The sequence below is a fragment of the Pseudorasbora parva genome, chromosome 14, assembly GCF_024679245.1.
Source record: "Pseudorasbora parva isolate DD20220531a chromosome 14, ASM2467924v1, whole genome shotgun sequence".
Lineage (NCBI taxonomy): Eukaryota > Metazoa > Chordata > Actinopteri > Cypriniformes > Gobionidae > Pseudorasbora > Pseudorasbora parva.
Window position 1 is genome coordinate 46,665,555 of NC_090185.1, and position 72,089 is coordinate 46,737,643.

The 72,089-nt window shown below is 39.1% G+C and overlaps 1 protein-coding gene and 2 long non-coding RNA genes across 3 annotated transcripts; 1 reads left to right on the top strand and 2 right to left on the bottom strand.

The window, feature by feature from the left end:
• Positions 1-1,523: 1,523 nt before the first annotated feature.
• LOC137039821 (uncharacterized protein F54H12.2-like) lies at positions 1,524-2,672 on the bottom strand. Its single transcript, XM_067415095.1, has one exon. The coding sequence runs from the start codon at positions 2,670-2,672 to the stop codon at positions 1,524-1,526; it is 1,149 nt and encodes a 382-aa protein (XP_067271196.1).
• A 24,495-nt stretch (positions 2,673-27,167) lies between these two features.
• On the top strand, positions 27,168-27,872 carry LOC137040196 (uncharacterized). Its single transcript, XR_010897870.1, has 3 exons — positions 27,168-27,254; positions 27,410-27,486; positions 27,760-27,872. It is a non-coding gene; the product is annotated as an uncharacterized lncRNA (long non-coding RNA).
• An 18,283-nt stretch (positions 27,873-46,155) lies between these two features.
• Positions 46,156-46,761, bottom strand: LOC137039822 (uncharacterized). Its single transcript, XR_010897764.1, has 3 exons — positions 46,620-46,761; positions 46,338-46,391; positions 46,156-46,220 (listed from the first exon to the last, which is right to left on the bottom strand). It is a non-coding gene; the product is annotated as an uncharacterized lncRNA (long non-coding RNA).
• Between the last annotated feature and the right edge of the window lie 25,328 nt (positions 46,762-72,089).

Genomic DNA, 72,089 nt, shown 5'->3' on the forward strand with positions numbered 1-72,089 from the left:
TCTATTTTGTATGCATTGTATGATTCAATAAAAAAGACTATCAAATATAATAGTTTTAAGATTTTTATTTATATGCCAAACATGTCTGCACACAGTGAAGGCAGGAAAACATTTCATCATTACAAACATACGGTCTTAATCTCCTCACAAAAAGGGACACCATTTTATCATTTTTTATGTAATCATCTGTGTATAGTTTCATCACATGGTTATAGTCACATCCTCTGGCTAAATGATATAGAAAAAACACACAGTGCTGACCGCAGGTATCCGATGAATAATCCTGGACGCGTCTGTCGGAATATAATACCGCGGAGTCATTGGCTGTTAGAAAGTTATTGATGGCGATTGGAAACCTCTGGCTTTTGGGCGGGTTGCCGAAGCTGTCGAAAAAACATGTGGGTCCTTCCTCGCTTAAATAAACCGCGATCCAATGCTCGCCCGGTAACCAGGAAGGGTGGGTGTTAATGATCGCCATTGACGGTAAGATCCTTAGGGTTTTTTTGGGTAGTTGATCGCTTGGTAGAACCCCGAGAAAATGAGTCCCGCATGTGATTTTATCCATGACGGCCGTGAGTTGCAGCGTGTTCATCTCAATAGTAGTCTATCAGCACTTGACGTCTGTTAGATACTTCAACGATGGAGTCGAATACCGCGTAAATGATTAAATTAATGGTATTCGGCAGCGGTTGTCTGAAACGAGCTTCGACTCTGATATTCCCGGACTTGATTAGCGAAATGTGCTGACCGCACTCTTCGTCGGGTGTGAGGTTAAATCAATCAATCAATCAAACTTTATTTGTATAGCACCTTCCAACAACCAAAAGGAGGACCAAGGTGCTTTACATTTAGAACAGAAAAACATCTACAATAAATAATATATTAATACATGAAGCAATAACCAAAGGAACAGTTACACAAAATACAAAAATAAAATTCAAAAATAAAATTCAAAGTGCCACAGTGCTACTGTGTGTTAAAAGCCAGTTTAAATAAATGCGTTTTTAACCTGGACTTGAATAGGGCCAGGTCTGTAAGAACACGCAGGTCTACTGGTAGAGTGTTCCAAAGTTTAGGAGCAGCAAAAGCAAATGAACGATCGCCCCACTGCTTGCACCGGGACCTCGGAACAACTAGCCTCATCTGGTCAGCCGACCGGAGGGCTCTGTTTGGACGGTGGACACTTAAAATCTCTGATAAATAAGGTGGCGCAAGGCCATTAAGAGCTTTAAAGGCAAACATTAAAATTTTAAAATCAACACGGTACCGAACCGGGAGCCAGTGGAGGGAACAGAGAACTGGACTAATATGGCTGTGTCTAGATGTACCAGTTAGAAGATGAGCAGCTGCATTCTGTACCAGTTGGAGACGATGGAGTGAAGACTGTGTGATGCCAATGTAGAGTGCGTTACAGTAATCAATGCGTGAGCTGATAAAAGCATGAATTGCCTTTTCCAGATCACTGCGGCACAGAAAAGGCTTTACTTTGGCTAAAAGTCGCAGCTGGAAAAAGCTTGCTTTGACTACAGAGTTAATTTGTTTGTAAATGCGTAAAGCGTGTATCCGTTCAGGAAATCATTCCTGCCGATAGCGAGCGGTTGATCTTTAAGATGTCTCCCGGTCGCCATCACCAGCTGATAATATTCCCGTACCGCCATTCCATCGCTGAAATTGGGCTGAAGAGGCTTCGCAGGGAACTGCTGTCCGTCAAGGTACACCGCTGAAAATTCTAAGTTATAATGATGAAAGGCGAATGGATTTTTCGTGTAGGAGCCGGTGAAGGCGTCGTTGTCGACCATACCTATGACGATAGACTTGGGTAGCGTTCCTAAAAACAGATTTTCTTGATTTGAAACACGAGCCCCTGCGGGTATGGAGAATGATTTTAGACTGACCCTATCGACGGGGTACTTTGCCGTTGTCGAGAGTAGTGTCTGGGCGTGTGCCAGTCTCACCGGCGGTGATACAGAAACTTTCTTGACAAATAGGGATGCAGCCACTATATTTAATTTGTAAGCCACGTCGTTGGACCTCATCAGACAGAATTCATCTTTTGCTCTAATAAATCTTATCTTAATGTCAACCCCGTTTATCAAAAGTTTCTCCTGGAAGAATATATCACTGTGTATGGGCACAAGGAGTTCCACCTCCTTGCTTTCGCTGGTGTAGCTCGATCTCTTTGTCAGCCCCGCGTTATTGCCTGCGGGGTCGTGGACATTCATCTGACCCGCGGTGTCCTTGTAAAACAAGCCGGAGGCGAAAATAGATTCCAGAGTATCTTTACCGTAGTTGATCAGACTTTCTATGATGCAGCGATAAGGATAGGTGCTCGAACTTTGAGATATCAGACGATCGCCCAGGGTTACGTCGACTTGTGAAAATATGGTGGCTCCGGGGTAGTTGATCAGCCCTACCTTCGCCGGGTGTGCAATCACATCACCGTTAGGTTTCGTGATTTTCACCCGTAGATAGAGCATGATGTTGTTGAGATCCAAATAATCATCGCCGTTGCCCGCGATAAAAAATTCCAACGGAGCGGAGTCGGATATGGCCGATAAAGGGGCCACTTCTAAATAGCCATTTTTCTCAATAACGGTCTGCGTCATCGGGACCGTAAATAAGTCCAGCTCCGACTTGATGCATTCTCCCGACATGCGATGCAGTAACGCCATGTTAGAATATAGATTTTGAGGCTCTCTTGATCGATACGTTTCGACTAACAGACTTCTTGCGCTTTCTGCGTGCGAGTGAGAGCCTGTTTGATCCGCTCGCCACTTTCTTCTTCTTCTTTTGTGCTAGCCATTGACCACGCCTCCTCACACCGGGCGGCTTAGACATTCTCTTACGGGCCATGACCATTAGCCCGGACCCGTCTTGAGCTTTATCGTTATGGGACCGCGTCAATACGTTTGAGACGACGTCGGATACTATATTTCTAGCCGCCGATTTTAGGTGAGGTTTCGCGATGCTAAATCCTCTTTTTAACAGAGGTATGGCCATCCTGAACAGGCCTCTAAATAAACCGCCTATTCCGGCCCCATACATAACCCCGCCCCCTGCATACCCCGGTAAGCCGCTGCCGGCTTGATTTTGGTAATAGCTTACATAGTCCGAGGTATTGGTCTCTCTAGGTGTATAATAAACCATTTTTAAAGAATCGGGATACGTTTTGGTTTAAAGTGAAGTTTTACTATGACTTTCCCGTAAGAAAATGCTACCTCGTTGTTTTGATCGTCCTTCAACTCTATGACGATGCTGTCGATGTGATCCTTGTTGACCGATGCGTAATGGGGGTTGTCGTATCTGGCAATGACCGCGTCGTTGCTTTTACCCGTTATATGTACGCATCTCAAGAGGGGTACGTGCGAATCGCCGACCGATTGATATTGGATGACGTCTGTGTAAACGTACATCGTGTAGAACCCCGCTTTGATATCCGCTTGATGAGGCGCGTACGAGATGACGGTCTTAGTAAAATCGGGTTCTTTATGATAGCTTAAACCTCCGAGAGGTTTTTGCGTCATTCCTAAAATGATGGCCAGTTTCCCCCGGAAACTCATCGAAATGTTGGGTTTCGCTACCAGATAGACCTTGTTTTTTAATTCGTCGTGATGCAATACGGCCGAGGGCGTGAGATGTTGGTTTATAGCACGGAGGATCGCTCGAATGTTTACGTAGTAACCGCCGTTTATGTTCAATTTTGAAATGATAGAAATACCAATATGTGTGGAGGTGCCATCGGGGGGTTCCGGGGCCTTATGTAGAATGAAATGTCCATCTTCGTCATTAAAGATGTACCAACTTCTAGGATATTCGATTTCGGCGAGTCCGACTTCCCATTCTCCTTTCAAGTTTATGGGCTTAGCCAACCTGGTTGTATAGCAGGCTATACGATTTTCAGGATAAACCGAATCCGACGCATTGCACGGCAAGGTGACGTAGAACCCGTGATCATCCATGACGATCCTTCGTGCCGTATGGGTCGATCCGTTAACGACGCATCGTTTTAAGGAGATTGCAAGTCCAGCAGAGTTTTTTTTATCTATATAACTATTAAATTTTGAAGGCCATCCGAGCCATTTCACTAGAACAAGCGTAGATTTCCCTTGTTTTTTCTGACCTAAAATCTTTTCCACTTTAAAAGATTTGTTTTTACTAACAATTATTTTTTGCAGCTCTTTTTCATAAAAAACCCCGTCGATGACATCACCGTCATAATCGGTGAGTCTGTAGACTGGGGGTTGTCGTGGGATACGAGAGGCCACGGTGAAAAATTCTTCCGTGTAGTTCTGCTCGTAACCTTTGGCGAACGGACCTCTGACTTTAGAAATCCTAACGACGTCGCCGACTTTGAAATTAAATAGGGGTTTAACCCCGGTCTTCTTTATATCGCCGTACAAGTTTTGAAACACTTGATCCTCATTTACTTTGTCCACGTCCACGGGTCTCATTCTGATACTTCGATGATAACTCGTGTTGTACCCCTGAATAATGTCTTGTAAAACATCTACGTATCTGCGCGAATTTGTAGCCATTAAAAATCTCCACATGCGACTTTTTAACGTTCTATTAAACCGTTCCACAACGCTGGCTTTCAAATCCGTGGCGGTAGCAAAGTGATTGATGTCGTGCTTTTTCATCATATCTTGAAAATGCTTGTTAAAAAACTCCGTTCCCTGATCCGTCTGCAGTTTCTGAGGTACACGCCCCTCGTCGAGTATAGACTTGAAAGCTTTAGTAACCTCAATGCCGCTCTTATTTTTCAACACTCGAACCCAGGAGTACTTGCTAAATACGTCTATACAGGTCAGCAGAAATTTATTACCGTCATTATCCTTGGCGTAGGCGGTCATATCGACAAGATCGGCCTGGAACTGCGTATCGACCCCGTACACAACCACTCTATTTCGTTTGTATTTTATAGGAGCTGTTTTGTGTAATGTGTAAGCATCCTCACCGGCCAACCATTCTGAAACCTCTTTATCGCTTAGACGAACCCCGCTATCTTTTAAGACGGCATCTTTTAATCGCTTTTTACCCCCTAAAGAACCAGGGTTGGATGGTGTATAATAAATCTTTTTCATGAGCTCCGACATGATGTCGTTTCAGCCGTTGCAAAAAGAATAATGCGTACAATGATTTTGAATCAATCTTTTATTAAAAAAGTTACAGAATACAAAAGTAAGTAAGTAAAATGGATACAATGAAATAACAGATCATGTAATCCAAGTACATAAAAAACAGATATAATGATGTTAATATAGCAACATCTAAGTAATAACTTACGGGATACAAAGTTAAAAATGAATATAATATTGTTACAGGATATAATGGCTAGTAAAAAATTATGATGGTAATAATCACATCAATGAAAGTCTAACCAGAAAAGAAAATCTCTGCAGGCCATCATGTTTTGGGCTAGGATGTAATCGATAAACATTGCAACAATTTTCTCAACAATGTTTTCCATTTCGTCAATTTTGGCTAATTCATTTTCATCATTTTCATCATACCCGCGTGTACTCAATATCAGTGTAGAACATACGTCCGCCACATAGGTACAGGAACACAACAGGTCTGTGATTCCAATCTCAGACTGCGATTGAAACAGTATATCTAGAACCTCTTTCATCATGACATCGGGTGGTTTGGTACCGTCTGCGCATTTGTCCGTCAAATCATCCCATGAATTAGGCATTCCTCTAATTAACACCATATTTTTCTTGAGATTCGCTTCACGCCTCGTGTCGGTGTCAATTGGAAATCCGGGGTTGGATGCATCCGCAATAATCTTATGCAACAGATTGCTCATCCGGTTTCTGTAATGATCTTTAAACATGAATTCCACACAACTCTTTAGGCTGCAGTTCGCACCCATGCTGGAGGGATCTTGATCGCTAGCCATTCACAATCGAAAGACCTTCCCAGAGATCAACCACGTCATAGACTATATCCTTGCAGGGTGCGTCCAGAAGTCTCCCCCTGATTTCTTCTAGCTTTGCCGCTATGAACGGCTCGTCTTTCAATTCGTGCAGGATAGTACCGACTGTTCCCTGAATACGATGAGGGTTAGATTTTAACCCGCAGCGGTTCAGGAGAATAGTGATGATGCCGTGAAAGAAGGGTTTAAACAACTTGCCTGATAGCTCGTCAAAGTGTGTGTCCAAGAAGAAGTTGGGTGGGTCAAACAGGCAGGAATGCTGCAGCTGGCTAGGATGGTTAATCGCACAACCCTGGCATTCGTCCTTAAGCTTGTCGGCGATGAGATGTTCCAGCAGCAGCACGGTCGCGGCTTTTATGATTTTGAATCCGACGTCGCTGAAACATCCGTCTGTAGCGTCGTAACGGCCTTTATCAGCGGAGAGGTAAGTCAGGTTGTGTGATCCGATGTCCGAAGCGAATTTATCCAGCCAGTCCTTGTGGAGGTCCGGTGGTTCGGGGGAGAAAGTTAGACTATGGTCGCACGCGTTGTCATCAGGAGGGTCGAGAATGCTGCCGAAAGAGATACCGCAGCTACAGACATGAGCGGGGTCTGATGATGCTTCTTCAGTCATGATGCGCGTAGTGAATGGGCGTGGACGCTATAGCTTCAGTGCTGCTGCGCACGCATTTGTCGGGGTGGAACAGCTGCACTTTAACTTTGCTGTATCCGTCATGCATGTCACACCATTTGAACATTTTGTTTATGTTCGGGAAAATATCTTTCAGCAGATCCATATCGCCCCAGCTGAACAATAATTGCATTTCAAACAGATCGTTATGCTCGGTAGGTATGACAGCCCTCGCTCGAACGTTGCTGAGTTTCGTGTTCTCTTTACAGCAGAATATGTAAACAGATTCCTTCACCATCTTTTCAGTGTGATCACCCACCACACGGTACCGGACATTCGGGGTTACACTGTCCCACTCTGCAACGTACAAAGGCTCTTCACCGCAGTCTTTCAGATCCCTCCAGACAAAATTGTAAAAAAGATTCCAGTCTTTTTCAGGAAATACAACGCAGGGGTCTTCCACGGCCTGAAACTCTCCATGGTTGTCGGTAGTGTAGAGCGTAACAGTACGAGTCGGTTTATGAAATCTGTACCCGAATACGCGTCCGCTGCCCATGTTAAATTCAGCTGTTTTCCATTCGGTAACTTCGTGGAGAAAATCTGTCAGACGGACGTGACCGTACGGTTTTCTCGGTGCCCTAGGCAGTCTTTCCGGCGATTTAGGGGGGGATAAACCATCCATCCTCATGTAGCTCATGATTCTCTTTTGTAGAACAGACTACACATCGATCAGTTTATATACGTTGCTACGGAATGAGGAGGAGGAGGAGGGTCCTGATAGCCTGAACTTCAAAGGATAAAACTTTCCGTCACAAATATATATCATACCCTCTTCAAAGGATAAAAAAACAACATATATTATCATTATTAACGACTTCATATATTATTAACGACTTCAAAACATCATATATTATACCCTCTTCAAAGGATAAAAACTTTATCATACCCACTTCAAAGGATAAAAACATCTGTCAAAACATTATATATTATACCGGTAATCCCCATCAACCCCGGAAGGTCAAAGGGCACATCATAAATTATACCCGTAATCCCCATAACCCCCGGAAGGTCAAAAGGTCACGTCATAAATCATACCGGAAACCCCTCCATGACCGTGACCCCGGAAGTTCAATCGGGCAAAAGGTCAAAAGGTCAAAGCCATAAATCTTTTTGTCATATGCCGCATCCTATTACTACTCACAACTTTAAAAAAGTTGAAATGACTGAATTTGTTGTGTTGGTTCAACAAAATATCACACATTGTAAAAAACACAAATTGCAAAAAGTTGAGAAGACTGATTTTGTTTTGTTGGTTCAGCAAAAATCCATACTGTACAAATCTCATACAACAAAAAAAAATCTTAGTACTAATTCCCCCTAACTTTTTTTTGTTGACTCAACTTTGGTAAATAACAGTTATGCGAACTGAAAATAAGTTGTCTGTGACACACAAAAAAAATGTTTCGTTGAGTCAACGTGACATTATTTGTTTTCTGGAGAGATGCAACTAATCTGTAACAAAACCTTTGTAGTTGAGCCAATTCAGCATTTTGTGTCTTTTGGAAACAGAAGCTCTTATTAAGAATGAACTGGTTCAGATGTAGACTTTTTTATTGAAAATGTTTGGTTACCATTTTGGTGATGATTGTTTCCTTTAGTTGGGCAGTTTGAGTCTTGGCAAATTGTATGAGTTTGTAACAGTGTTAAACAAAACACATAATGTGTTGCAAATAATGCTGTAACCAATGATCAAGTGATCTAGTGAACAGCTTTATAAAGGGAGTAGTTGACTACTTTTTTCATGATTTTCTTTTTTTTTTAAATAATGGTATATTACGTTTACCACAAAAGTTTTTTTTTTTTTTTTGCAGCAGATCAGTCATTCTGAATTTTGATTTTTAAAACATTGTGGGAACTTTTTTTTAGACACAGACAGACATCTAGAATCAGTATATGAATCTAAACAAGGGTGACATGCTTCATGCCACAATGCATGCTGGGAGCACTCATTTTAATACTGCTTTGGCTCCCAGCATGCATTGCGGCATGAAGCATGTCACCATTGTTGAGATTCCCATGCTGATTCTTGATGCCTGTGTGTGGCAAAACACTCCTCCCAATAATGTATTTCAAGTTCAGAAAGTCTGCTCTACTGCTACTTTGCTGGTTAAATATTGGTCAGAAATAATAATATTGATTTATTAGAGTTTATGAGGCTGAACACTTAATCAACTTGGTTTCTTTCTTAGCAAAAAATATGCCTTTTGGCTAAACACCGTTACAAACTCACACAATGAGGCTAACTACCCAACCAAAGGAAACACTCATCACCAAAATGGTGATGACCAAATTAATCTAAACCTGTTTCCAATGGACAACATTTCTTGAATTGGTTCAACTACAAAAGATTTGTTACTGAATAGTTGCGTACCTCCAGAAAACAAATAATGTCTAGTTTACACAACAACAACAAAAAAAATGTCACAGACAACTTATTTTGAGTTCATATATCTGTGATTTACAAAAGTTTCGTCAACAAAAAAAAGCTAGTGGAAATTGGTACTAAGATTGTTTTTGTTGTACCACCTTATTTTTTTTACAGTGTGGGGAAGACAGGTTTCTGGATCCGAAACATATAACACTACATCATCAGCATAAAGGGAAATTTTCTGTTCTTTACCTGCTCTAAGAATTCCTGTTATATTGCCATTAGACCTAAGAGAGACTGCAAGAGGCTCTACAGCTACTGCAAACAGCAATGGGGACAAGGGACAACCCTGCCTTGTCCCACGGTAAAGGGAAAAGTATTCAGATCTGATACCATTAGTTTTTACCAACGCCATAGGGGAAGAATATAAAAGTTTTATCCAGGACACAAATTTATCACCAAAGCCAAATTGTTTTAATTTATAAAATAAATAGTCCCACTCAACACGATCGAAAGCTTTTTCAGCGTCGAGAGAAATTAGGGATTCTGGTATAGACGAGTTTGATGAAGTGTAGATTATGTTCATCAGCCTTCTAAGATTAAAAAAGCCTTGTCTGTTTTTTATAAAGCCAGTTTGGTCTGGATGAATTATATCATGTATTACAGCTTCCAGCCTCAGAGAGAGAATCTTAGCGAGGATTTTTACATCTACATTAAGGAGTGAGATTGGACGATACGATCCACAGTCTAGTGGAGATTTATTCGATTTCAAGATCAATGAATTTGATACCTGCTGCATGGAGGGTTGAAGATGCAAACAAGATTGTTTGTTATAAGACACACAATTAACTACATACTTACCTCAACTGTATTCTAACCATGATGGTCCAATTTTGGTTTGGCCTCTAATTTGATGGTTGAGGCTGAGGAAAGAGCCAAGTTGAATAGTGAATGGCCCCTAATTTGCATAGATGGACCCTTATGGTTGAGGCTTAGGAAGGAGTTGAGTTGAATAGAGAATTAATGGGCCATCATGGTTGTAATAAATGGGCCATCAATGGTTGTGGTCACTGGGCCATCATGGTTGAGAACCAGGGGTTGGCGGGTTGGCTCCTCCCACCTGATAAACAATAGCAAGCAACCTGATTGGTCTGCTGGCGATGACATCACACACATTGGTGCACTATACATACTGCAGCTGGATGAAGCACATTTTCACTTTGTTTTCAGATCTGACTACAGAGACTACCCTTTGACTTCTGCAAGAACATCTGGAAATATCTTGGAACATGGCATCTCAATCTGCTAAGTAAGTTCCCATTGCTTTTCTCTATTTAATTTTTTCCCATTTGTGTTGTGTCTGATCAAATATTTTGTCCATGTTATTACCTTGTTTTTGTTATATGATGTTATTTGCCTTTGTTATTTCCATGTTGTTGTGTTATATGCTGTTATTTGCCTATTGGTTATTTGCTTGATATTGCCTGTTATTGCTATATGCCAGTTGAAAAACTATGGGTTAAAAACATGATAAAACAAATGTTTGAGAAGGATAGTATCTCTTTCTGCCTCTGTTTTAAGAATTGCTCTGTTTCCATTCCTTTTGACATTTCTAATCGTTGGTGTCTGCTTTGTCTCACAGCCAGAAATCCGACCGCCACATTGTTCACTGCTTGCTGTGTAAAAAACCACAGGAGATCCTGACGACGCATCTGCGCAGAGTCTGCATGAAAGGTAATACACCCGAAGAACGGCTTGAGGAGGTGAAGAGGGCCAAGGAGTCTGCCAAGGAGTGGACACGGCAAGCCAGGAACTGGGACTACAACGAAATGGTCAAACGTTACCCCCACAAACCATCCAGGTTGGCTCTTCTGGAAGAGCTTCACCAGAGAAACTTTTTTGCTGCCAATGCACCTAACCAAGCAGACCTGGGGAACAAAGAGATGTCCACCACCACCACGTCTGACGTTCCGACACCCAGTGAACCTTCTGGAGGGGCCGGTGTCAGCTCTGAAGTGGCTGGTGGCGCCTCTGTGGTGGAGGATAGCAGCTCCGAGGGCAGCATCACTGATCCAAGTGACAGAACATGGCAAAAGTAAGTTCTAAACCTCACACACATCAGTCCGGAAACTGTGACCAAAATGTAAGGTTGCTTTGAGCTCATTTTCTTTGGTCTGTATTTTTTTTCAGAGATCAAGCGCAGTTCACTACCAGCGTCAGGGTCAAGATGACGCAAATGGGGCTCTATGAAAAGTTCCCAGCAGAAGAGGCCCTGTTGTCTGACTTCAAGGGCTACTTGATCAACACCCTGCAGGTCCCAAACTGCCAGCAGGAGGTAAGATGCATCCCATTTGAATTTTTTTAAAGTCTGCTCCGTACTGCTCTCTGTAACCGGGAAATGTTTTAATATATAGTAGCACAGCACGTGTAGAGCAGCTCTTATGTTCCATAAAGGAAGGGAACTCAGAAACAACAGAGCTGTATTAGGGGTGTCTGTGTGTGGCTGGCCGGTGTGTGGCTTTTCTTCTCACTGCATCATCTCACACTTCTCTTTTCCTTTCATCACAGGTAGACAACGTCTCCAGGATGCTGAGGTTCATCCAACCAAGTGGGGATGAACTCAGCTTGGACTTCCTGCTGAAGTCCACCGAAACAAAAGACTACCTCACCCAACTCCGGCGCGCTGACATGGGCCCGGCCCCCATACTGAATTACATCAAAAACATGATCCGGTTTGTTCAGTATTTGAAGACACACCTGAACTTGGCTGCAGCTGATCCGGACTTCTCCAGGAAGTGTCAAGCATACCTCGACCTCCTGGCTTCTATCAGAAAGCCAGTTGCCAAGTCCAACAGCAAGGTCGTCTGAAAACGAGGTCAGTTGCTAATCTGCTTTCCATTTGTTTTTCTTTAATGACTCCCTCCATGTTGATAGTACTTATGTGCTTGGCTGTACATCTGGGTTTATGTGATACAGCCATGTGTGTAATTCTCTGCCCCATTGTGGTCGTGTATGTCATTCTAGGTATGACCGGTTCCAGGATGGTGAGAAGAGCCTTCAGGAGTGCCAGGCCGTCCTCCGGAAGGCGAAGAAAGATATGCTGTCTGTCTATGGGAGGCTGCTGGAAGGGGACCACGTTGCTTTGGAGGAAAAGACCACGTTCCGGTATTACTGTGAAGCAATACTGATCCTCGGCCACTTCCAGAGACCAGGAGCGGTGGAGGGAATAACAGTAAGTGTTAAGACCTCAGTTTTCATGAGGGCATCAGCCTAAACAGATTAAATTAGGTAGTCTGCAAAGAGGATGTTTATGTCAGTTATTCACAGTTTTTTGTTTTATTTTATTTTTATAGACAACAGAGTGGGAGAGCAGAAAAATTTCTGGTGGAAAGGTCTGCGTTGCAGTGAGTGAACACAAGACTGCGACGATGCAGATCCCTGTGTTTGCCCTCACAATGGAGGAGGCAGCAGTAAGTACACTTTGTACAGGCTAAATTGCCCTACCATGAAATACAGTGTATACACCAGCAATGAACCAACAAATATTATCAGATGTATTTATTTATCTTTTTGCCTCTGCAGATGCTGGACGCATACTATACCTGGATCCGCCCGGACTCCATCCGGCCAGATGTTGACCATTCTAACAGGTTGTTTGTGTCGTCGTCGGGCACCAAGATTAGAAGTGCAACCAACGACTTCTCTTGTCTGCACCAACAGTAAGCATTAACAGCAGTCCATAAGCCTCAAAGAAAACTATATAATTCAAGTTTGGGAGTTTCAACTCATATTTATGCCCCATTGCAGCTACAAATTGCCAAACATCAAGAGCCAGCAGATACATAGGACCGTGGAGATGTGGCTGCAAACTTCATGGAGGAGCAGAAGGCGTCTGTGGCCCACTACATGGCTCATTGGACGGCAGTAGCAAACCAGCACTACCGGATGAAGACCCTGGACACTGTCGTGGCCCCTTCCAACCTGCTCAGCTCGCTGACACGGTATGCAATTATCTGTAACAGTTATAATACTAATGTCTCTCAACGCTCATCCATCAGTTTGTCAGTGTGTAACCTTGAAACCTTTTTTTTAATGTTGCAGCTCCTCTTCTGACGACTCTGGCGAAGAGGGCCCCCGGGCCGAGAAGAGACGGCGAGTGGAAGAAGAGGTTGCCAGTCCAGCACCGGACTTTGAGGCTTTCCTACAGGCCTTCCCTGTAGGAATCACTGGCCAGCCACCCAACAAAACACAGAGAGCAAACGCTGGGTTCCCTGACATCTTTTGTGTAAGTGCAGACACTTTCTTAGCCAACGATTAGTTTTGCTCCAACAGAAACATTTAGAACTTGTGTGTGAACCTTAAATTTAATTTAAATGTTCTCTCTTTAACAGCAAAATGCTCAAGACTTGCCCCGACTGCAGTGAAGGTGGCTAAAGTCATAGAGGCAGAGGGGTGGACGGCCAACTATCCACGCCCAGAGGACGTCCTCGCAAAGTGGAGGCCGCTCACCAGAGCACAGGCGCAGAGTGACCCGACCATCATCAAAGGGGTGACCAAGCAGAAATGGTCGGGTCTGGCTGTGAAGGACTTTGGGGAGCAGAAAGGTATGTACCAATGTCTTATGAGCACAGTAAAATCCATCTAAATAAAAAAAGATTATAATTGCATTGTGGACAGCACATTTAATGACTCCTCTTTTTGACAACAGGAGTTGTTGCAACCAAGGCCTTCGGGAAGGGCTCCATCATGTGTGATTACCATGGAAAAGGTGATCACAGGTGCTGAGGGCAGGGAGATGGCAGAGAATCAGGACAAGCTGGGCAACCTGTTTTTCATCAAACATGGCAGCGAGGAAGTCTGAATCGATGCAGAGACCTTCTCCTGCGAGTGCCACCCGTCTCTGGAAACCAAGGGGAGACTGATTACGCACTCCAAGAAAAACTACAACGTGCAGCCACTCCACTGCATGGTGGAGCTTCAGGGAGGAGACAGACAGGTCCTGCTCTTTCAGGCCATCAAGGACATTGCAAAAGATGAGACTGTCCGCTTCGACCACAGCATCAAGAAGAGGTCCTTTTGTGGGAAGGAAGTGGACCTGAAGTGGCTGGACGTATGATTGCTGAAAGATTCTTATTTTTACATACCTCTTGTTCAACGACAACATTATTCTTTGGGTAAGCACATATTCTCGAAGAATGGGTGGATTTGAGACTATTTGTGTGATGTGTTTTATTAAATTTATAGCTTCAATTTTATTGATTTCTACTTAAAATTTATTGTAATTGATGTTGACAAATGGGACTTTTTTACAGGGGATTTGTGGGGGGGGGGGGGGGGGTGGAGCTGGACTTCTGATTGCTGAAAGATTTTTGTTTTGCATGCTTCTTGTTCAACGACAACATTTTTGGATGAGTGAACCCATCCGGCCATTCATTCAATACTCAATTTTTAATTCATAACATTATAAAAACAGCACGCAACTATTGAGTTATCTTTCAAGTCTTGCGCTTGAACAGACTAACTCACACAAGAAGTAGCCGATGTCAACATGTCCATCTTGATGAGTATCCAAGCAGACATAGTCTGAATATGCCTTAAGTGAACATACAGTCGAGAAAGCGATACCCCTGGGTCTTAAAGGGGCATTAGCCTTTACTGCTGTCTGTTTAATGTCAAAGAAGATAAGGAATCACTCCCTGCTCTTGATTGAATAGCTTTTGTAAGTTTAATATTTAATTTAAACAGTTAAATATGCTGTAATTTTTCATTTGATTACTTTAATCAATTTATTTACCTAAAAACTAATGTTAGACCTACCTGAAAAGAAAAAAAGCATTATTTTATTATCTTTGCTGCTGCTTGTATTTAAGTTATTTGTTCTTTTCTTTATTTTTATTTGACAGTAGTCCTTTTTTCCATGAACATAGCAAATACCGACCCATAGAGAAACCGTGAACCTGAAACTGTGAACCTAAAACAGAATCGTTAGCAATCTGTAGCGTTACACCCCTACCGTAACATATGCGAGGGGGTGCCACAAAATTTAGATCATTTTCAAAGGGCTCCATGACTGAAAAAAGGGAAACACTGGATTAGTTAATTAAGTTATCTAGGCTATTTGACATGGCAGCACTTAAACGCGAGCAGGAACAGAAAATAGCTGATTGCTTAAACAGCTTTTCCAAGATCCTGTTTTACAAATCTTTAAGAATTCTCTCATAAATGTGTCATATATCACTGAAAATGGGAGAATCTCAGCTTTAATGTGGTATATGGCTCTCATATTCAGGATAATTATGCATCAGATGTGTTGCAGTTTTAAAAAATAAGCTTGTGTTTACATTGGAATTTCTCAAAAACATGATTTTCTGAGCCCGAAATTCAGCAAATCTTTAACATAGCCATACTCATTTAATATTTGAGATAAAGGTTATATTTTAACAGAATGTTCTTTACATTATGTAGGATGATTTTATGTAGAAAACAGTGAATCCCAAAGAAATGACTTTAGGAGGAGACTGTCACAGACAGGGTCACATATGTTACCCTTAGTCAGCATCAAATCTGCCCTCTTTGTTGAGCCCAGTGGTGGAAAGAGTACTGGAAAAGCATACTCAAGTAAAAATACAATTACTTGTCAAAAAATGTAGTGCTAGTAGAGTAAAAGTACCTGTCCTAAATACTACTCAAAGTAGGAGTAAAAAGTAGCCCTTTTAAAGTACTCAAGAGTAGCGAGTATTATGCTATGAATGTTATTCAACCGGATACCCTGCAAATAAAACATGTAGCGTATGCTCTTTAATGGATGATTCTCAGTAGGAACAAAAACAAAACACGAGATGACTAACAGTATTTCAATATTTCTCCAAGTTTTATTTTTGACTGCTAGTAAATTCTAAAAAAATACAGCCATGTAATATTTGAGAAAGAAACCAATAATCTGCTTTGCACATAGCTCACTGTATGTGCCACTTTGTGTTGGGTGGGATGTAAACTGTGTAGAGTATTGTTTTTGTGATGGCCATAAACATTCCTCAGGACCTCAGCAGTAGTGGCTGAAACAAAGAAAGACCAAAATGATCCATACAGACCCAACCTTAAGACTGATGTAAGCTACACACATCCATCTCATACTTCTTCAGAGAAATAAGTATTCTCAGTGACAGCTATATGTAATGCAAAATCATTCATATTTTGAATGGGACTCGAGTGGACTCGGAAATAAGTCCGAGTCCTAATATGTTCGAGTATGGGTCAATTCCGAGTCCAAATGCACACGAGTCCATGACGACCATGAAAATATGGTCTCGAGACCAAGTCCGAGTCTCGAGTACAAATCACTGGGGTGACAGGGTAGTGGTCTGCATACTCGAGCGGTTAACACGCTTTCCTGAAGTCTCTTCCCATCTTCATCCACACGTTTGTTTCTTGTGCTCGCTCACTCACTCCATCTCTGTCTGAATATATAAAATGTCTATGATAAGCGTCCACACAGCAGTGCCAACATAACCTGCACGAACTACACCGCAAGCTTTAGTCCACAGTACAGCCTCATACAAAACATGGAAGCACTTTAGAATAATGTTTTAATCGATGTTATCAACTATTATTAAAGCATTTCATGTTCATTTACTGTTAGTTTAAGTCATTTCATAATGCAACATTGGATGTTACGAATACTTTACTTTTTAGAAATGAACAAGTACGTTAAGTACTGTATTCAGATTACTCATGCTAGCTAATGTGTGGATCATTATTGTAAAGTGTTACCAAAGACATGTGGATCCAGAGGGCTTCTGCTGTTTGCTTGTTTTCTGTCATTTTCTGTGTGTGTGTGAGACGGTTATTTTTAATCTAAGTTTCTTAGATTATCACATATTGCAGAATAACACTAAAAACGGTAAAGCACATCAGACGTGTGTGTGTGTGTCGCTACCAAATAAAAATGATTTGTAGCTTTCTTCATTTGTTATTTCTGCTTTAGTTTTGTTATTGTATATATTTCTCTTTACTTGGTTTTGTTGTAATGTAACCTTTTAATAATTTTGATAATAACATACAAATTTCCTTGGGGTCCCAAACCCCAATTAATGAAATCAATTGTTTGATTTAATAATTTCTATTATTAGTACCAATCGACATATGCTTGAAACAAAATTTTCGAATAACTCATTGATAGTTTGACTTCTCATTTGTGAAATATATTTGCAACATAACCAGTATACAGTACAGCTAGATTTACTAAGTGCTTCTGTGTCTAACAGGACTTAAGTAGCAGTGGCCCAGCTCATTAGCATTTCAACTGACTGTGTGTGTGTGTGTGTGTGTGTGTGTGAGGCCTTGCTTAAGCAGCAGCTACAAATACATTCAGCACTCTGAAAGAATATATACACTGCATGTTGTTTGCACATTTTATGTTTTCAGTTTTATTATGTTCATTACTCATGCAGCATCCCCCTGAACCGATTCTGCTCAACTACAAGCACAATTCCTGCTTTACATTCACTTTGCAGTTCTAAAACTAAATTCTTTCAGCTTATTCTGTTGTTTTGTGTATAGCTCACTGTAAGTGCAACTTTAAATCTGTGTTGTTTTTGTAAGACAAATATGCGTTACTGTGTATTTGTGTTCTTAGTTGAAAAAAAAACAACAACAATATTCTCAAATATTTTACAACACACTTATGTATAGTGTAACCACTTTAAAGTAAACTATGTAAAATTGTTTGAGTCCAGGGTAAACGGCATCATTTAGTCCAAGCTATGCTTGCCTGTAACATCACAGAAAGGTTGTCTTCCTGCTGTTTTTATTGACTCAAAGGTGTTCTGACCTCCTTTCATTGCTTAGGCTTAATTGTTCACTCTTTCCTGCATACACAATTTGTTATAACCTCAAACATTAATCAGGTGTATTTACTGCTGCTATTGACTCAAAATGCATATTCTCATGCTAGCTTGCTTATATGAGCTTAAGTCTTCATTCTTTGTATCAACACAACTTATAAACCATCAAACATCATTTTCACCATGTTAGTTTCATTGATAACCGCAACCCATGCAACATTACCAAAGGGCTAGCTTACAGCAACCACTGAACCAGTCTATTTAAATGTTGAGCAAGCTACCTCATTGGCTGCAGGTTCAGCAGTGGCCAATCAGCTTGTGACATGTGTTAATGATGTGATTACATGCAATCTGCAAGCTAAGGACAAAAATCAATCTGCGCCCTCTAGAGATTCATGACTGAACTACAGCTTAATGTTACACCTCGTAAAATAATTATTTAAAAAAAACTGTAACTATACAGTAAATGACTATAAGTCTACTTTTATATGCACTATAAAACGTGTTATTTTGAAATGTATTTAGCAGACTTTTAATAGGGCAACAGGCATGATAGATGTAATAGAACAAATACATAGATTACCCAGCTTAACACGACATGTTGGTTACATAATTTATTTGTACTTTTTGCTAATTTCATGACTTACTAACTGACAGAGGAATTAAAATGTTGCATGCTTGTAATTTCATCACCATCAAATGACCATCTCACAGCGTCATCAGTACGATATCCTAAGGTTATAAGATAACCGGAAACATTCCAATTACATTCATAATATTTAGGTAATTTCATAACTTATTGGAAACAAAGCATCATCAACGATTTGTGCTCTATATTATAAGTGTTCTGAAGCCATTCCGTAGTTTAATGTGAGGGACAGATTAATATTTAAGTCATTCAATTCAAGTTCACATCAATGCATGCTTCCCTCCGCCGCGGATGTCAGTCACTCTCCGTTCAGCTTTAAACTGTGTGTGTGTGCCACGTTCAGTTACGACAGTCAACACGATGAAACTCTCTCTAAGATGATTTAATGTTCCTGTTATCACGCTTGATCTGTAGATAACGCTCTGTGGTAAGGCAACGAGATCTGCAAGAATATTTTTCTGTTTCTTATGGGGTGAGTTTCCATAAACATCAATATTTGTCATTTTGTGTTCATTCTAAGAACATGTACACATTATCTCATGTTTTGACCTTCCGATACCTACCTATTATAAATGTTAGCATCGTATCACTTGCCAAAACCGTCATTACTATAATGGGCTTTTAGATGATAATGTTAGCATCTGCTATCCTTTATTATTAATAGTATGCAGTCTGATGTTTCCTGTTGCGTCTGTCGTTACTATGCATTATGCAACCCATGCAGCTTTACAGGGGGTGTGGCTAATGTAAATGAGATGTAAATGAGCACTATTGTCAGGTGAGAACTGCAAAACTTTAGAGGCCGTTTTCTCCCCTTTAAACTTTTTTAAATGCTTACATTCAAAGGTGCACAACTTCTCCTAATATTATCAGATTTCCATGTATTACACATGGTTGAAAACCTTGGAGACTACACTTTCAGAATCTGCGAATAACTCAAAATGCCCCAAAACCGACCTGTGTCCCTATTTTCTGTGATTGGTCGCAAATGTTTTCTTATATGTTCAACTGGTAACCAGAAAAAAAACAGCAAATAAGAAAACTGACATGACTGCATTCGGTAGGCTATGTAGCCTATCAGACACGTCATCATATTCCAACTGACACAGTACATAACCTGCCACTGGGCAGGGCACATCACCGTCCAGACCACACCGATGACCTCGGGCCTGGAACACTGAACTGCAGTCTGCACTCTTTTTCCAACGGGACTCAGAGCCAAAGTAAATATATTCGGGAAGCATAACCATGCCACAAAATACTCTACTAGGGAGACCAGCCTCTCAATGCTGGCCTCCGGTACCCACCGAGCCTCCTGCCCGACCCCCTGAAGCAGCCACCGGGCAGAGCTTAAGTCGGGGAGAATTTTCGGTGTGCGAACGCGTTTGCTGCCCAGCTGCAAGTCTTCTAGAGGCGGCTGGAGCAGCATGCATTAACTGGAAATCGATGTGGTCTGAGCGTCATAGACGGCGGATCGCAGCATCGACTTCCAGAAAACTCCACATAGGAAGCAACCTCGATCGCTCTCCGGAAGATTTTCGTTTAGATTAATGTATAGATAAGAGAACATGATTTGGATGCTAGGCATAAAATATCTACCTTCACAAAGTCAGATTTAAATGGTCAGATTTTCCTCAGAATTAAATGCCACCATAATCACCCACCAATGAACAGGTTCTGAATGATAGACTTAATAAACATATCTAACTCCTTAAAGTCAGATAATATTAAATTAATTTTAATTTATTAAAAACATATAACACTACATCATCAGCATAAAGGGAAATTTTCTGTTGTTTACCTGCTCTAAGAATTCCTGTTATATTGCCATTAGACCTGAGAGAGACTGCAAGAGGCTCTACAGCTACTGCAAACAGCAATGGGGACAAGGGACAACCCTGCCTTGTCCCATGGTAAAGGGAAAAGTATTCAAAACTGATACCATTAGTTTTTACCGACGCCATAGGGGAAGAATATAAAAGTTTTATCCAGGACACAAATTTATCACCAAAGCCAAATTTTTTTAATGTATAAAATAAATAGTCCCACTCAACACGATCAAAAGCTTTTTCAGCGTCGAGAGAAATTAGGGCTTCTGGTATAGACGAGTTTGATGAAGTGTAGATTATGTTCATCAGCCTTCTAAGATTAAAAAAGCCTTGTCTGTTTTTTATAAAGCCAGTTTGGTCTGGATGAATTATATCATGTATTACAGCTTCCAGCCTCAGAGAGAGAATCTTAGCGAGGGTTTTTACATCTACATTAAGGAGTGAGATTGGACGATACGATCCACAGTCTAGTGGAGATTTATTCGATTTCAAGATCAATGAAATTGACGCCTGCCACATGGAGGGAGGAAGATGCAAACAAGATTGTTTGTTATAAGACACACAATTAACTACATACTTACCTCAACTGTATTCTAACCATGATGGTCCAATTTTGGTTTGGCCTCTAATTTGATGGTTGAGGCTGAGGAAAGAGCCAAGTTGAATAGTGAATGGCCCCTAATTTGCGTAGATGGACCCTTATGGTTGAGGCTTAGGAAGGAGTTGAGTTGAATAGAGAATTAATGGGCCATCATGGTTGTGGTCGTTGGGCCATCATGGTTGCAATAAATGGGCCATCAATGGTTGTGGTCACTGGGCCATCATGGTTGAGAACCAGGTGTTGGCTCCTCCCACCTGATAAACAATAGCAAGCAACCTGATTGGTCTGCTGGCGATGACATCACACACATTGGTGCACTATACATACTGCAGCTGGATGAAGCTGCATTTTCACTTTGTTTTCAGATCTGACTACAGAGACTACCCTTTGACTTCTGCAAGGACATCTGGAAATATCTTGGAACATGGCATCTCAATCTGCTAAGTAAGTTCCCATTGCTTTTCTCTATTTGATTTTTTCCCATTTGTGTTGTGTCTGATCAAATATTTTGTCCATATTATTTCCTTGTTTTTGTTATATGATGTTATTTGCCTTTGTTATTTCCATGTTGTTGTGCTATATGCTGTTATTTGCCTATTGGTTATTTGCTTGATATTGCCTGTTATTGCTATATGCCAGCTGAAAAACTATGGGTAAAAACATGATAAAACAAATGTTTGAGAAGGATAGTATCTCTTTCTGCCTCTGTTTTAAGAATTGCTCTGTTTCCATTCCTTTTGACATTTCTAATCGTTGGTGTGTCTGCTTTGTCTCACAGCCAGAAATCCGACCGCCACATTGTTCACTGCTTGCTGTGTAAAAAACCACAGGAGATCCTGACGACGCATCTGAGCAGAGTCTGCATGAAAGGTAATACAGAGTGGACACGGCAAGCCAGGAACTGGGACTACAACGAAATGGTCAAACGTTACCCCCACAAACCATCCAAGCTGGCCCTTCTGGAAGAGCTTCACCAGAGAAACTTTTTTGTTGCCAATGCTCCTAACTAAGCAGACCTGGAGAACGACGAGACGTCCACCACCACCACGGCTGCCGTTCTGACATCCAGTGAACCTTCTGGAGCGGCCGGTGTCAGCTCTGGAGCGGCCGGTGTCAGCTCTGAAGTGGCTGGTGGCGCCTCTGTGGTGGAGGATAGCAGCTCCGAGGGCAGCACCACTGATCCAAGTGACAGAACATGGCAAAAGTAAATTCTAAACCTCACACACATCAGTCCAGAAACTGTGAACAAACTGTAAGGTTGCTTTGAGCTCATTTTCTTTTGTCTGTACTGATACTGTACAATACTGATCCTCGGCCACTTCCAGAGACCAGGAGCGGTGGAGGCAATAACAGAAGTGTTAAGACCTCAGTTTTCATGAGGGCATCAGCCTAAACAGATTGTATTAGGTAGTCTGCAAAGAGGATGTTTATGTCAGTTATTCACAGTTTTTTGTTTTATTATTTTTTTTATAGACAACAGAGTGGGAGAGCAGAAATTTCTGGTGGAAAGGTCTGCATTGCAGTGAGTGAACACAAGACTGCGACGATGCAGATCCCTGTGTTTGCCCTCACAATGGAGGAGGCAGCAGTAAGTACACTTTGTACAGGCTAAATTGCCCTACCATGAAATACAGTGTATACACCAGCAATGAACCAACAGATATCATCAGATGTATTTATCTTTTTGGCTCTGCAGATGCTGGACGCATACTATACCTGGATCCGCCCGGACTCCATCCCGCCAGATGTTGACGATTCTAACAGGTTGTTTGTGTCGTCGTCAGGCACCAAGATTAGAAGTGCAATTAACGACCTCTCTCGTCTGCACCAACAGTAAGTATTAACAGCAGTCCATAAGCCTCAAAGAAAACTATATAATTCAAGTTTGGGAGTTTCAACTCATATTTATGCCCCATTGCAGCTACAAATTGCCAAACATCAAGAGCCAGCAGATACATAGGACCGTGGAGACAGATGTGGCTGCAAACTTCATGGAGGAGCAGAAGGCGTCTATGGCCCACTACATGGCTCATTCGACGGGAGTGGCAAACCAGCACTACCGGATGAAGACCCTGGACACTGTCGTGGACACTTCCAACCTGCTCAGCTCGCTGACACGGTATGCAATTATCTGTAACAGTTATAATACTAATGTCTCTCAACAGTCATCCATCAGTTTTTCAGTTTGTAACCTTGAAACCTTTTTTTAATGTTGCAGCTCCTCTTCTGACAACTCTGGCGAAGAGGGCCCCCGGGCCGAGAAGAGACGGCCTGTGGAAGAAGAGGTTGCCAGCCCAGCACCGGACTTTGAGGCTTTCCTACAGGCCTTCCCTGTAGGAATCACTGGCCAGCCACCCAACAAAACACAGAGCAAACGCTGGGTTCCCTGCCGACCGAGTGTTTTATGACAAGTGGAGGGCTCTGCAGTACAACAAGCGGGAGCAAAATCTTTTGTGTAAGTGCAGACACTTTCTTAGCCAAAGATTAGTTTTGCTCCAACAGAAACATTTAGAACTCGTGTGTGAACCTGAAATTTAATTTAAATGTTCTCTCTTTAACAGCAAAATGCTCAAGACTTGCCCCGACTGCAGCGAAGGTGGCTAAAGTCATAGAGGCAGAGGGGTGGACGGCCAACTATCCACGCCCAGAGGACGTCCTCGCAAAGTGGAGGCCGCTCACCAGAGCACAGGCGCAGAGTGACCCGACCATCATCAAAGGGGTGACAAAGCAGAAATGGTCGGGTCTGGCTGTGAAGGACTTTGGGGAGCAGAAAGGTATGTACCAATGTCTTATGAGCACAGTAAAATCCATCTAAATAAAAAAAGATTATAATTCCATTGTGGACAGCACATTTAATGACTCCTCTTTTTGACAACAGGGGTTGTTGCAACCAAGGCCTTCGGGAAGGGCTCCATCGTGTGTGATTACCATGGAAAAGTTGATCACAGGTGCTGAGGGCAGGGAGATGGAAGAGAATCAGGACAAGCTGGGCAACCTGTTTTTCATCAAACATGGCAGCGAGGAAGTCTGAATCAATGCGGAGACCTTCCCCTGCGAGTGCCACCCGTCTCTGGAAACCAAGGGGAGACTGATTACGCACTCCAAGAAAAACTACAACGTGCAGCCACTCCACTGCATGGTGGAGCTTCAGGGAGGAGACAGACAGGTCCTGCTCTTTCAGGCCATCAAGGACATTGCAAAAGATGAGACTGTTCGCTTCGACCACAGCATCAAGAAGAGGTCCTTTTGTGGGAAGGAAGTGGACCTGAAGTGGCTGGACGTATGATTGCTGAAAGATTCTTGTTTTTACATACCTCTTGTTCAACGACAACATTATTCTTTGGGTAAGCACATATTCTCGAAGAATGGGTGGATTTGAGAAGATTTGTGTGATGTGTTTTATTAAATTTATAGCTTCAATTTTATTGATTTCTACTTATTAAAATGTATTTGTTTATTGTTATTGATGTTGACAAATGGGACTTTTTTTACAGGGGATTTGTGGGGGGGGGAGCTGGACTTCTGATTGCTGAAAGATTTTTGTTTTGCATGCTTCTTGTTCAACGACAACATTACTGTTTTGGTTATTCAGGTAAGCACATATTTTAGAAGAACGAGTGGTTTTGAGACAATTTGTGAATGTATCTCTTTATTGTAATTGAGATGTTGACAAATGGGACTATTTTGCAGGAGATTTGAAATGCTGGATCAGAGAAGGACAGAAATGCTTGAAAGACACACGCAAACAGGTAAGATCACACACACCTCCACAATGTATGTTTTGAGTTCTTAATGTTTGAATAAATGCAACAACAATATTCTCAAATATTTTACAACACACTTATGACCTCCTTCTCTTCTTCCAACAGTCAGTGTACTGCATATCAGCTCCCAAATTGGCCTGCATCTTCTATCACACTTTCTCAGATTCCCAGTAAGAGAATTCTAAAGTATACAAAATGGTTAACGCAATAATATACAGTTTACATCCCAACCAACACAAAGTTGCACATTCAGTGAGCTATACATAAAACAACAGCAAGCTTTAGTCCAAAGTACAGCCTCATACAAAACACTTTAGAATAAAGTTTTATCGATGTTATGACTTTACTATTTAGACATCAACACGTACATGTATACGGATTACTCATGCTAGCTATTGTGTAGAACATTATTGTAAAGCTTGTCTGCTTGTTTTCTGTCATTTTCTTTGTGTGTGTGACGGTTATTTTTAATCTGAGTTTCAAGGTTTCAGAACAACACTAAAACGGTAAAGCAGATCAGACGTGGATGCTTCGCTACCAAAACGTAGAAACGTGCACAAAAGACGTTCACACTGCAAATTGTTATTATTTGTAACTTTATTCATTTGTTATTTTTACTTTAGTTTTATTGTATATAGTTCTATTTTTCTTGGTTTTGTTGCAATGTAACCTTTTTAATAATTTTGTTAATAAAATACAATTTGCCTTAGACATAATGAAATCAGAAAATTGTTTATTATTAGTAATAATTGACATACCCTTGTGAAAAAGAAGTGTGCTTAATTGTATTGAACGTGTATTTTTTGTGCACTTAATATATTTAAAGTATATTTTTTAAAAACTGCACTTGTAGATAATATGATATAATTAAAATTAAGTGCCACTTAAGTGTACTTAAAGAAAATACACTTTAATGACAATATTTCTAAAAACACTTATGTACACTTTTTTAAAATTCACTTTGTAATATCTAATTAATTTGTACTTTAAAAAAGTACACTTTCATGACAATATTTATAAACACACTTAAGTGCACTTTTTAAAAATGCACCTTGTAGTAATGTCTACACCTAAATTTACTTAAACCATTTTAATTATGAGTATGTTTCATAAAGTGCACTTATTTTACTAATGACAAAGCACATGGAAAATAAATGATTTAAAAAAAATTAGTTGTCCAAATTTACATTGGTTAATTTATTTTTCTTCAAAATTTCACTCACTTACACTCCAGTACAACATACTGTTGAAATGTTATAACTAGCTCCTATGAACTCAACTACAAGTGTCAGTTTTCTACATAATTTGACATTGTCAATCTTTGAGAGGAGTTGCCTAATGTACTGTAGGCTACTTTACATCTGTGTACAGAATAACCTACTTTCAATATTATGTTGTTGTATGGCGATTAAACACACATTTAATTGCATTAATTGCAAGAAAAAATGGAACAAATCTAAACCAAATTAATTTGCATTAAAATTCAGTTAAAATAGGCTACATTTAATTTTAATCAGACTCTAAACATGATTGACTTTTAGTTAGGTGAATGAGTCAAGTTCTCTGAAATACAGTCCAACTACACAGTGTGTTAGAACAACCTGAACAGAAATGGATAATAAGTGATTTATAATCAACATTTAATGCACGAAATATCTTATTTTATATTTATACTTAATATTTCAATGCGCATGCGGCAAAAATACTACGTCATGATTTTGAAAAATGCGTGGTCCGCCATGTTTGCGTCATCTCGATGCGTAAGGAAAATGAAGCTGAAGAGAACAGACAACAGAGGGGCGAACCGTTTGGATCATTACAGATGAGACGTTATATGCTACAAATAACGAGTCAAGTAAGTATATCTTGATATAAGCTCTCTTGATTTTACATTTTCACCGTAACATGGTAGCTCTCTATTACGGTGTAAGTTAGTTATTTAGTTTAATCGCAGATAGGGGACTCGGGAGGTGAATTAATCATGTTTCCTATCATGTATTTAAGATTGCATTATAATAATTTCTTAAATCGGAATGTGATCGCCGGTGTGGGCATGTTCAATAAATTTGCCTGCTGTAAATACAATATTTTAATCGAACTCCTACTTTTTAAATGGACAGAAGACATTTAACGTTATATACATTTATTCCATATATTAACTTATAACAACCAGTAATGAAATAATTATTTTAATATGTTCTTTTTGCATTTGGAGAGTAAGATGTTAAAGTACTATTTGTGTTTTTAATATTTTGTAGGATCAATACAGATTTGTTATTGGAGATCCAGTCCAAGCTGTGTGGAATCACAGAGCCATCTATGGTCAAGTTAATGTTAATTATGTTTTATCAAGATAATTTATGCCCAGCCATGACACTGATCACACAAGCTAAAACATTGCTATCAAGTCTTTAGCTTTTAAATGCTTTGTATCTTGTCCATTTGTAAGTAATACATTCCCACTTGTGCATTTACAGATCCCCTAATCATTATATATTTTACAGGCCACACACCCAAAGGAAAGGAGCCGCAGCATTGCTGTGCCAGGCGTGGTAAATACAGGAACATCCTTCATGGAGATGGTGCGAGGTAAGCTGAAACTTGCAAGGCAAGATGAGGAAAAATGCAAGAATACTTGTCTCAATTTACATTGGTCTTGGGTTATTTATCTATATTTAAGTTATGTTTAATTCCCTGTAAAGTAGGAATAAAAACCATTATTAAAATGTTCTCTATTTTTAAAGTCCAGTGTCAGTGAAGATGATGTGCTCAGTGGGATACGTGAAGGAACCTCTCCAATCATTCTACCCTGACGACTGAGGTAATTCATCACATAGGGGATGCAGTTGTGGTCAAAAGCTTACACACACCGTGCAGAATAAACTGCTTCATCAGGGTAAAAAAGAGACAACATGCTCATTTTTATGATTTCTTTTTTTTCTTCTTTTTTTCATACAGATACTGCTGAGTGAATATAAACTTTGGAGCACAACTGTACATCTATCGTTTTAATTTAATTGAGCCAATTATAATAATGGATAGATCTGTTTTATAAACAAGTTTTTTCTTTGCGTTTTCTTTTTCTTTCCTCAAGGTATATCTTTTTTTCTTTCCTGCCTCTTTGGAACATGTCCATTCACATCTACTGTGGAGAGATGGTGCACCAGTTTCCTACTGATGGAGAGCTTTTGGGACATTGACATAAACAGCACTTTCCAAACAACTTGAAAATAGTTGGTGACAAACAATTTTGTGTGTCTTTGGAGTTCTTCAGTTATTTATTTTTTTTTTTCACTGTAATGCTGGAATAAGATTTTAGAATAAACCTTTTGGTCCTAAATTTGGTGCTAGTAAAGGTTTAAGACAGGGGTCTCAAACTCCCGGCCCGCGGGCCACTTGCAGGATGATATTTTGTGGCCCCTACTTGACATCAAAGTTTAATGTTAGTGCGGCCCGCGTGTTGCTCTGAAACCAATTTTTGGCGTAGTCGTTGCGTGTGCCGCGCTTTATGCCTCACTTTGTTTGTGTGTGTGTGTTTGAGAGAGTTAGCTCGGCCCTCTCTCATGCAGTACAATTGTTTGACACCGCGTGATTGACAGTCAGTCGAAATGAATGTGGTTTAATGGCGCTCAAATGGCAATCAAATCAAAATAGGCGGGATTTACATTCTCTTTTGGCTCGCACACATGCTCCCGCAGTCTTCACACACACACACACACAAGCGTGTTTCAATCTATCGCGTAATGCCGTTGCGAAGAGAGACTATTCTTTCCGGTAAAATCACAAAACTAAATTGCACACACAAAATGCAACGTTTCCATGCTCTTAATATACAATCATTGATGAACATTATAATTAAGAAAACTATATGAGCGGATTAAAACTGAACATTTGAGACGATTTACTAAAAGTCTACTATTAGACCACTGAGGAACTCAAATATAAGCAGCGGATGTACGTATTTATTCACTCATGGGAATAATCTCGGGACTAATAATATTTGACAACAATTAATGCAAATATCGTTCAGAAATTCGTTCACTGATCTGTTTGACCTGGTTATGGCCTTGCTTTGAAATAGTCTATTATTTTAAATAAAAATAAACACATTTATTATTTCAGTATTACATAATGATTTAATTTCTATTGGCCATATTTATTAGTACACAATTACCATCACACACCTGTTGGTAATAGATAGGTGCGAAGGACGAAGGATATCCAGATCCAAAAATCTAAAATATATTGGCAATAAAATAAAAAAAACACACGAGTAAAGCAAGAGAAGCCATGTTCATGTTCAGAAGAAACATTAATGTTGAAAAACTGTTAATAATAAAGATTGAGTATATTTGATCAGTTGTACTTTTTTTTTTTTTGTGGAAAATTTGATGCGGCCCAGCCTGACCCAGAGTCTACCTCTAGCGGCCCCCAGGTAATTTGAGTTTGAGACCCCTGGTTTAAGAGCTTATAAGTTCAGTAACACTTTACAATAAGATCTAATTTGTTAACGTTATTTAATGTATTGGCCAACATGATCTAACAGTGATTTCTTTTTATTTATTTATTTTATTTTATTTTTTACAGTGTTTATTAATAGTTGTTGACCTTGCTTAATAAATTATAGTTCAAAGCTGGTTAATTTAATTTATAGTCATTGTTCATGCAAGTTAACAATGCATTAAATAATTAACACACTGCATGAAAAGTGGGATTTTCGTCCCCGTAAACGGCCGGAAATCTCCCTGATTTTCGACAATTAACGTCAGTTTACAGCCTGTGAACGTCGCGTTCGTCTGTGCCACATATTGACGGAAACGAACCATGACGTATGTGGAGCTTCGGAGGCATGCTGGCGCCGGCGCTAATGGCTCTAATTAGCATATGAATAGCAGCTCTGGGCGGCGCCTTGCCGGAATGGCTTGAATTTCCTCACTCAGTATTGGTTGAAACTACTACATTGAAACAAGAAATATCACTCGTGATTGGTTGGCAGATCTGTTACTATTGGTCAACCTGGGTAATAAATTAATAAATTTAAACCCCCAAATTATAATAATTTTACACACATATATATAAAATTATGATTTGCATATTATTTTTTAATTGTATATATTCATGTGATATGCTATTATGTTTTATATTCATGTCATTGTTATCCTATGGACTACGCTATTATAACCATCAAGGACATTCATTTATTGAGGAAAGGAAAATATGCCAGGGACGTGCAGTGTATTCAAAGAAAGAGCTTTATTAGAACAAACACAAACACACAACCAAATGCAAAACGTTTGAGATCTGCCCACACAACAATAGGAAGCTCACGAGAAGCCCAAAATCCTACAGCACCATGAAGTCTCTGTTTTCCGCTTCAGAGCTGTAGGTAACTAGCGCCATTCTGTCTGTTTTAAGTCCATTTTTCAGACGTCTGTCGTGCGTTGCCCTGTTCTTTGGAATCGCCTCTAATCTCGATTGCAGCGTGGCACAGAGCTCGGCGAGCTCCTGGCTGGTCAAACAGTCCATCCAGACACCGCGCGGACGACGCCGTCTTCCTCATCAGACATCAGGTCTATGGTAGCGCACTTCCAAAGGCCCACCTCATCCTCAGCTAACACACTCTTTCTTGCTTGTAGCAGCTGTAAAAACAACCAATAAAGACAATCAGTATTGCGCGATGTACTGCGTAAAATGCACCTGAAAAATAGTCACACTGACCAAAAACGGATCTAATCTAATAAATCTTACCCTCTTTCTTCTCAATCGACTCCGAGCTGAACTCTTCACAGCTTCTGCGTGCGATGCAAGAACTGGATGTTTGTACCTGAAGCTCCTGCGTACTGTCTCTATGTCTTACATGCAGCTGGAAAACAATTAAATGAGTGTTATGACGAAGTTGTGAAGACGGCGTACTGCTTCCTGTAAAATGACCAGAAAAAGAAAACACTTTTATAAAGCAACTTACATTTGTTCTTTTACAAGGCTAATTTCAGCTTGTGCTACTCAAAAAGCTTTGCTTTAGGTTACTTTAGCTTAGATAACAGTCTTACCGCAAACTTAGGACTGGTCTTCTCTTAGGCACTCGTCTTCTCTTCTTAAAGTTAGTATCTTCCACACAGTTTTTCGACTCCAAAGCAAGCAACCTATCATCTATGGACAGCAACCTGGAGATTACTAAAGTTAACTGCTCGTTAAAATCGGCAGCAAACTGAGCAAGCTGACGAGATAGCCCACTGATTGCATTCAGCTGTTTCTTACCGCCGGTGTTACGGATCAACTGGGGATCATGTTATCTGGGGACGGGCGCGTGCACGCAGCTAGTTTTACCTGGATTTACAGCAGATGTTAGACGAGGACAGATTCGTCACAGCGGATTTTCCACTGAACAGATTTAAAACGCTTTCCACATTATTGGTAAATGTTTGCATAATATCAGGCTCTGTGTTTTCCTCTGTCGCTGCTTTGCTGTATGTTTCAAACGCAGTTTAAGGGAATTTTTTAATGTGGTTTCATTTCACAACACAGACCACGCCCACATTTTGTTACATTCTTTTCGATGAAAGTCGTATCCAATGACAATAAATTACATTGTGTCGTTTTTTATTTTATTTTTAATAACTATTGTTTTTGTAATTTGCTTAGGGTATTTTTTAAATTATATATTATATATTATATAATATATATTATATATTATATATTTAAAATATATATATATATATATATATATATATATATATATATATATATATATATCCTAACAAAAATAACTCATAGCCTGTCATATTACCTTTCTCATATTAGCCTATTATATTCTATTATAATCTATTATATTGCCCACCCCTTGCCCACCTGCACATCCCAGCTGATATACAAGATTTGGGGGGTCATTCTGCATTTGAAAGTTTGAAAGGGTTTTAAATCTTCTAAATAAAGTAAAATGATTCAAAATCAAGTAATTTATATATGCCAAAGTCAACTTTAAACATATACAATGTAATTTCCAAACAGCAAAATTGTGGCCGGTGAAAATGCTGAGTGGCTAGTAACTTTGGAAAACCACTAGCCACGGTGGCCGGTGAGCAAAAAAGTTAATGTCAACCCCTGTATATATATATATATATATATATATATATATATATATATATATATATATATATATATATACACACACACACACACACACACACACACACATATATATATATATATATATATATATATATATATATATGTATGGCCGTTAAAATTAATTTGCGTTAACACGTTAATTTTGACAGGCAATGATATATGATATATAAAGTTTGCTGATGTATGACGCCGCTTATTAGCAGGAGACCGCAATGATTGGTAAAAGTTGCGGTGATTGGTCAAAATTGCGAGTCGCACTGAATTCACGGGGACTGATTGCAAATGACACACAGTAAATAATCTAGAATACTTTCATCAAATATATAAATTCAAGCTTAAGTTTAAGATTTTACAATTAGGCTATACTGAGCCTGATCTATCTAAGAGATTTTCTTAGAAGGAAGTTAATACCTTTTAGAAAAATGTCACATGGGTTAAAACTCCTGCTACCCTGATTTGCATTTGTATAGCTCACAGCATGTTCATTTACATGTTAAAGCCTCCCCTGGAGTTAAGGGAAGGGGGGTCTTGGGGGGGACAGCTGCCAAGCAAGGCCCACGTCAATTTCTGACAATTCACGGCAGTTTTCGGTGTCGCCTGCAAACTGCCGTGTACAGTCGTAAACCTGATCTTCCACGACAATCTACAGTGCCGCTTACTGACGAAAATCCCACTTTTCATGCAGTGCATATACAACTTTTGATTTTAAGATTGCATTAATAATAGGGCTGTAACAGTACACAAAGCTGACAGTTCGGGGAGAGAACACTAAATATAAAAATGCTTTTTTTATTTTTATTGGTTTACTGAACAAATTGTAATTGTCCTAAACTAAAGGTTTCTTAAAGAATTAAAAATATAATATAAAAAATATCTCTGCTAATTATGATTATTATTACCTTTATTTAACCAGGAGAAAAACTCACTGAGATTAAAATGTCCTGTCCTGGCCAAGATAGGCAGCTGTGTTTGCATGTACAGTTATACATAAAAAGTCACATAAAAAACATAAAACATACAACCAGTCAAAAACAATTACACACCATTAATTTACTCTCAAAATGATGTAGTAAAATTTTAAAATGACTAAATGTCACCAGATCTTTTAGCTTCAACTCAGTCTGGAGCAAATTCCAATCTGAGGCTGCGACATATCTGAAGGACGTTTTACCAAGCTTAACTCTAACAAAGGGCACACAAAGATTATAATTTGATTCAGAATGTAATATATAATTGCCTTGTTGTTTCTGTTTAATCAAACGACAAAGAATGCTGTAATGCTGTATAGTGTAGACTATATAGGGAGGCCTTACTTGCACTCGCATTGTATGCAAACATGTAAACTTCTCATAAGACCGTTTTTGCATTAACTTATAAATCTAATTATAAAATGATGTTCCTACTCCAATTCGTTGTTGAAATATAATAATTTATACACAGTGGCTGTCATTTTCATGACAGATTTATTTAAACATTATATAAATTACTCCAATAAATTTAATTAATCAAGATATCACTAACAGGTTAAGTAGAATATGATGAATATATGGGCTAATATAATGCATATATTTAGTGAAAGAGTTCATCTCTCTAGTAAATAGACAGCCGTGTTTTATCGACGTCTTTCTGCTGTTGAAACACTGAACGATTACACGATGTGATACGTTTTAGTAAGTTGTAATGTATCCTTAAAGCCCCACTTGGCTACTTTTGCTCTCGGGGTCCCCCTACAGTTAGGAAAAAATAATGTCCTCAACTACTGTCGTAAGCTGTCATCCTACAACAGGGGATGCCATCGCGCGTGCATTTGTTGACATGACAACCCTGATAGCCCTGAACTAGTGATGCGTCAGTCGTCTCATAACCCGCGGACCCCGTATGTCTATTTAATGGTCGCGGGTGCGCGGCGGGTTGTAAAAATATATACAGTGGTGCGGTGCGGGCCAAATAACTTCATAAAAGCGTCCCGTGGGTCGGTGCAGCACTAACAGTTCCCCTGAAAACTGCAAGAGGAGTCCTTCTGGCATGTGTGAAATGTCTTCATCCCAGGTACAGTCAGTGGCATATGCTCCAGCATGTCATATGAATATAATTTCATGGGTTTTATTTTTTTCAAACGGCAAATGATCGCGATGCTCACGTTTACAAGCCAGCGTCATTATAGTAGTCTATTGGTTAGCGTTTTCCAGAATCTATATGATACTTCAGTTCAGTGTTTGAGTGGTAGCTCACCGTAACAAGCAGGACAGCATCGGTCGGGCACGCCTCCTTCAGCTCACGCCGACGAGCAAACGCTGGTCACATGTTGATCCTCGTCCTGCCTTTAATCCTATCATTTTTTCATTTCCTCTTATTGCTTTCCTCCAACACAACCTTTTCTTTCTTATTTGTCTCTGCTGCTTCGGACATGACTATATTATCCGACGAACAAAGTTGGGCTCGCACGTCCGAATGTAAGGAAGTGTGTGTGTTGGTGGAAGTGACGTATTTGCCGTAAAGCAGTCGAATTTTGTAGTTCTTTTCTTTTTCTCGGGTTACTACCCGAAACCCGAAGTTTAAAAGTACGATTAAAAATGATACAGACCCCATCAGGCTATGGCAGACGTGTCATTCAACCTATTTTAAGTCGATTTATCATCACAAGAGTCTTAAAAAATATATTATGAAGGTTGAAAAGTTACCTAGTGCTGCTTTAACATACCTTCTGATGTTAATTCATGTTTATTCTTTGACTATGACAAGGTGATCACATTCTGTCGTGCCGCGTTGCTGCTTGAACTGATGTGTCTTTACAGTGATCTGTCATGTCACATTAAAGAGCATCAAAATGGCATCACTTGAATTTCGTGATAAAATTGACAGAATACATATGTTCTTATGGAAACTTGTATTGAAGTGTGTTCCACTCATTAAACAAGCCGTCTGTTAACTGTTAAAGATTGCATTCGTACCGCTCGGTACACACATGCACTGTACCGGAAGTCCTTTACCGAACCGGTTTGGTATGAATACATGTGCCGTTACACCCCTAATTAGTAAATGTTGAAATTAACATTAACTAAGATAAATAAATGTTTATATTATTATTCATTCAAAGTTCATGTTAAATTAAGTAGTTAACTAATTAACGTTACCCAAAGTTGTGAATCTTAGTGTTTTACATGAAACGATTATTTTCTTTCCATTTGTTTGTATTTATTCATCTGTTGTGTGAGGTACTTTTCTGTGACGGGTAGATTTAGGTACCTTTGAATGAGGGAGATATATAATAATGCAAATAATTACATATAATTGCATATAATCCTCATTGTCCTCCAGACTCTTTCTAAATGAATTTGTGTTTGTGTAAATAGTTTTTTGGGTTTTTCTCGGGCATCAAAAAAAGTTTTGTTGTATATTTGTTTTACAAATTGTTTTGTCAATAAATGTAGAGGATTTAAATTTGGATGTGTTTATTATACGAAATTGCAGCTGTATTATTTGAAAAATGTAATTATGAATGTATTTTTTATATTAGAGTGTACATGTAAATTACGTTAAGGTATATTTTAGTTCACATGAATGGCTTGTTTTTAAGACAGTAGAATGGATAATGAAAGTACATATAAAGTTGTATTTATTTCCCACTTAAGTTGTTTAAAAAAAATCACTCTTAATGGCAACTTATTGCATTTTATTTCAAATTAATATGTGATACATTTGAGATCAATTACATTTAATGTGTATTAAGTGTGTCGAAAACATTGCATTTAATTCACAATTAAGTGTATATTTAGCTGACATTAAAGTATGTTTTGGTTCACATTAATTGCTTGTCAGTACATTGAGCAGTGCACTTTAATTACAATTTTAATACACTAGAAGTGATTATGAAAGTACATATAAAGTTGTATTTAAGTCCCACTTAAGTTGTTTCAAAAAAATCACTCTTAATTGCAATTTATTGTATTTTATTACAACTTAATATATGATACATTTTAAATCAATTACATATAATGTGTGTTAAGTACACCGAAAACATTGCATTTAATTCACACTTAAGTGTATATTTAGCTGACATTAAAGTATGTTTTAGTTCACATTAATTGCTTGTCAGTACATTGAGCAGTGCACTTTAATTACAATTTTAATACACTAGAAGCGATTATGAAAGTACATATAAAGTTGTATTTAAGTCACACTTAAGTTGTTCCAAAAAATCACTCTTAATTGCAACTTATTGTATTTTATTTCAACTTAATATGTGATAAATTTGAAATCAATTACACCGAAAACATTGAATTTAATTCACAATTAAGTGTATTTAGTATAAGTATATTATCTGTGTAATAAGTACACTTTATAAAAGTACACTAAAGTGCTTTTTTTCACAAGGGTATGCTTGAAACAAAATTTTCGAATATCTCATCGATAGTTTGACTTCTCATTTGTGAAATATATTTGCAACATAACCAGTATACAGTACAGTTAGATTTACTAAGTGCTTCTGTGTCTAACAGGACTTAAGTAGCAGTGGCCCAGCTCATTAGCATTTCAACTGACATGGTGTGTGTGTGTGTGTGCTTGTGTGTGTGTGTGTGTGTGTGTGAGAGGACTTGCTTAAGCAGCAGCTACAAATACATTCAGCACTCTGAAAGAATATATACACTGCATGTTGTTTGAACATTTTATGTTTTCAGTTTTATTATGTTCATAACTCATGCAGCAACCCCCTGAACCGATTCTGCTCAACTACAAGCACAATTCCTGCTTTACATTCACTTTGCAGTTCTAAATATAAATTCTTTCAGCTTATTCTGTTGTTTTGTGTATAGCTCACTGTAAGTGCAACTTTAAATCTGTGTTGTTTTTGTAAGACAAATATGCATTACTGTGTATTTGTGTTCTTTGTTGAAAAAAACAACAACAATATTCTCAAATATTTTACAACACACTTATGTATAGTGTAACCACTTTAAAGTAAACTATGTAAAATTGTTTGAGTCCAGGGTAAACGGCATCACCTGGGGAGAATCTTAGCCTGGTCTCATCATATTTTCAGCGTAAGTACACGTTAGTTCCTGGGTATCAACACAGGTACCCCACTATATTAAGAGGGCAGTTTTTGCTTGCTTGCTGCAGAATAAAGAACAGTCTGAGATCTTTGCTTAAATTACATCATGTAACATCGTTGAATGCATCACATTTGTTGGGGTATAATACAAATGTTGTGGATAGCAATCAAAGTACTCAAATGACAAAAATTGCACTGCAGACATGTGAATAATTAGAATATAAACACGTCAAGATTGATCTACTACACATAAAGACAGATAACTTGGATAGCAGCTAGACAGCAGAAAACAAAAAAATGTGTCTAGATTTGATATTAAACTTAAGTGCCAGCAATTTATTATTTTTCATTTTCAAAGATATTTTCATCAGTTTCATCAGTTATTTTTTTTGTCTCTGCAGATGCTGGATGCATACTGCACATGGATCCGCTCTGACTCCATCCGGCCAGATGTAGACAATGCTAACAGATTGTTTGTTTCACCATCAGACACTATAGCGATCTCTAAGGGTCCTGTGTTCTGACCCCCAGACACTATAGCGGTCTCTAAGGGTCCTGTGTTCTGACCCCCAGACACTATAGCGGTCTCTAAGGGTCCTGTGTTCTGACCCCCAGACACTAGCTGTCTCTAAGGGTCCTGTGTTCTGACCCCCAGACAGTAGCTGGATCTAAGGGTCCTGTGTTCTGACCCCCAGACACTATAGCGGTCTCTAAGGGTCCCGTGTTCTGACCCCCAGACACTAGCTGCCTCCAAGGGTCCTGTGTTATGACCCCCAGACACTAGCTGTCTCTAAGGGTCCTGTGTTCTGACCCCCAGCCACTATAGCGGTCTCTAAGGGTCCTGTGTTCTGACCCCCAGACACTATATCGGTCTCTAAGGGTCCCGTGTTCTGACCCCCAGACACTAGCTGTCTCCAAGGGTCCTGTGTTCTGACCCCCAGACACTAGCTGTCTCTAAGGGTCCTGTGTTCTGACCTCCAGACACTATAGCGGTCTCTAAGGGTCCTGTGTTCTGACCTCCAGAACCTATAGCGGTCTCTAAGGGGCCTGTGTTCTGACCCCCAGACACTATAGCGGTCTCTAAGGGTCCTGTGTTCTGACCCCCAGACAGTAGCTGTCTCTAAGGGTCCTGTGTTCTGACCCCCAGACAGTAGCTGTATCTAAAGGTCCTGTGTTCTGACCCCCAGACTCTATAGCGGTCCCTAAGGGTCCTGTGTTCTGACCCCCAGACAGTAGCTGTATCTAAAGGTCCTGTGTTCTGACCCCCAGACTCTATAGCGGTCCCTAAGGGTCCTGTGTTCTGACCCCCAGACACTAGCTGTCTCTAAGGGTCCTGTATTCTGACCCCCAGACACTAGCTGTCTCTAAGGGTCCTGTGTTCTGACCACCAGACACTAGCTGTCTCTAAGGGTCCTGTGTTCTGACCCCCAGATACTATAGCGGTCTCTAAGGGTCCTGTGTTCTGACCCCCAGACACTATAGCGGTCTCTAAGGGTCCTGTGTTCTGACCCCCAGACACTAGCTGTCTCTAAGAGTACTGTGTTCTGACCCCCAGACACTATAGCGGTCTCTAAGGGTCCTGTGTTCTGACCCCCAGACACTAGTCTCTAAGGGTCCTGTGTTCTGACCCCCAGACACTATAGCGGTCTCTAAGGGTCCTGTGTTCTGACACCCAGACACTATAGCGGTCTCTAAGGGTCCTGTCTTCTGACCCCCAGACACTAGTCTCTAAGGGTCCTGTGTTCTGACCCCCAGACACTATAGCGGTCTCTAAGGGTCCTGTGTTCTGACCCCCAGACACTAGCTGTCTCTAAGGGTCCTGTGTTCTGACCCCCAGACACTATAGCGGTCTCTAAGGGTCCTGTGTTCTGCCCCCCAGACACTATAGCTGTCTCTAAGGGTCCTGTGTTCTGACCCCCAGACACTATAGCTGTCTCTAAGGGTCCTGTGTTCTGACCCCCAGACACTAGTCTCTAAGGGTCCTGTGTTCTGACCCCCAGACACTATAGCGGTCTCTAAGGGTCCTGTGTTCTGACACCCAGACACTATAGCGGTCTCTAAGGGTCCTGTCTTCTGACCCCCAGACACCTCCCCAGTTTACCCCTAAGCTGGGGTAAAGTGACACGCAAGGTTACTGTTTTTTTTTTAAACAATCATATATTTTCACTGACCTTCGTCCTGAATACATTCTGATCATTTCCATTGCTAAGAATCATCCCGAATTAATGGGAAATGTGTGTCAATTTTACTGATATATATAATTTTAGTTCACTTGGAGGAGAGCAAATTTAAAAAATGTCTCACTTTACCCCACTCTCCCCTACGGCAATTACATACTGCATGTTAGCATGATTTAAAAACAGGATTGCTTTCAGTTGTTTGTGTAAATTAAATATAATGTTTAGATAGTCCAGTTCTATATTGTTGAACCAACGCGTTTCAAACGACAGAAGTGTGACCATGTCATTACAGTTTCAGTATTACTGTGGCTAAGCAGCAAGATGTGTCTTTGTATGGGAAACACACCCAAAACATTTTGTTCATTGTAATGGAAAATAAGATAAATATGTTCATGTCAAGCTAAAGTAAAGCACCACACATGACAAATACGGATGTAAAGCTAGAGCAGCAGTGTAATGTGGTGCTCCTGAACGACCACAAGATTACACAGGCCAAGCAAAAGCAAACAGATAAGAAGTTCCTTTGCAAACACTGCCGTCCTGACCTTCAGGCTCCAATTGGCAACTTCATGCCTCATGGCTTAACATCTAGTGGCTTGACTTATGTGTGTCTGGACTTTAACAAGTTATTTAACTTCTTGAATAGTGATGTGAACCAGGATGAAACCCTTAGGTTTGTTTAACGTTTGATTTAAACCTGTTATGTGCCTGAGCCAATATGGCTCAAATGTATCTTAGTGCATGCATGTGTCATTTTAACAAATTATGTAGATGAGAGATAATACAGATGGCGATAACCCCACCTGATTAAGCACACATGCTGCATGCAATTATTTCTTCATGAAAAAATACCTAAATTCACTTAAAATGTGTTCTCGTCCAAGCTATGCTTGCCTTTAACATCACAGGAAGGTTTTTCTTGCTGCTGTTTTCATTGACTCAAAATGCATACTCATGCTAGCTTATGCTTAATTATTATTCCTTGCATCATACACAACTTGTAAAACACCAAACATGACTTTGACAAGCTGTATTTACTGCTTCTGCTATTGAATCAAAAGCATATTCTCATGCTAGCTTGCTTATAAGTTTAATTACAAATTACTTGTCTCATTTTCAGCTGTAAAACACCAAACATGATTTGTACCAGTTGTTTTCCTGGTGCTGCTTTTATCAACTCAAAATGCATATTCTTAAGATAGCTTTGCTTAGGCTTAATTGTTCACTCTTTCCTGCATACACAATTTGTAAAAACCTCAAACATTAATCAGGTGTATTTACTGCTGCTATTGACTCAAAATGCATATTCTCATGCTAGCTTGCTTATATGAGCTTAAGTCTTCATTCTTTGTATCAACACAACTTATAAATCATCAAACATCATTTTCACCATGTTAGTTTCATTGATAACCACAACCCATGCAACATTACTAAAGGGCTAGCTTACAGCAACCACTGAACCAGTCTATTTAAATGTTGAGCAAGCTACCTCATTGGCTGCAGGTTCAGCAGTGGCCAATCAGCTTGTGCCATGTGTTAATGATGTGATTACATGCAATCTGCAAGCTAAGGACAAAAATCAATCTGCGCCCTCTAGAGATTCATGACTGAACTACAGCTTAATGTTACATCTTGTAAAATAATGATTAAAAAAACTGTAATTATACAGTAAATGACTATAAGTCTACTTTTATATGCACTATAAAAAGTGTTATTTTGAAATGTATTTAGAAATTTTTAATAGGGCAACAGGCATGATAGATGTAATAGAACAAATACATAGATTACCCAGCTAAACACGACATGTTGGTTACATAATTTATTTGTACTTTTTGCGAATTTCATGACTTTCTAACTGACAGAGGAACTAAAATGTTGCATGCTTGTAATTTCATTACCATCAAATGACCAACTCACAGCGTCATCAGTACGATATCCTAAGGTTAGATAACCGGAAACATTCCAATTACATTCATAATATTTAGGTAATTTCATGACTTATTGGAAACATAACAGTAATGTGCCTGTAGTTTAATTAGCATTATTCACCTTTCTCCTGATGCCGAATGCGTTTTGAATCATGGATAACACTTCAAGGTTGGGCTTCCATTCAAAACTTTCAAATGATCAACTTTCACTTTGTAACGACTGGTGATCAAACACAAACTGATAAAACCCTCACCCAGGCAGACTCTGTGATGTGTGGTTGCCTCACTGTGAATTATCACACTTTTGCTCCACTCATTCACTTCAAAACAAGTTGGAAGAGTGATTGTTCTCAATGAGAGAACAGTATTGGCTACAGCAAACAGACATGCAGGCCCATAGAAATGGAATTAAGCCGACTTTAGGTATTGCCCCGCCCTCCAAGGGAAGCGTGGCTACTTATTATGCGACGATGAATGCAGCATAATAAGACTGAATAATATCCCTAATCTTCAATGAGGGAAGATAAAGCAGAGGAAGAATGTATCAGACTGGTGTCAGACGAGTTGGACCGTAAGATATAAGAGGCTATATGCATAGTAACATTCGATGGGGAAAAAGAAAATCCGTAACTTTGACTACACGAGGAGAAAAGAGAACTCTCTGCATGGGAGACAGTCCTGTAGCCAGAAACTTCCTCCAGACATTATGTACAACATACGGCTGGATTCTTTAGCTGCGGAAAGAGAGTGGCAGGACATGAATTATTGGACATTATTGGCCAGAATCCACTTGAATTAGTTTGGACTGCTCTCTCAGTAGCCGCGTTTCCATTACAGATTTGCACAAAACCTTTGTGATATTTAGGCTGATAAATGTCGATTAAAAAACGTTTGCAAAATGAAGGCATTTCCATTAACTGCTGTTATGCGTCTAAAACGTTTTTCTCCCTCTCATGATAAGTCATTCCAAAAAGTATGCAACGTATGTTGGTAAGTTTGTGTATATCCCAGCACCGCATTAGCCATTATTTTTAATGGAAGGATAGGCGTGGTATCCACCTTTTCCTCGTTTTTTTGGCTTTGAATTTCATTTAGAAATATGAACTGAATTTAGAAATGCTTTTAAAATGAAAAACTTTGCGTTTAATAAACAAAATATATATATATATTTTAAAGGAAGTCAGCGTTTGGAGTGCATGCAGAATAATCTGTTCTCTGAATCAACGACCTTTGTGAATGTACACAAATAAAAGTAGACAGTTTATAGTTTATAATTATGTCTTACACATATCTGTATTGCTAAAAATGTCTATTGTATTGTGAGTTATATCTGCTGCCATAAAGGTCAATGTCCACCAGAATGAGCCGGCGACTTCATAAGCCATGGGTTAAAGAAAACCTATAGCCTATTTAATTAGGCTTTGTTTAAATATTAGCCTCTAATATATTTTTTATTTCATATGTTGATTATTTAAAAAAGCAGCATGAGTAAGATAGGTTCTACATAAGATGCGCATATGTCTGGAGACATGGAGTGGGGTGAGGCATTGAGGATTGTTTTGAATAGGGATGCACTGATCCGATACTCAGCATCGGTATCGGCTCCGATCCGCCATTTTTAAAGGGCGTAAAGGGCGCCGAGCGAGCTGTAGCCGGCGCCGTCTGTGGAAGCCTTTGCTACAAAGGCTCGGTAAAGTAAAATTAACTTGAGCAATCGCACGCCGAACCTGCAAGCGTTGACTATCTAATTTATGTCAGGAGTGCAAAATAACCAATCTGTAATCTGTAGGATAATGAACAAAATTGCCACGTCTTCTCCGTTTTATTTGTGGTCACAGCCATGCACTAAACCGCATGTGTTCGGGCTCTTAGTGAAACAGTGTGCATATTTGGACAAATATAGATTTAGCTGCCGAGTGATAGACAGCGCGGATCGTCACTGCAACCCAGCGCGCGTCGCTCTGTGCTTCAGATGCGCGGTCGAGACTAGCCTCAAACCCCTTCGCTTTTACCCCGATCTAGAATTACACATATCTATCACATCGCATGTTGGGATTCACGTTCTCTTATCACGTCGGCGCATTGTTCATCTTGCCAAACTGAATGTAAGATGAACTGCTGAATGATTTGCGATCTCTGCTGCACGCGCCACTCATAGCTCTCTCATTCGCTGTACTCCTCCCTCATTTAATCTCACTGTTGTAAACAATGCCAACGTGAACCAAGAACATGTCTCAGAACCGCTGTAACTGCTGCTGTTGGTATCGCTAATCAACCTACTGACACTCGCCTATTTATGCAAACCATTCCCTCTTTCCACACAATACCATCCCACCTTTTCACAGTCGACCACTCCCCTTTTAACAAGCTTTTTCAAATCGAAGGTGTGAAAAAACACCGCTGCAGCAGAGGGGTTTCATGACCCTTTAAGTCATTCAATTCAAGTTCACGTCAATGCATGCTTCCCTGTCAGTCACTCTCCTTTCAGCTTTAAACTGTGTGTGTGCCACGTTCAGTTACGACAGTCAACACAATGAAACTTTCTCTAAGATGATTTAATGTTCCTGTTATCACGCTTGATCTGTAGATAACGCTCTATGGTAAGGCAACGAGATCTGCAAGAATACTTTTCTGTTTCTTATGGGGTGAGTTTCCATAAACATCAATATTTGTCATGTTGTGTTTATTCTAAGAACACACACACGTTATCTCATGTTTAGACCTTCCCATACCTACTTATTGTTCTTAACTGTCGTTTTAATTGTAAACGTTAGCATCGTATCACTCGCCAAAACCGTCATTTCTATAATGGGCTTTTAGATGTTAATGTTAGCATCTGCTATCCTTTATTATTAATAGTATGCGGTTCGATTTTTCCTGTTGCGTCTGTCGTTACTATGCAACCATGCAGCTTTACAGGGGGTGTGGCTTATGCAAATGAGATGTAAATGAGCCCTATTGTCACTCCCAGCAGGTGAGAACAGGTAAGAACGTCAAAACTTTAGAGGCCGTTTTCTCCCCTTTAAACTTTTTAAATGCCTACATTCAAATGGCCACAACTTCTCCTAATATTATCAGATGTATTACACATCGTTGGAAAGCTTGGAGACTACACTTTCAGAATCTGTGAATAACTCAAAATGCCCTAGAACCGACTTGTGTCCCTATTTTCCGTGATTGGTCGCAATTGTTTTCTGATATGTTCAACTGGTAACCAGAAAAAAACAGCAAATAAGAAAACTGACATGACTGCATTCGGTAGGCTATGTAGCCTATCAGACTCGTCATCATACCTATATTATACATCATACCTCGGGCCTGGAACACTGAACTGCAGTCTGCACTCTTTTTCCAACGGGACTCAGAGCCAAAGTAAATATATTCGGGAAGCATAACCATGCCACGAAATACTCTACTAGGGAGACCAGCCTCTCAATGCTGGCCTCCGGTACCCACCGAGCCTCCTGCCCGACCCCCGGAAGCGAGACAGGTCTAACTGCAGAACCGCAGAACCCATATACGTCACTCACAACAGTCTGAGGACGACAACAGCGCCACGGCACAGTCTCATTCCGGAAGTGGGCGGAGCTGATTTATCTTCGTATACATTGCTCTATTTGGAGCGTTTCAAGCCTAAAGTTTAAACGATGTTAATAATGTCAAGTATTTAATTAATAAGTTCTAATTGAAGATAGATAGAGATGATAGATAGGCTAGATAGATATACAAAATAAAATAATTTAAGTTAAAAATGTATTTATAAAAAAAACATTGTAACTTTTTTAAAGTAAAAAGTTGCTATTATTATTATTATTTATTTATATTATGTCTTAAATATTATATTAGATAAACTGAACACAAATCTTAACACACAAAAAATGAAAACAAAGATTGAGCATTTGAACATTTATTTTTATGACACAATATTTTTTTTTTTTACTCAAGCATCTCAGAATAAACCTTTTATTCATAGTACATAATATACATTACACAATTCTACACTGTTATGCATAATTCAGATTAATCAAACCCCAAAACACACAGAAATTGTTTAATTTTATAAAATGTTCCTTAAAATCCCCTTAAGTAGCAAAGGCATCATATACTAGCTTGGGTTTGCTAGTATATATAAATATATATATAAAAAAAATACACAATCAGACCAAGGGGAATAAATTGAACTAAGTTTAAAGTTATTGCACAGCAGGTACATGACTAATTAAATCTAAAATACATGCAACCTCTATAAACATTGACAACTGTCTCTTTGGCCAGTTGTCGGTCAACCATTCAGCCTGTGAAAGTTGAAGGGCTTTTTCCTAGTCTTCCACTTTCAAATTTCAGAAATCAGGGCTCTTCCACTAAACTGTTGAAAACTTTTGGTTGTTCCTCAGTCTTTAAACTGCAGTGCAGACGTCTTCTGTGATCCGCCGCTCCTTCATGAGACAAGGGTACAAACAAATAGAATGAAATGTTGGAAGTGTTTTAACAATATTGTGTGTTGAAGTCAGGATGTAGCATGTATAATAAAGTTGTGAAATTCAGTTTCTCATGTCTATATTTCTGACATAAATTATACCCTGTCACAATCAAATTAATTAACCATTTTCAGTTCAAAATGTATACAGAAATTAAAGGCAGGCACTTCATAGGGCTTCTCACACTGAGCTTATCGTCATTCTAAACACACTTTTAACCTCGGGTAAAGTAACATTTCACACTTTTATATTTACGTGCTTTGGACAGTCACTGAAACACTGTGCACTCTATTTAAATGATAAAGTAAGCATTGAAGAGAAAAAATGTCAAATGCAAACAGAAAACGCAATTGCAGCGAAGAAGAGACCATTTCAATTATTGTATAGTCTGAAATGTCCGTTCAGGATAAACTTGTAATACAAGGACATGCAAAGCTTGAGCATTTATGAAAACATATTGTGTGCAGTGCAGTGTCTGTCAGTGACCCTGATAATGCACATATGTTATCCCATGGTTTATTAAAGTACAGTGTGGAACGGCAGTGTATGAATACCCAGGATTAATTGTTCATCTCAGGTAAATGATGATCAGTGTGAAACATGAAGCAAGATAACCCAAGATTCTGTATATCCGGAGTTTACTATTTCAAGTGTGAAAAGCTCTCATGTTTTTTATCCTAATGAAGGGAAGCTTGTATTTAAAAAAAGTTTTACCTTTCCCTTCTTTTTCTTACCATTAACATGAAGATCCTACTTTCAACAGAGCCATCCAACTGTTGTGGAACAGTCTAAAACAAACGAACATTATAGAATAGAACTATAGAACATTCCTGGAAAATGTGACATATAACAACACACTATCTGTATAAGTAGCTTATGTCTTTATTAGAGCCTTTAAAACTAACCTTGTTTTTGATCAGCTTCCATTATCCGGGGGTGACATTCTGATTGTCAATTTACTGCAACAAAATCAAACAGATATATATAATGCTTGGTTGTGTATTTAATTTAATTTTAATAGGACACATTCAAACACATGAAATAGTGTTTGTATTTTGTTAGCTTAAGCACTATATATATATATACACACACACTTGAAACTTTATAACCAACTAATTCAAAATGGACGACAAATAAATACTATTTCTTGCCACTGTGTATAAACAAATAACTCCAAACCTTCATACCTCCATGGACAGCTGCTTTTTGAAGTGAATTTGAAGGTGTACTGTGCCATCTGGTCAGTTTAAAACACTGGGCAGTAGAAACTGTTGCAGAATTTCTTGCATTGATGTACATGGAGTAAAGCTGATCCTCTCCAAATCGTAATGCCTCTATAAATTAGTGGGAAAAACACATAAAACACTGGTCAGTATCAGATAAAAGCAAATAAAAAATACGGCACCAACAACAAAGTAAAATCACAAAAAATTATGTTACTTAAAGCAAGACCATATCAACAGACGCGATAGACATCGTAAAGCAGAGCACATAAGAAAAATATAGAGCCACGTTCTGTATAAAGTGTTAATACAACAATGATGGATCAAATACACAACACAAATAAACTTGATAGATTAAAACCACAACAAAAAACAGCTGTTTACCGTGTTCTCTTCTTCCGCGGTGCCGATTGTTTAGTTTTCGTTAACTCCGCCCACTTCCGGCATGAGACTGTGCCGTGGCGCTGTTGTCCTCAGAGCGTTGTGAGTGACGTATATGGGTTCTGCGGTTCTGCAGTTGGTTATTATTGCCTGAAGCGGCCACCCGGCAGAGCTTAGTCTGGGAGGTTTTTCGTTGTGCGAACGCGTTTGCTGCCCAGCTGCAAGTCTTCTAGAGGCAGCTGGAGCAGCATGCATTAACTGGAAATCGATGTGGTCCGAGCATCGAAGACGGTGGATTGAAGCACCGACTTCCAGAAAACTCCACGGAGGAAGTGACATCGATCACTCTCCGGAAGATTTTCGTTTAGATTAATGTATAGATAAGAGAACACGATTTGGATGCTAGGCATAAAATATCTACCTTCACAAAGTCAGATTTAAATGGTCAGATTTTCCTCAGAATTAAATGTCACCATAATCACCCACCAATGAACATGTTCTGAATGATAGACTGAATAAACATATCTAACTCCTTAAAGTCAGATAATATTAAATTAATTTGAATTCCTCAGAATTAAAATTCAGCCATAATCACCACCAATCAATACTGTTTTAATATTTATTCATATGGAATGGTCTACTACACACTGCCTCAGCAAACGTGAGATTCGATCCGATTACAACATATTTAACTTAGCTTTCATCCCTTGAGATTAAGGACCACAGGCGGGAGGCTGAAAGACCCGAAAAGCGCACGCGTTGAGATATTTCTAAATAAACACAGCCGGCACCCTAAGGAGCTGACTGCATGCTGCCGTTACTATAGCTTCCGGTTATGCCGTCAAATCTACGTCATGACGCAACACCAATCAAGACTGGAATAGTTTCATTCAGACTTCAGACACGCTGCTGCTAAGGGAGTATCCCCAAATTCGTCGTTCCGATGCAGTGCAAAGTTCCCTCGATATAGGGAACTAGACGCACCCTAGCGGCAGCAAATCTAATCTGCAGCGAGTGTCATCTGGCAACTCTCAATACCTTCTGAGCTGTAAAAACAAACTCTAGTCGGGCCAATCACATCGTGTCGGTGGGCGGGGCTTAACATAATGACAGCCGAGTTGCGCTTGCGTGCTTCTAGTAAACACAGAAACTGGCGAACGGCGGCCTATCGAAACGGCTTTGACCGCAACTCTGGAAGACTTGGAGTTAAGCTTTTCTCTGAGAAAAGAACAAAGAACGGCACTGAAGTCATTCTTAAAAAGGGAAGATATGTTCAGAGTTTTGCCGACCGGATACAGCGAAAGTTTAGTCTATCAACTAGCTCTGCTTCACCTTCTTCATTGATCTGGTTGGTTGTAGCGCTATCCTATCGCGTGCAGAGGGAGTTTGAAAGACAACCATTTATCCGCCCCTCGGATTGAGCCGTCAGTGAGTTTCCAGACCAAACATTTTGATGTGGGTCTGGCTTGTCAGGCTAGTAAGTTACAACATTACATTAACATTATTTTTTTTGCAAAATGAAGTTGTTTATTTCTGATTGCCTGAGAAATGTGGCTTCATTGTATTGAGGTAAATGATCTTTGAAAAGCTTGAAATATGTAATGTAAATAAAAATACTTTGTCTTGAGCTGACAGCTAACTATGGCAACATTGTTTGTTGATTGGCATTTATATTTTGTTATACTTATTTATACTTATACTAATTTATACTTATAATTATCTGTATATATATATATATAAATTAAGTACAAGTACAAAGATTAAATTGTAAAAAGGGATGCTTATGAGTGTACAACTGAAACTGCTGAGGATGTGAATGGTTTTTATTATATTACCGACCAGGTTCATTGTACTCCGCATTCTATCCTTCTTAAAAAGAGAACAAATCATTCATTATCAACTGCTTGTTTTTTGTGAAATATTAATTAACTTTTTTTTTCCCCTTCAGATCAGCTGCTGTAGAAGACAGAGTGCAGAGACAAGCGAAGAAGAGAGTAGTAAGTATGATTTAATCTCATGATCACCGCTGTTGTAGAGATTTTGAATCAGGCCTAATGGAGGGGGATTCGTTAAATTGGAGGATGATTCGACTTATATAGCAATGGGCCGATTTACAAAGCCAATCTCACTACAGTGGCTCTACAATAATTTGTGCGAAAAAAAAAAAAGAAAAAAAAAGATTTAAATAGTGACTTATATAGCAATGGGACGATTTCGAAACAGATTCAGTGAATAGATACATGATTTGGACCGCCAAAGTCATGTGATTTTAGCAGTTATCGCGTTTGACACCCAATCCGAAATCATCAATCGATTCACTGTTCAAAGCTTTGTTTTGAAATTGGCCATCACCATATTAGTCATTATTTCATTTTTTTGCACACAAAAACTAATTCTCGTGTCTTCATAAAATGACTGTAGAGCTGCTGTAGTGAGATGGGCTTTGTAACGACGTCTTTAGTGCCTTTATGGGTCTTGAGAGAGGAAATGACATTGGTGTCAATGAAGGCCTTTCTGAGCCATCGGATTTCAACACTAATATCTTCATCTGTGTCTGAAGATGAAGAAAGGTCTTACGGGTGTCGAACGACATAAGGGTGAGACATGAATTAACCGAATTTTCATTTTTTGGTGAACTGAACCCTTTAAAAAGGATTAGTTCACCCAAAAATGAAATTTCTTTCCTCACCCCATAAGACCACCGTTGATCCTCGGAACACAGATTAAGATATTTTAGATTGAGTCCGAGGCCTTTCTGTCCTTTGAATGTAAGTGTCTGCCCACATGCTGTCAACGTCCAGAAGGTAATGAAAACATCATCAAAGTAGTCCATATGTGACATCAGTTGGTTAGTTAGACTCGTTTAAAGCATCAACAATACATTTTGGTCCAAAAATAACAAAAAATACAACTTTATTCAGCATTGTCTTCTCTTCCGTGTTCCTCAAATAAAGAATCAAACGGTCATGAATCATGATTCGAATCGCGTGTGAAAAACTGGTAAACTGCTGAAATCAGGTGACATTGGCGATACGAATCACAAACCAATCTGCTGATTCGCGACCGTTTGATTTTTTATTTGAGGTTTGAAAACAAACACGGAAAAGAAGACAATGCTGAATAAAGTCGTAGTTTTTGTTATTTTTGGACCAAAATGTATTGTTGATGCTTCAAACGTGTCTAACTAACCAACTGATGTCACATATGGATTACTTTGATGATGTTTTCATTACCTTCTGGACGTGGACAGCAAGTAAAGGACAGAAAGCTTTCAGACTAGATCTAAAATATCTTAAACTGTGTTCCGAGGATGAACGGAGGTCTTACGGGTGTGGAACGACATGGGGGTGAGTCATTAATTAAAGACGTTTCATTTTTGGGTGAATTAACCCTTTAAGTCTTGATAGGAAATTGATAGAAACTGACTCCAAATGGCTCATTTCTGTGGTTCCTTTGAGGCAAATCTGTCTGTTATTTAATTGTTTTAGTTTTTTTTTTTTAAAGCCGCAGGTCACTTGTCATAGTCGTCCTGGCATGTGCTATTTTGCACAACTTTTAATTTCCTTAAATCTCTGCAACAGAGGTGAAGCGTGCATGTTATCATGACCACACTAGACACATTCATGGGAAATATAGGTTTAAATAAAACACAATAAAGTGGCGCATGTTTTATGTTGTAGAATAAAACACGCAAGTGTCTTGAGCTTGTGTTCACCACAAACTGTATTTTAGCCATTTAAACTAAATAGCATTCAAAAAACACATCGACTTCATTGTTGAGGTAAAACATTATATAAATACTGTTGTGTTTCTGGCAGAAAGCAATCGCTTCATGACTTAAGACAACAATGTGTCACACTCAGGGTTTAATATGGATTCGTTTATTCATACCCTTAGTTGCAGAAATTGCAAGCCGTACTCAAAGAAGTGATCGTCCACTTGAAGATGATTGGCATTAAAACTCTTCTGTGTCCTCGTTTGGTCTTTTGCAGGCTTGATTGTAAAGAAAAAATGCATTCACTTCTGCACTCCCGGGTGAAAAAGACTATTACTATTAAATGTATTAAAAGTGTACTCAAGTATGTTTTTAGTACAATTCAAATATAACAAACATACTACTTAAGTTTCCAGTGCATTTTTAATTCATTTAATAGGACATCCTTTTCAACCTGGGCTTTGTTTTCCAGAAACTTTTATTCAATGATGTCATATTCCAACACACTCACATGAGACTGTGTCTCGATAGTATGAGTGCAATCGTTGAATTTACGCCAAAATGAGTTTTGGTGTGCATATACTACGCAGTTTTTCGCATGCATACGATACGCACTTTATGGCGTGTATATATGACGCCCTTGGGTAGGATGGGGGCGGGGTTTGAGCATAATACGCCATAAAGTGCGTATCATATTCACGTGAAAAACTGAGTACCATATGCACAGCAAAACTCATTTTGCTGTATGCATTCCACGACATTGCAAACTCATATTATGTATATGCATTTTCATGAGAGAGTGTGCTTTTTAGTAATACAGGTAAACTGAAATGTTCTATAAGTGGATGAAAATAGCTCTGCCATAGCACTTATTGATCTTTCATTTATTATAATGTATTTGTCAAGAGATTATGTATGCTGCTGTACTTTTTTAATGAACTCAAGGAATTTATTTTGTAATGTATATGATATAGTACATTAAAGTTTTCTATATTTCAAAGTGTGTAAATGTCTTAACATTTATATTTAATAATTGTGCACTTTTTATACCATTTTGAATACTGAAGGAAACAGCATTATAATATACTAGTAGTGTAATATTAAAATAATATTTAAAATGATATCCACTCTCAATAGATGAAGACACGAAGTCTCCTGGAGTATGGCAGGCCGGGAGGTCCAAAAATAAGACTAATAACTTGTTTTGGGAAATCACTATACTATAGCCAGTAACTACTGACTTACCCACTGAGAGGCCGGCGGTGGATCTGTATAAGTACTTTCCTCACATGGCTGACGACTGACTCTCCTCACGTAGCAGACGACTCACTTTCCTCACACAGCGACTCTTATTAGTATTATTAGCTATTAATAATATTATTATTAGCGGGTTATTAGTCTTATTTTTGGACCTCCCGGCCTGCCATACTGGAGGGGGACGAATACTCCACACTTTAAATTCTAGGTGGAAAAGTGTTCAAAAGCATGTGATGCAGCATCCATGCCAGCAGCTGTCAGTGTGAAGTCTGCCGTATAGGCTGGCAGGTTACAGGCCAGCTTTGGTTTGGCTCTGTCTTGACCTTCAGCCCAAATGGACGTAGGAGCTAAAATGAGAAGAACACACACCACATTAACACACATCTGGCTGGAATACTCAGCTGTACTATCGAGCAGCAATGCAATAATGTCCAGGTACAATGATGTCTATTCAGTCAGTGTTTTCATAATCCATAAATTATCAGGACTCCAAAAGCCGAGCAGAAAGAATGTACATTATATGATCAGCTGAGTGTATTCTCTTTTACTTATACTCTTAATAAATCATTGAGACATACCCAGACAGATAATCAAGAAAGGGGTTTTCTCACCCAAAAGCTATTTTTTTTTTTCAAACTGGAAAACTGCATGAGTCATGTGAACATATTTTATGGTTATGGTTACAAGAGATTCTAATGAACCCACTGATGTCGACTACTTTGATGATGTTTTTATTCCCTTTCTGGTCCTTCTGGACATGGACAGTACACCGGCGTACATACGTTTTCAATGGAGGAACAGAAAGCTCTCGGACTAAATATAAAATATCTTAACTACTTAAACTCCAAGACCATTTTCTGGGATTTCCGCCTTGATTTGGCCTGCCCATATTGAAAAGCTTCCCATACACACAATAACTTCCCATAGAGTTCCGAATTGTGGTGTCAAATACAGGAAACCCTTTGGAGTTACATAAAACACTGCTAAAGGTTATGAACATGTAAGTATATGTTGTCTGAGCTGCAGGGCCGGCTCTAGCTCTTTGGTTGCCCTACGCGAGATGGAATTTTTTTTTTTTTATTATTATTTTTTTTTTTACAATGACAAATAACTTTGAATAATTAATGAATTATGTTATTATACTATTTGGGGTTTCAAGCAACATAATGCAATGTAATTGATTTCAAAGAGTTTAGTGTGAATTCAGTTTGATTGGGACACTTTTTCCCCAGTCATTTTAAAGGCAAAAACTGTCAGAATCATTTGATTTAGTAAACTATCCGATACACACAATAATCTGATATAGCCTATATCTCAAACTGACTGTCAAAGTGCAACATGGTTACAAATTTAACATCAGTGCAAGAACAAAATGTATGCAACTTAAGCAAATATTCAGGAGTCAGGATTAGGTTTACCACCATCAAACAAACCAAATGTGGGACGATTAGTAAGTTTGTGTGGGACAATGTGAGGAATGTTACCGACACTAAAACATAACCTGAAACTGTTATATAATGTCTAAGTTAATAAAATATGTGTATTCTGCCTTTCAGCTGATAAACATATTTTGTTCTTTAGTCACTACCAGAAAACACCATTACATCACAATGTAACATAACACATATTTATTTTACATGTAATTTAAATTCAAAATCACTGAGCCCAAAGGCTCAGGCATCATGCAGATAAACTATTTCTGAAAGAGTTCTGACCACGTCCAACTAAAACCCAACAACATAAATAATGAACAAATAAAATATAAATCAACATGAAATTAGTTCATTGACAGTTTAATATATTCATTTATATTATATATTAACAATATAACCAGTTTAAGGTGGGAGTAAAATTTACTCTGTTAAGGTTGGATTAACATTGACTCTTAAGGTGGGAGTAACATTCACTCTCTTAAGGTTCAAGTAAAATTGACTCTCTTAATGTTGGAGTAACATTGACTCTCTTAAGGTGGGAGTAACATTGACTCTCTTAAGGTGGGAGTAACATTGACTCTCTTAAGTTTGGAGTAACATTGACTCTCTTAGGGTGGGAGTAACATTGACTCTCTTAAGGTTTTAGTAACCTTGACTCTCTTAAGGTTGGAGTAACCTTGACTCTCTTAAGGTGGGAGTAACCTTGACTCTCTTAAGGTTGGAGTAACATTGACTCTCTTCAGGTGGGAGTAACATTGACTCTATTAAGGTTGTAGTAACATTGACTCTATTAAGGTTGGAGTAACATTGACTCTCTTAAAGTGGGAGTAACATTGACACTCTTAAGGTGGGAGTAACATTGACTCTCTCAAGGTTGGAGTAACCTTGACTCTCTTAAGGTTGGAGTAACATTGACTCTATTAAGGTGGAATTAACATTGACTATTAAGGTTGGAGTAACCTTGACTCTCTTAAGGTTGGAGTAACATTGACTCTCTTAAGGTGGAAGTAACATTGACTCTCTTAAGGTTGGAGTAACATTGACTCTCTTAAGGTTGGAGTAACATTGACTCTCTTAAGGTTGGAGTAACATTGACTCTTTTAAGGTTGGAGTAACATTGACTCTCTTAAGGTGGGAGTAACATTGACTCTCTTAAGGTTGGAGTAACATTGACTCTCTTAAGGTTGGAGTAACATTGACTCTTTTAAGGTGGGAGTAACATTGACTCTCTTAAGGTTGGAGTAACATTGACTCTCTTAAGGGGGGAGTAACATTGACTCTCTTAAGGTGGGAGTAACATTGACTCTCTTAAGTTTGGAGTAACATTGACTCTCTTAAGGTGGGAGTAACATTGACTCTCTTAAGGTTTTAGTAACATTGACTCTCTTAAGGTTGGAGTAACATTCACTCTCTTAAGGTTGGAGTAACATTGACTCTCTCAACGTTGGAGTAACATTGACTCTATTAAGGTTGGAGTAACATTGAGTTTCTTAACGTTGGAGTAACATTGACTCTATTAAGGTTGGAGTAACATTGACTCTCTTAAGGTGGGAGTAACATTGACTCTCTTAAGGTGGGAGTAACATTGACTCTCTTACGTTTGGAGTAACATTGACTCTCTTAAGGTTGGAGTAACATTGACTTTCTTAAGGTTGGAGTGACATTGACTCTCTTAAGGTTCAAGTAACATTGACTCTCTTAAGGTTGGAGTAACATTGACTCTCTTAAGGTTGGAGTAACATTGACTCTCTTAAGGTTGGAGTAACCTTGACTCTCTTAAGGTTGGAGTAACTTTGACTCTCTTAAGGTTGGAGTAACCTTGACTCTCTTAAGGTGGGAGTAACCTTGACTCGCTTAAGGTTGGAGTAACATTGACTCTCTTAAGGTTGGAGTAACATTGACTCTCTTAAGGTGGGAGTAACTTTGACTCTCTTAAGGTGGGAGTTACATTGACTCTCTTAAGGTGGGAGTAACTTTGACTCTCTTAAGGTTGGAGTAACATTGACTCTCTTAAGGTGGGAGTAACATTGACTCTCTTAAGGTTGGAGTAACATTGACTCTCTTAAGGTTGGAGTAACATTGACTCTATTAAGGTTGGAGTAACATTGACTCTTAAGGTGGGAATAACATTCACTCTCTTAATGTTCAAGTAAAATTGACTCTCTTAATGTTGGAGTAACATTGACTCTCTTAAGGTGGGAGTAACATTGACTCTCTTAAGGTGGGAGTAACATTGACTCTCTTAAGGTGGGAGTAACATTGACTCTCTTAAGTTTGGAGTAACATTGACTCTCTTAAGGTGGGAGTAACATTGACTCTCTTAAGGTGGGAGTAACATTGACACTATTAAGGTGGGAGTAACATTGACTCTCTCTCAAGGTTGGAGTAACCTTGACTCTCTTAAGGTTGGAGTAACATTGACTCTATTAAGGTGGGATTAACATTGACTATTAAGGTTGGAGTAACCTTGACTCTCTTAAGGTTGGAGTAACATTGACTCTCTTAAGGTGGGAGTAACATTGACTCTCTTAAGGTTGGAGTAACATTGACTCTCTTAAGGTGGGAGTAACATTGACTCTCTTAAGGTTGGAGTAACATTGACTCTCTTAAGGTTGGAGTAACATTGACTCTTTTAAGGTGGGAGTAACATTGACTCTCTTAAGGTTGGAGTAACATTGACTCTTTTAAGGTGGGAGTAACATTGACTCTCTTAAGTTTGGAGTAACATTGACTCTCTTAAGGTGGGAGTATCATTGACTCTCTTAAGGTTTTAGTAACATTGACTCTCTTAAGGTTGGAGTAACATTCACTCTCTTAAGGTTGGAGTAACATTGACTCTCTTAACGTTGGAGTAACATTGACTCTATTAAGGTTGGAGTAACATTGACTCTATTAAGGTTGGAGTAACATTGAGTTTCTTAACGTTGGAGTAACATTGACTCTATTAAGGTTGGAGTAACATTGACTCTCTTAAGGTGGGAGTAACATTGACTCTTTTAAGGTGGGAGTAACATTGACTCTTATGTTTGGAGTAACATTGACTCTCTTAAGGTTGGAGTAACATTGAATCTCTTAAGGTTGGAGTAACATTGACTCTCTTAAGGTGGGAGTAACATTGACTCTCTTAAGGTGGGAGTAACATTGGCTCTCTTAAGTTGGGAGTAACAATGACTCTCTTAAGGTGGGAGTAACATTGACTCTCTTAAGGTGGGAGTGACATTGACTCTCTTAAGGTTCGAGTAACATTGACTCTCTTAAGGTTGGAGTAACATTGACTCTCTTAAGGTGGGAGAAACATTGACTCTCTTAAGGTTGGAGTAACATTGACTCTCTTATGGTTGGAGTAACCTTGACTCTCTCAAGGTTGGAGTAACCTTGACTCTCTTAAGGTTGGAGTAACATTGACTCTATTAAGGTGGGATTAACATTGACTATTGAGGTTGGAGTAACCTTGACTCTCTTAAGGTTGGAGTAACATTGACTCTCTTAAGGTGGGAGTAACATTGACTCTCTTAAGGTTGGAGTAACATTGACTCTCTTAAGGTGGGAGTAACATTGACTCTCTTAAGGTTGGAGTAACATTGACTCTTTTAAGGTGGGAGTAACATTGACTCTCTTAAGGTTAGAGAAACATTGACTCTCTTAAGGTTGGAGTAACATTGACTCTTAAGGTGGGAGTAACATTGACTCTCTTAAGGTTGGAGTAACATTGACTCTCTTAAGGTTGGAGTAACATTGACTCTCTTAAGGTTGGAGTAACATTGACTCTCTTATGGTTGGAGTAACATTGACTCTTTTAAGGTGGGAGTAACATTGACTCTCTTAAGGTTGGAGTAACATTGACTCTCTTAAGGGGGGAGTAACATTGACTCTCTTAAGTTTGGAGTAACATTGACTCTCTTAAGGTGGGAGTATCATTGACTCTCTTAAGGTTTTAGTAACATTGACTCTCTTAAGGTTGGAGTAACATTCACTCTCTTAAGGTTGGAGTAACATTGACTCTCTTAACGTTGGAGTAACATTGACTCTATTAAGGTTGGAGTAACATTGAGTTTCTTAAGGTGGGAGTAACATTGACTCTCTTAAGGTGGGAGTAACATTGACTCTCTTAAGGTGGGAGTAACATTGACTCTCTTAAGGTGGGAGTAACATTGACTCTTATGTTTGGAGTAACATTGACTCTCTTAAGGTTGGAGTAACATTGACTCTCTTAGGGTTGGAGTAACATTGACTCTCTTATGGTTGGAGTAACCTTGACTCTCTTAAGGTGGGAGTAACATTGACTCTCTTAAGGTTGGAGTAACATTGACTCTCTTAAGGTGGGAGTAACATTGACTCTCTTAAGGTGGGAGTAACATTGACTCTCTTAAGGTTGGAGTAACATTGACTCTCTTAAGGTTGGAGTAACATTGACTCTCTTAAGGTTTTAGTAACATTGACTCTCTTAAGGTTGGAGTAACATTCACTCTCTTAAGGTTGGAGTAACATTGACTCTCTTAAGGTGGGAGTAACATTGACTCTCTTAAGGTTGAAGTAACATTGACTCTATTAAGGTTGGAGTAACATTGACTCTTAAGGTGGAAGTAACATTGACTCTCTTAAGGTTGGAGTAACATTGACTCTCTTAAGGTTGGAGTAACATTGAATCTCTTAAGGTTGGAGTAACATTGACTCTCTTATGGTTGGAGTGACATTGACTCTCTTAAGGTGGGAGTAACATTGACTCTCTTAAGGTGGGAGTAACATTGACTCTATTAAGGTTGGAGTAACCATGACTCTCTTAAGGTTGGAGTAACATTGACTCTCTTAAGGGGGGAGTAACATTGACTCTCTTAAGGTGGGAGTAACATTGACTCTCTTAAGTTTGGAGTAACATTGACTCTCTTAAGGTGGGAGTAACATTGACTCTCTTAAGGTTTTAGTAACATTGACTCTCTTAAGGTTGGAGTAACATTCACTCTCTTAAGGTTGGAGTAACATTGACTCTCTCAACGTTGGAGTAACATTGACTCTATTAAGGTTGGAGTAACATTGAGTTTCTTAACGTTGGAGTAACATTGACTCTATTAAGGTTGGAGTAACATTGACTCTCTTAAGGTGGGAGTAACATTGACTCTCTTAAGGTGGGAGTAACATTGACTCTCTTACGTTTGGAGTAACATTGACTCTCTTAAGGTTGGAGTAACATTGACTTTCTTAAGGTTGGAGTGACATTGACTCTCTTAAGGTTCAAGTAACATTGACTCTCTTAAGGTTGGAGTAACATTGACTCTCTTAAGGTTGGAGTAACATTGACTCTCTTAAGGTTGGAGTAACCTTGACTCTCTTAAGGTTGGAGTAACTTTGACTCTCTTAAGGTTGGAGTAACCTTGACTCTCTTAAGGTGGGAGTAACCTTGACTCGCTTAAGGTTGGAGTAACATTGACTCTCTTAAGGTTGGAGTAACATTGACTCTCTTAAGGTGGGAGTAACTTTGACTCTCTTAAGGTGGGAGTTACATTGACTCTCTTAAGGTGGGAGTAACTTTGACTCTCTTAAGGTTGGAGTAACATTGACTCTCTTAAGGTGGGAGTAACATTGACTCTCTTAAGGTTGGAGTAACATTGACTCTCTTAAGGTTGGAGTAACATTGACTCTATTAAGGTTGGAGTAACATTGACTCTTAAGGTGGGAATAACATTCACTCTCTTAATGTTCAAGTAAAATTGACTCTCTTAATGTTGGAGTAACATTGACTCTCTTAAGGTGGGAGTAACATTGACTCTCTTAAGGTGGGAGTAACATTGACTCTCTTAAGGTGGGAGTAACATTGACTCTCTTAAGTTTGGAGTAACATTGACTCTCTTAAGGTGGGAGTAACATTGACTCTCTTAAGGTGGGAGTAACATTGACACTATTAAGGTGGGAGTAACATTGACTCTCTCTCAAGGTTGGAGTAACCTTGACTCTCTTAAGGTTGGAGTAACATTGACTCTATTAAGGTGGGATTAACATTGACTATTAAGGTTGGAGTAACCTTGACTCTCTTAAGGTTGGAGTAACATTGACTCTCTTAAGGTGGGAGTAACATTGACTCTCTTAAGGTTGGAGTAACATTGACTCTCTTAAGGTGGGAGTAACATTGACTCTCTTAAGGTTGGAGTAACATTGACTCTCTTAAGGTTGGAGTAACATTGACTCTTTTAAGGTGGGAGTAACATTGACTCTCTTAAGGTTGGAGTAACATTGACTCTTTTAAGGTGGGAGTAACATTGACTCTCTTAAGTTTGGAGTAACATTGACTCTCTTAAGGTGGGAGTATCATTGACTCTCTTAAGGTTTTAGTAACATTGACTCTCTTAAGGTTGGAGTAACATTCACTCTCTTAAGGTTGGAGTAACATTGACTCTCTTAACGTTGGAGTAACATTGACTCTATTAAGGTTGGAGTAACATTGACTCTATTAAGGTTGGAGTAACATTGAGTTTCTTAACGTTGGAGTAACATTGACTCTATTAAGGTTGGAGTAACATTGACTCTCTTAAGGTGGGAGTAACATTGACTCTTTTAAGGTGGGAGTAACATTGACTCTTATGTTTGGAGTAACATTGACTCTCTTAAGGTTGGAGTAACATTGAATCTCTTAAGGTTGGAGTAACATTGACTCTCTTAAGGTTGGAGTGACATTGACTCTCTTAAGGTGCGAGTAACATTGACTCTCTTAAGGTGGGAGTAACATTGGCTCTCTTAAGGTGGGAGTAACAATGACTCTCTTAAGGTGGGAGTAACATTGACTCTCTTAAGGTTCGAGTAACATTGACTCTCTTAAGGTTGGAGTAACATTGACTCTCTTAAGGTGGGAGAAACATTGACTCTCTTAAGGTTGGAGTAACATTGACTCTCTTATGGTTGGAGTAACCTTGACTCTCTCAAGGTTGGAGTAACCTTGACTCTCTTAAGGTTGGAGTAACATTGACTCTATTAAGGTGGGATTAACATTGACTATTAAGGTTGGAGTAACCTTGACTCTCTTAAGGTTGGAGTAACATTGACTCTCTTAAGGTGGGAGTAACATTGACTCTCTTAAGGTTGGAGTAACATTGACTCTCTTAAGGTGGGAGTAACATTGACTCTCTTAAGGTTGGAGTAACATTGACTCTTTTAAGGTGGGAGTAACATTGACTCTCTTAAGGTTAGAGAAACATTGACTCTCTTAAGGTTGGAGTAACATTGACTCTTAAGGTGGGAGTAACATTGACTCTCTTAAGGTTGGAGTAACATTGACTCTCTTAAGGTTGGAGTAACATTGACTCTCTTAAGGTTGGAGTAACATTGACTCTCTTATGGTTGGAGTAACATTGACTCTTTTAAGGTGGGAGTAACATTGACTCTCTTAAGGTTGGAGTAACATTGACTCTCTTAAGGGGGGAGTAACATTGACTCTCTTAAGTTTGGAGTAACATTGACTCTCTTAAGGTGGGAGTATCATTGACTCTCTTAAGGTTTTAGTAACATTGACTCTCTTAAGGTTGGAGTAACATTCACTCTCTTAAGGTTGGAGTAACATTGACTCTCTTAACGTTGGAGTAACATTGACTCTATTAAGGTTGGAGTAACATTGAGTTTCTTAAGGTGGGAGTAACATTGACTCTCTTAAGGTGGGAGTAACATTGACTCTCTTAAGGTGGGAGTAACATTGACTCTTATGTTTGGAGTAACATTGACTCTCTTAAGGTTGGAGTAACATTGACTCTCTTAGGGTTGGAGTAACATTGACTCTCTTATGGTTGGAGTAACCTTGACTCTCTTAAGGTGGGAGTAACATTGACTCTCTTAAGGTTGGAGTAACATTGACTCTCTTAAGGTGGGAGTAACATTGACTCTCTTAAGGTGGGAGTAACATTGACTCTCTTAAGGTTGGAGTAACATTGACTCTTTTAAGGTGGGAGTAACATTGACTCTCTTAAGGTTAGAGAAACATTGACTCTCTTAAGGTTGGAGTAACATTGACTCTTAAGGTGGGAGTAACATTGACTCTCTTAAGGTTGGAGTAACATTGACTCTCTTAAGGTTGGAGTAACATTGACTCTCTTAAGGTTGGAGTAACATTGACTCTCTTATGGTTGGAGTAACATTGACTCTTTTAAGGTGGGAGTAACATTGACTCTCTTAAGGTTGGAGTAACATTGACTCTCTTAAGGGGGGAGTAACATTGACTCTCTTAAGTTTGGAGTAACATTGACTCTCTTAAGGTGGGAGTATCATTGACTCTCTTAAGGTTTTAGTAACATTGACTCTCTTAAGGTTGGAGTAACATTCACTCTCTTAAGGTTGGAGTAACATTGACTCTCTTAACGTTGGAGTAACATTGACTCTATTAAGGTTGGAGTAACATTGAGTTTCTTAAGGTGGGAGTAACATTGACTCTCTTAAGGTGGGAGTAACATTGACTCTCTTAAGGTGGGAGTAACATTGACTCTCTTAAGGTGGGAGTAACATTGACTCTTATGTTTGGAGTAACATTGACTCTCTTAAGGTTGGAGTAACATTGACTCTCTTAGGGTTGGAGTAACATTGACTCTCTTATGGTTGGAGTAACCTTGACTCTCTTAAGGTGGGAGTAACATTGACTCTCTTAAGGTTGGAGTAACATTGACTCTCTTAAGGTGGGAGTAACATTGACTCTCTTAAGGTGGGAGTAACATTGACTCTCTTAAGGTTGGAGTAACATTGACTCTCTTAAGGTTGGAGTAACATTGACTCTCTTAAGGTTTTAGTAACATTGACTCTCTTAAGGTTGGAGTAACATTGACTCTCTTAAGGTTGGAGTAACATTGACTCTCTTAAGGTGGGAGTAACATTGACTCTCTTAAGGTTGAAGTAACATTGACTCTATTAAGGTTGGAGTAACATTGACTCTTAAGGTGGAAGTAACATTGACTCTCTTAAGGTTGGAGTAACATTGACTCTCTTAAGGTTGGAGTAACATTGAATCTCTTAAGGTTGGAGTAACATTGACTCTCTTATGGTTGGAGTGACATTGACTCTCTTAAGGTGGGAGTAACATTGACTCTCTTAAGGTGGGAGTAACATTGGCTCTCTTAAGGTGGGAGTAACATTGACTCTCTTAAGGTGGGAGTAACATTGACTCTCTTAAGGTTGGAGTAACATTGACTCTCTTAAGGTTGGAGTAACATTTACTCTCTTAAGGTGGGAGTAACATTGACTCTCTTAAGGTGGGAGTAACATTGACTCTCTTAAGGTGGGAGTAACATTGACTCTCTTAAGTTTGGAGTAACATTGACTCTCTTAAGGTGGGAGTAACATTGACTCTATTAAGGTTTTAGTAACATTGACTCTCTTAAGGTTGGAGTAACATTGACTCTCTTAAGGTGGGATTAACATTGACTCTCTTAAGGTGGGAGTAACATTGACTCTCTTAAGGTTGAAATAAACATTACTCTTAAGGTTGGAATAAATAAGACTCTCTTAAGGTTCGAGTAACATTGACTCTCTTAAGGTGGGAGTAACATTGACTCTCTTAAGGTGGGAGTAACAATGACTCTCTTAAGGTGGGAGTAACATTGACTCTCTTTAGGTGGGAGTAACATTGACTCTCTTAAGGTGGGAGTAACATTGACTCTCTTAAGGTTGAAATAAACATTACTCTTAAGGTTGGAATAAATAAGACTCTCTTAAGGTTGGAGTAACATTGACTCTCTTAAGGTTCAAGTAACATTGACTCTCTTAAGGTTGGAGTAACATTGACTCTCTTAAGGTTGGAGTAACCTTGACTCTCTTAAGGTTGGAGTAACATTGACTCTCTTAAGGTTGGAGTAACATTGACTCTATTATGGTTGGAGTAACATTGACTCTCTTAAGGTTGGAGTAACATTCACTCTCTTAAGGTTGGAGTAACATTGACTCTCTTAAGGTGGGAGTAACATTGACTCTCTTAAGGTTGAAGTAACATTGACTCTATTAAGGTTGGAGTAACATTGACTCTCTTAAGGTTGGAGTAACATTGACTCTCTTATGGTTGGAGTAACCTTGACTCTCTTAAGGTGGGAGTAACATTGACTCTCTTAAGGTTGGAGTAACATTGACTCTCTTAAGGTTGGAGTAACATTGACTCTCTTAACGTGGGAGTAACATTGACTCTCTTAAGGTTGGAGTAACATTGACTCTCTTAAGGTGGGAGTAACATTGACTCTCTTAAGGTGGGAGTAACATTGACTCTCTTAAGGTGGAAGTAACATTGACTCTCTTAAGGTGGGAGTAACACTGGCTCTCTTAAGGTGGGAGTAACATTGACTCTCTTAAGGTGGGAGTAACATTGACTCTCTTAAGGTGGGAGTAACATTGACTCTCTTAAGGTTGGAGTAACATTGACTCTCTTAAGGTTGGAGTAACATTGACTCTCTTAACGTGGGAGTAACATTGACTCTCTTAAGGTTGGAGTAACATTGACTCTCTTAAGGTGGGAGTAACATTGACTCTCTTAAGGTTGAAGTAACATTGACTCTATTAAGGCTGGAGTAACATTGACTCTCTTAATGTTGGAGTAACATTGACTCTCTTAAGGTTGGAGTAATATTGACTCACTTAAGGTTGAAGTAACATTGACTCTCTTATGGTTGGAGTAACCTTGACTCTCTTATGGTGGGAGTAACATTGACTCTCTTAAGGTGGGAGTAACATTGACTCTCTTAAGGTGGGAGTAACATTGACTCTCTTAAGGTGGGAGTAACACTGGCTCTCTTAAGGTGGGAGTAACATTGACTCTCTTATGGTTGGAGTAACCTTGACTCTCTTAAGGTGGGAGTAACATTGACTCTCTTAAGGTTGGAGTAACATTGACTCTCTTAAGGTTGGAGTAACATTGACTCTCTTAACGTGGGAGTAACATTGACTCTCTTAAGGTTGGAGTAACATTGACTCTCTTAAGGTGGGAGTAACATTGACTCTCTTAAGGTTGAAGTAACATTGACTCTATTAAGGCTGGAGTAACATTGACTCTCTTAATGTTGGAGTAACATTGACTCTCTTAAGGTTGGAGTAATATTGACTCACTTAAGGTTGAAGTAACATTGACTCTCTTATGGTTGGAGTAACCTTGACTCTCTTATGGTGGGAGTAACATTGACTCTCTTAAGGTGGGAGTAACATTGACTCTCTTAAGGTTGGAGTAACATTGACTCTCTTAAGGTTGGAGTAACATTGACTCTCTTAAGGTTGGAGTAACATTGACTCTCTTATGGTTGGAGTAACCTTGACTCTCTTAAGGTGGGAGTAACATTGACTCTCTTAAGGTTGGAGTAACATTGACTCTCTTAAGGTTGGAGTAACATTGACTCTCTTAACGTGGGAGTAACATTGACTCTCTTAAGGTTGGAGTAACATTGACTCTCTTAAGTTGGGAGTAACATTGACTCTCTTAAGGTTGAAGTAACATTGACTCTATTAAGGCTGGAGTAACATTGACTCTCTTAATGTTGGAGTAACATTGACTCTCTTAAGGTTGGAGTAATATTGACTCACTTAAGGTTGAAGTAACATTGACTCTCTTATGGTTGGAGTAACCTTGACTCTCTTATGGTGGGAGTAACATTGACTCTCTTAAGGTGGGAGTAACATTGACTCTCTTAAGGTTGGAGTAACATTGACTCTCTTAAGGTTGGAGTAAAATTGACTCTCTTAAGGTGGGAGTAACATTGACTCTCTTAAGGTGGGAGTAATATTGACTCTCTTAAGCTTTTAGTAACATTGACTCTCTTAAGGTTGGAGTAACATTCACTCTCTTAAGGTTGGAGTAACATTGACTCTCTTAAGGTTGGAGTAACATTGACTCTCTTAAGGTTCGAGTAACATTGACTCTCTTAAGGGGGGAGTAACATTGACTCTCTTAAGGTTGGAGTAACCTTGACTCTCTTAAGGTGGGAGTAACCTTTACTCTCTTAAGGTTGGAGTGAAATTGACTCTCTTAAGGTGGGAGTAACATTGACTCTCTTAAGGTGGGAGTAACATTGACTCTCTTATGTATGGAGTAACATTGAATCTCTTAAGGTTGGAGTAACATTGACTCTCTTAAGTTTGGAGTAAAATTGACTCTCTTATGTTTGGAGTAACATTGACTCTCTTAAGGTTTTAGTAACATTGACTCTCTTAAGGTTGGAGTAACATTCACTCTCTTAAGGTTTGAGTAACATTGACTCTCTTAACGTTGGAGTAACATTGACTCTATTAAGGTTGGAGTAACATTGACTCTCTTAAGGTGGGAGTAACATTGACTCTCTTAAGGTGGGAGTAACATTGACTGTCTTATGTTTGGAGTAACATTGACTCTCTTAAGGCTGGAGTAACATTGACTCTCTTAAGGATGGAGTAACATTGACTCTCTTAAGGTTGGAGTGACATTGACTCTCTTAAGGTTGGAGTAACATTGACTCTCTTAAGGTTGGAGTAACATTGACTCTCTTAAGGTTTTAGTAACATTGACTCTCTTATGGTGGGAGTAACATTGACTCTCTTAAGGTTGGAGTAACATTGACTCTCTTAAGGTTTAAATAAACATTACTCTTAAGGTTGGAATAAATAAGACTCTCTTAAGGTTGGAGTAACATTGACTCTCTTAAGGTGGGAGTAACATTGACTCTCTTAAGGTTTTAGTAACATTGACTCTCTTAAGTTTGGAGTAACATTGACTCTCTTAAGGTGGGAGTAATATTGACTCTCTTAAGCTTTTAGTAACATTGACTCTCTTAAGGTTGGAGTAACATTCACTCTCTTAAGGTTGGAGTAACATTGACTCTCTTAAGGTGGGAGTAACATTGACTCTCTTAAGGTGGGAGTAACATTGACTCTCTTAAGGTTGGAGTAACATTGACTCTCTTTAGGTGGGAGTAACATTGACTCTCTTAAAGTGGGAGTAACATTGACTCTCTTAAGGTTTAAATAAACATTACTCTTAAGGTTGGAATAAATAAGACTCTCTTAAGGTTGGAGTAACATTGACTCTCTTAAGGTGGGAGTAACATTGACTCTCTTAAGGTTTTAGTAACATTGACTCTCTTAAGTTTGGAGTAACATTGACTCTCTTAAGGTGGGAGTAATATTGACTCTCTTAAGCTTTTAGTAACATTGACTCTCTTAAGGTTGGAGTAACATTCACTCTCTTAAGGTTGGAGTAACATTGACTCTCTTAAGGTTCGAGTAACATTGACTCTCTTAAGGTTCGAGTAACATTGACTCTCTTAAGGGGGGAGTAACATTGACTCTCTTAAGGTTGGAGTAACATTGACTCTCTTAAGGTGGGAGTAACATTGACTCTCTTAAGGTGGGAGTAACCTTTACTCTCTTAAGGTTGGAGTAACATTGACTCTCTTAAGGTTGGAGTAACATTGACTCTCTTAAGGTTGGAGTAACATTGACTCTCTTAAGGTGGGAGTAACATTGACTTTCTTAAGGTGGGAGTAACCTTTACTCTCTTAAGGTTGGAGTAACATTGACTTTCTTAAGGTTGGAGTGACATTGACTCTCTTAAGGTTCAAGTAACATTGACTCTCTTAAGGTTGGAGTAACATTGACTCTCTTAAGGTTGGAGTAACATTGACTCTCTTAAGGTTGGAGTAACCTTGACTCTCTTAAGGTTGGAGTAACTTTGACTCTCTTAAGGTTGGAGTAACCTTGACTCTCTTAAGGTGGGAGTAACCTTGACTCGCTTAAGGTTGGAGTAACATTGACTCTCTTAAGGTTGGAGTAACATTGACTCTCTTAAGGTGGGAGTAACTTTGACTCTCTTAAGGTGGGAGTTACATTGACTCTCTTAAGGTGGGAGTAACTTTGACTCTCTTAAGGTTGGAGTAACATTGACTCTCTTAAGGTGGGAGTAACATTGACTCTCTTAAGGTTGGAGTAACATTGACTCTCTTAAGGTTGGAGTAACATTGACTCTATTAAGGTTGGAGTAACATTGACTCTTAAGGTGGGAATAACATTCACTCTCTTAATGTTCAAGTAAAATTGACTCTCTTAATGTTGGAGTAACATTGACTCTCTTAAGGTGGGAGTAACATTGACTCTCTTAAGGTGGGAGTAACATTGACTCTCTTAAGGTGGGAGTAACATTGACTCTCTTAAGTTTGGAGTAACATTGACTCTCTTAAGATGGGAGTAACATTGACTCTCTTAAGGTGGGAGTAACATTGACACTATTAAGGTGGGAGTAACATTGACTCTCTCTCAAGGTTGGAGTAACCTTGACTCTCTTAAGGTTGGAGTAACATTGACTCTATTAAGGTGGGATTAACATTGACTATTAAGGTTGGAGTAACCTTGACTCTCTTAAGGTTGGAGTAACATTGACTCTCTTAAGGTGGGAGTAACATTGACTCTCTTAAGGTTGGAGTAACATTGACTCTCTTAAGGTGGGAGTAACATTGACTCTCTTAAGGTTGGAGTAACATTGACTCTCTTAAGGTTGGAGTAACATTGACTCTTTTAAGGTTGGAGTAACATTGACTCTTTTAAGGTGGGAGTAACATTGACTCTCTTAAGTTTGGAGTAACATTGACTCTCTTAAGGTGGGAGTATCATTGACTCTCTTAAGGTTTTAGTAACATTGACTCTCTTAAGGTTGGAGTAACATTCACTCTCTTAAGGTTGGAGTAACATTGACTCTCTTAACGTTGGAGTAACATTGACTCTATTAAGGTTGGAGTAACATTGACTCTATTAAGGTTGGAGTAACATTGAGTTTCTTAACGTTGGAGTAACATTGACTCTATTAAGGTTGGAGTAACATTGACTCTCTTAAGGTGGGAGTAACATTGACTCTTTTAAGGTGGGAGTAACATTGACTCTTATGTTTGGAGTAACATTGACTCTCTTAAGGTTGGAGTAACATTGAATCTCTTAAGGTTGGAGTAACATTGACTCTCTTAAGGTGGGAGTAACATTGACTCTCTTAAGGTTGGAGTAACATTGACTCTCTTAAGGTTGGAGTAACATTGACTCTCTTAAGGTTTTAGTAACATTGACTCTCTTATGGTGGGAGTAACATTGACTCTCTTAAGGTTGGAGTAACATTGACTCTCTTAAGGTTTAAATAAACATTACTCTTAAGGTTGGAATAAATAAGACTCTCTTAAGGTTGGAGTAACATTGACTCTCTTAAGGTGGGAGTAACATTGACTCTCTTAAGGTTTTAGTAACATTGACTCTCTTAAGTTTGGAGTAACATTGACTCTCTTAAGGTGGGAGTAATATTGACTCTCTTAAGCTTTTAGTAACATTGACTCTCTTAAGGTTGGAGTAACATTCACTCTCTTAAGGTTGGAGTAACATTGACTCTCTTAAGGTGGGAGTAACATTGACTCTCTTAAGGTGGGAGTAACATTGACTCTCTTAAGGTTGGAGTAACATTGACTCTCTTTAGGTGGGAGTAACATTGACTCTCTTAAAGTGGGAGTAACATTGACTCTCTTAAGGTTTAAATAAACATTACTCTTAAGGTTGGAATAAATAAGACTCTCTTAAGGTTGGAGTAACATTGACTCTCTTAAGGTGGGAGTAACATTGACTCTCTTAAGGTTTTAGTAACATTGACTCTCTTAAGTTTGGAGTAACATTGACTCTCTTAAGGTGGGAGTAATATTGACTCTCTTAAGCTTTTAGTAACATTGACTCTCTTAAGGTTGGAGTAACATTCACTCTCTTAAGGTTGGAGTAACATTGACTCTCTTAAGGTTCGAGTAACATTGACTCTCTTAAGGTTCGAGTAACATTGACTCTCTTAAGGGGGGAGTAACATTGACTCTCTTAAGGTTGGAGTAACATTGACTCTCTTAAGGTGGGAGTAACATTGACTCTCTTAAGGTGGGAGTAACCTTTACTCTCTTAAGGTTGGAGTAACATTGACTCTCTTAAGGTTGGAGTAACATTGACTCTCTTAAGGTTGGAGTAACATTGACTCTCTTAAGGTGGGAGTAACATTGACTTTCTTAAGGTGGGAGTAACCTTTACTCTCTTAAGGTTGGAGTAACATTGACTTTCTTAAGGTTGGAGTGACATTGACTCTCTTAAGGTTCAAGTAACATTGACTCTCTTAAGGTTGGAGTAACATTGACTCTCTTAAGGTTGGAGTAACATTGACTCTCTTAAGGTTGGAGTAACCTTGACTCTCTTAAGGTTGGAGTAACTTTGACTCTCTTAAGGTTGGAGTAACCTTGACTCTCTTAAGGTGGGAGTAACCTTGACTCGCTTAAGGTTGGAGTAACATTGACTCTCTTAAGGTTGGAGTAACATTGACTCTCTTAAGGTGGGAGTAACTTTGACTCTCTTAAGGTGGGAGTTACATTGACTCTCTTAAGGTGGGAGTAACTTTGACTCTCTTAAGGTTGGAGTAACATTGACTCTCTTAAGGTGGGAGTAACATTGACTCTCTTAAGGTTGGAGTAACATTGACTCTCTTAAGGTTGGAGTAACATTGACTCTATTAAGGTTGGAGTAACATTGACTCTTAAGGTGGGAATAACATTCACTCTCTTAATGTTCAAGTAAAATTGACTCTCTTAATGTTGGAGTAACATTGACTCTCTTAAGGTGGGAGTAACATTGACTCTCTTAAGGTGGGAGTAACATTGACTCTCTTAAGGTGGGAGTAACATTGACTCTCTTAAGTTTGGAGTAACATTGACTCTCTTAAGGTGGGAGTAACATTGACTCTCTTAAGGTGGGAGTAACATTGACACTATTAAGGTGGGAGTAACATTGACTCTCTCTCAAGGTTGGAGTAACCTTGACTCTCTTAAGGTTGGAGTAACATTGACTCTATTAAGGTGGGATTAACATTGACTATTAAGGTTGGAGTAACCTTGACTCTCTTAAGGTTGGAGTAACATTGACTCTCTTAAGGTGGGAGTAACATTGACTCTCTTAAGGTTGGAGTAACATTGACTCTCTTAAGGTGGGAGTAACATTGACTCTCTTAAGGTTGGAGTAACATTGACTCTCTTAAGGTTGGAGTAACATTGACTCTTTTAAGGTTGGAGTAACATTGACTCTTTTAAGGTGGGAGTAACATTGACTCTCTTAAGTTTGGAGTAACATTGACTCTCTTAAGGTGGGAGTATCATTGACTCTCTTAAGGTTTTAGTAACATTGACTCTCTTAAGGTTGGAGTAACATTCACTCTCTTAAGGTTGGAGTAACATTGACTCTCTTAACGTTGGAGTAACATTGACTCTATTAAGGTTGGAGTAACATTGACTCTATTAAGGTTGGAGTAACATTGAGTTTCTTAACGTTGGAGTAACATTGACTCTATTAAGGTTGGAGTAACATTGACTCTCTTAAGGTGGGAGTAACATTGACTCTTTTAAGGTGGGAGTAACATTGACTCTTATGTTTGGAGTAACATTGACTCTCTTAAGGTTGGAGTAACATTGAATCTCTTAAGGTTGGAGTAACATTGACTCTCTTAAGGTGGGAGTAACATTGACTCTCTTAAGGTGGGAGTAACATTGGCTCTCTTAAGTTGGGAGTAACAATGACTCTCTTAAGGTGGGAGTAACATTGACTCTCTTAAGGTGGGAGTGACATTGACTCTCTTAAGGTTCGAGTAACATTGACTCTCTTAAGGTTGGAGTAACATTGACTCTCTTAAGGTGGGAGAAACATTGACTCTCTTAAGGTTGGAGTAACATTGACTCTCTTATGGTTGGAGTAACCTTGACTCTCTCAAGGTTGGAGTAACCTTGACTCTCTTAAGGTTGGAGTAACATTGACTCTATTAAGGTGGGATTAACATTGACTATTGAGGTTGGAGTAACCTTGACTCTCTTAAGGTTGGAGTAACATTGACTCTCTTAAGGTGGGAGTAACATTGACTCTCTTAAGGTTGGAGTAACATTGACTCTCTTAAGGTGGGAGTAACATTGACTCTCTTAAGGTTGGAGTAACATTGACTCTTTTAAGGTGGGAGTAACATTGACTCTCTTAAGGTTAGAGAAACATTGACTCTCTTAAGGTTGGAGTAACATTGACTCTTAAGGTGGGAGTAACATTGACTCTCTTAAGGTTGGAGTAACATTGACTCTCTTAAGGTTGGAGTAACATTGACTCTCTTAAGGTTGGAGTAACATTGACTCTCTTATGGTTGGAGTAACATTGACTCTTTTAAGGTGGGAGTAACATTGACTCTCTTAAGGTTGGAGTAACATTGACTCTCTTAAGGGGGGAGTAACATTGACTCTCTTAAGTTTGGAGTAACATTGACTCTCTTAAGGTGGGAGTATCATTGACTCTCTTAAGGTTTTAGTAACATTGACTCTCTTAAGGTTGGAGTAACATTCACTCTCTTAAGGTTGGAGTAACATTGACTCTCTTAACGTTGGAGTAACATTGACTCTATTAAGGTTGGAGTAACATTGAGTTTCTTAAGGTGGGAGTAACATTGACTCTCTTAAGGTGGGAGTAACATTGACTCTCTTAAGGTGGGAGTAACATTGACTCTCTTAAGGTGGGAGTAACATTGACTCTTATGTTTGGAGTAACATTGACTCTCTTAAGGTTGGAGTAACATTGACTCTCTTAGGGTTGGAGTAACATTGACTCTCTTATGGTTGGAGTAACCTTGACTCTCTTAAGGTGGGAGTAACATTGACTCTC

Coding starts and splice junctions, on each gene's coding strand:
- LOC137039821 (XM_067415095.1), bottom strand. CDS start 2,672: ATGGCGTTACTGCATCGCATGTCGGGAGAATGCATCAAGTCGGAGCTG.